Source organism: Bufo bufo, chromosome 8 (genome assembly GCF_905171765.1).
Source record: "Bufo bufo chromosome 8, aBufBuf1.1, whole genome shotgun sequence".
Taxonomy (NCBI): domain Eukaryota; kingdom Metazoa; phylum Chordata; class Amphibia; order Anura; family Bufonidae; genus Bufo; species Bufo bufo.
This window is the reverse complement of record NC_053396.1, coordinates 94,997,547-95,069,635: the sequence shown is the minus strand read 5'-3', so window position 1 is coordinate 95,069,635 and position 72,089 is coordinate 94,997,547. Positions and strand designations below refer to the sequence as shown.

The 72,089-nt window shown below is 42.6% G+C and overlaps 1 protein-coding gene across 2 annotated transcripts; it reads left to right on the top strand.

Annotated features, from left to right (window-relative positions):
• The first annotated feature begins 15,051 nt into the window (after positions 1-15,051).
• On the top strand, positions 15,052-69,707 carry SLC7A3 (solute carrier family 7 member 3). Of its 2 annotated transcripts, none has more exons than XM_040404922.1 (12): positions 15,052-15,128; positions 47,909-48,291; positions 50,645-50,803; positions 58,097-58,271; positions 58,452-58,564; positions 59,765-59,987; positions 60,679-60,818; positions 65,297-65,399; positions 65,956-66,161; positions 66,264-66,430; positions 66,578-66,686; positions 67,733-69,707. In XM_040404922.1, exons 2-12 carry the CDS (start codon positions 47,922-47,924, stop codon positions 67,861-67,863), a joined length of 1,896 nt encoding a protein of 631 aa, XP_040260856.1. In that variant the 5' UTR covers positions 15,052-15,128; positions 47,909-47,921; the 3' UTR covers positions 67,864-69,707. The 2 variants fall into 2 exon arrangements, with proteins under 2 accessions (XP_040260856.1, XP_040260855.1); XM_040404921.1 differs by lacking the exon at positions 15,052-15,128 and adding an exon at positions 37,367-37,420 and having other exon boundaries at positions 47,908-48,291.
• The last annotated feature ends 2,382 nt before the right edge of the window (positions 69,708-72,089 follow it).

The window sequence follows — 72,089 nt, the reverse complement described above, 5'->3', positions numbered from 1 at the left end:
CGGTACGTCCTGACTTAAATTCGGAATTCCGGCGCCGCAGGGGTTAATCGGAACGGGACGCCGGCTGAAATCATTCAGCCGGCATCCCGTAACAACGCAGGGGGGGGGTCATTTGACCCCCCCGTATCGGCGATCGCAGCAAACCGCAGGTCAATTCAGACCTGCGGTTTGCTGCGCTTTTTGCAGTTTCTGATCGCCGCGGTCCCTGACCGCGGGGATCAGAAACTTTAGAGTGGCTAAAATCATTATTTTTCACCCCCCCCTGCACGATTTTATGCCGGAGGGTGGTGCGGGGGGGGGTGTCGCAGGCGGTGGGGGCGTTGCGGGAGGCGGGCGGTGCGGCAGGCGGGATCGCGATCCCCCGCCCGCCTCCCCATGAACGATCGTTGGCTTCTAGTGGGTATACCAGGGTGCCAGCACATTGCTGGCACCCTGGTATAAACGGCTGACATCTGTGAAGATGTCAGCCGTTTAACCCTTTCCATACCGCGGTCCGTACGGACCGCTGTATGGAAAAAGTTAACTGTCATTGGTCAGGGAGCTCCCTCCCTCTCCATCGGGGGGCTGCTGTGGCTTTGCAGCCCCCGGATGGAGAGGGAGAGAGCCCCCAGAGAGCCCCCCTCAGCCCCGTCCTTACCCTTCCCCGTCTGCGAAGTTCTGAGCAGACGGGGAGGGTTCCCATGGCAACAGGACGCCTGCTCAGGCGTCCTGCTGTCCATGGTGCTGAACAGATCTGTGCTAAAAGCACAGATCTGTTCAGTGTAAGTAAAATACAGTACAGAACAATATATATTGTTCTGTACTGTATTATACAGACACCAGACCCACTGGATCTTCAAGAACCAAGTGGGTCTGGGTCACAAAAATGTAAAAAAAAGTGAAAAAAGTTAAGATAAAAAAAAAAAACATTTATCACTGAATAAAAATTAAAAAAATAAAATAAACTACACATATTAGGTATCGCCGCGTCCGTAACGACCTGATCTATAAAATGGTCATGTTACTTTCCCCGCACGGTGAACGCCATAAAAATAAAAAAATAAAAACTATGAGAAAATTGAAATTTTGCCCACCTTACTTCCCAAAAAAGGTAATAAAAGTGATCAAAAAAGTCGCATGTACGCCAAAATAGTACCAATCAAACCGTCATCTCATCCCGCAAAAAATGAGACCCTACTCAAGATAATCGCCCAAAAGCTGAAAAAACTATGGCTCTTAGACTATGGAGACACTAAAACATGATTTTTTTTTTTTCAAAAATGAACTCATTCTGTAAAACTTACATAAATAAAAAAAAAGTATACATATTAGGTATCGCCGCGTCCGTATCGACCGGCTCTATAAAAATATCACATGACCTAACCCCTCAGATGACCACCGTAAAAAAATAAAAATAAAAACAGTGTAAAAAAAGCCATTTTTTGCCATCTTACGTCACAAAAAGTGTAATAGCAAGCGATCAAAAAATCATATGCACCCCAAAATAGTGCCAATCAAACCGTCATCTCATCCCGCAAAAAATGAGACCCTACTCAAGATAATCGCCCAAAAACTGAAAAAACTATGGCTCTTAGAATATGGAGACACTAAAACATTTTTTTGGTTTTAAAAATGAAGTTATTGTATAAAACTTACATAAATAAAAAAAAATGTATACATATTAGGTATCGCCGCGTCCGCGACAACCTGCTCTATAAAATGACCACATGATCTAACCTGTCAGATGAATGTTGTAAATAACAAAAAAAAAAAACGTGCCAAAAAAGCTATTTCTTGTTACCTTGCCGCACAAAAAGTGTAATATAGAGCAACCAAAAATCATATGTACCCTAAACTAGTACCAACAAAACTGCCACCCTATCCCGTAGTTTCTAAAATGGGGTCACTTTTTTGGAGTTTCTACTCTAGGGGTGCATCAGGGGGGCTTCAAATGGGACATGGTGTCAAAAAAAAACAGTCCAGCAAAACCTGCCTTCCAAAAACCGTATGGAATTCCTTTCCTTCTGCGCCCTGCCGTGTGCCCGTACAGCGGTTTACGACCACATATGGGGTGTTTCTGTAAACTACAGAATTAGGGCCATAAATAATGAGTTTTGTTTGGCTGTTAACCCTTGCTTTGTAACTGGAAAAAAAATATTAAAATGGAAAATCTGCCAAAAATGTGAAATTTTGAAATTGTGTCTCTATTTTCCATTAAATCTTGTGCAACACCTAAAGGGTTAACAAAGTTTGTAAAATCAGTTTTGAATAGCTTGAGGGGTGTAGTTTCTTAGATGGGGTCACTTTTATGGAGTTTCTACTCTAGGGGTGCATCAGGGGGGCTTCAAATGGGACATGGTGTCAAAAAACCAGTCCAGCAAAATCTGGCTTCCAAAAACCAAACCGCGCACCTTTCACTCTACGCCCTACTGTGTGCCCGTACAGTAGTTTACGGCCACATATGGGGTGTTTCTGTAAACGGCAGAGTCAGGGCAATAAAGATACAATCTTGTTTGGCTGTTAACCCTTGCTTTGTTAGTGGAAAAAATGGGTTAAAATTGAAAATTAGGCAAAAAAATGAAATTCTCAAATTTCATCCCCATTTGCCAATAACTCTTGTGCAACACCTAAAGGGTTAACGACGTATGTAAAATCAGTTTTGAATACCTTGAGGGGTGTAGTTTCTTAGATGGGGTCACTTTTAGGGAGTTTCTCCTCTTGGGGTGCATCAGGGGGCTTCAAATGGGACATGGTGTCAAAAAACCAGTCCATAAAAATCAGCCTTCCAAAAACCATATGGTGCACCTTTCACTCTACGCCCCGCTGTGTGGCCGTACAGTAGTTTACGGCCACATATTGGGTGTTTCTGTAAACGGCAGAGTCAGGGCAATAAAGATACAATCTTGTTTGGCTGTTAACCCTTGCTTTGTTAGTGGAAAAAATGGGTTAAAATGAAAAATTTGACAAAAATATGAAATTCTCAAATTTCCTCCCCATTTGCCAATAACTCTTGTGCAACACCTAAAGGGTTAACAATGTATGCAAAATCAGTTTTGAATACCTTGAGGGGTGTAGTTTCTTAGATGGGGTCATTTTTGGGTGGTTTCTATTATGTAAGCCTCGCAAAGTGACTTCAGACCTGAACTGGTCGCTAAAAATTGAGTTTTTGTAAATTTCTGAAAAATTTCAAGATTTGCTTCTAAACTTCTAAGCCTTATAACATCCCCAAAAAATAAAATATCATTCCCAAAACAATTCAAACATGAAGTAGACATATGGGGAATGTAAAGTCATCACAATTTTTTGGGGTATTACTATGTATTACAGAAGTAGAGAAACTGAAACTTTGAAATTTGCTAATTTTTTTCAAATTTTTGGTAAATTAGGTATTTTTTTGTGCAAAAAAAATAATTTTTTTGACTTCATTTTACCAGTGTCATGAAGTACAATATGTGACGAAAAAACAATCTCAGAATGGCCTGGATAAGTCAAAGCGTTTTAAAGTTATGAGCACTTAAAGTGACACTGGTCAGATTTGCAAAAAATGGCCTGGTCCTTAAGGTGAAAATGAGCCCGGTCCTTAAGGGGTTAAAGTAGCACCGACTATAAAAAATAAAAATAAAAATACTCACAAAAATTATTTAAACCTAAAAGGATTTTATAGGTGTAATACTTGCCGTAATTGCAAAAATAAAAGATTTCCGAAAAAGACAAGTTTAATTTTTTCCACATCTAACTCATTTTCGTATGTAATTGACACATTCCTATCATGCAACACATCAAATGTCCTGTACATAATCGAATGCCCCTGCAAAAAACAATATATAGGGCGAACAAAAAGGTTACTAAGGCCTCATGCACACGACCGTTGTGTGCATCCATGGCCGTTGTGCCGTTTTTTTTCGCGGACCCATTGACTTTCAATGGGTCCGTGGAAAAATCGGAAAATGCACCGTTTTGCAGCCGAGACCGTGATCCGTGTATCCTGTCCGTCAAAAAAATATGACCTGTCCTATTTTTTTGACGGACAACGGTTCACGGACCCATTCAAGTCAATGGGTCCGTGAAAGAACACGGATGCACACAAGATTGGCATCCGTGATCCGTGGCCGTAGGTTACTTTTTATACAGACGGATCTGAAGATCCGTCTGCGTAAAAGCTTTTTCATAGCTGAGTTTTCACTTCGTGAAAACTCAGAACCGACAGTATATTCTAACACAGAGGCGTTCCCATAGTGATGGGGACGCTTCAGGTTAGAATATACTAAAAGAACTGTGTACATGACTGCCCCCTGCTGCCTGGCAGGTGCTGCCAGGCAGCAGGGGGCAGCCCCCCCCTGTAGTTAACACATTGGTGGCCAGTGCGGCCGGCCCCCCCCCCTCCCTCCCCTATAGTTAACTCGTTGGTGGCCAGTGGGCCCTCTCCCCTCCCTCCCCCTCCTAATTAAAATCTCCCCCCCCCTATCATTGGTGGCAGCGGTGAGTACCGATTGGAGTCACAGTTTAATCGCTGGGGCTCCGATCGGTAACCATGGCAACCAGGACGCTACTGCTGTCCCGGTTGCCATGGTTACTTAGCAATTTGTAGCAGCATTATACTTACCTGCGAGCTGCGATGTCTGCGTCCGGCCGGGAGCTCCTCCTACTGGTAAGTGACAGGTCATTAAGCAATGCGCCACATTGGAGAAAACTCCGATAATATGGTATATTAACTCCTGACTTTACATTGAAAGTCAATGGGGGACGGATCCGTTTGAAATTGCACCATATTGTGTCAATGTCAAACGGATCCGTCCCCATTGATTTGCATTGTAATTCAGGACGGATCCGTTTGGCTCCGCACGGCCAGGCGGACACCAAAACGACTTTTTTTTCATGTCCGTGGATCCTCCAAAAATCAAGGAAGACCCACGGACGAAAAAACGGTCACGGAAAAACGGAACCCGTTTTTGCGGACCGCAAAAAAATAGTCGTGTGCATGAGGCCTAAAAGTCAGGATTGCAGAACACATGACTAAGATCAGAACAGGATATGAGAAGCATTCATTGTCCAAGCATTTTAAATATCACTACAATCGGGATCCCTCCCTATTAAAGTTTATGGCATTTGAAAAAAGATATACATTGGAGGGGAGGTGATCATATCTCCAATATGTCAAGACAGGAGGCGAGATGTATATACGATTTTAATACCTTATTACCTGAGGGTCTTAATGCAGATTTTGAAATATTCGGTTTCCTGTAGATCAAGGGGGTGGGTGCCCCTGGCGGATGAGACATCGGTGTTTTAGCTGTAATATCAGCACCCCGATCTCTCCTTCGCTGGGAGCCCCCACCTCCTATACATCACTACGAATATGAATTACAGATGAATTCAGACTAATTTTAACTAAATTATTATTTTAGTAGATTTTAGCACTATATACAGAAGAGTGACGAAAATTTATGATCTTATAGCAATTGTATAGAATTCTTATCGTTTTTAATAATCTTGCAATGATTTTATAGAAATGTTTATTGGTGTAGAATAATCTTATGGAAAATATATTGAAAATTTTTATATAAAATAATATATTTTTTATTATAAAAATATACAATGTATCCCAATCAGGTCTGTTTAATGTCGATATTAGGATGTAAAAGGAGTAAGTAGTATATTTAAAGTTAAGGAAAAATGCTGAATATCCCAGTTTAAGAGAACAAGGAATGATTCCAAAATTACCTCATTCCAAACCAGACTTTGAAATGAGCCTTAATTAAGTAAAAGAGGTGTAACCCGTCAGGAAGCAATGGTGGATCTCATAACCAGCTACTGAGGAAGAGGTCAGAGACCTTGAAACGCGTATAGCGGATGGGATCCTTATATTGAAAAAGACACCTCCACTATATCGGAAACATCAGCTGATCAACACGCACAGTTACGGACATAACCGCAGAGACGGTAATTAATATCACCCCTGACTCATCATAGGAACCTTGAACTAACTAACAAGTAAAGATTCCTCCGACGCCCTAACCACATGGAACGCTAGTAAGACGTGGGGCGCACAGCAGTAAGTTGTGAGAAGGTTTTCAACTACCGTAACGATACTGCGGCCACTAAGCATCGGAAGATATTCCATTCTGTCACAAGGAAGCCGGGTGAGTGTACTGACCTGTGGTGGGACGCCACCACGGGCTGATACGTACAAGCCGGACTTCAAATAGTGAGTACTATTGAACATTTACACTCACGGATATACTGCATAAGACTGTGAACTGTCCTCCCCAATAGTATAATGTACGATTGAGACTCTGAAGCGCTAGGAACAAAGTTTCAGCGTTTATAAGGACATATGAGAATTTTTATATAATTTTTAGATATGTTTTAGAGATATTTTTTGAGATATATCTGAAATCATCAATTTGAACAAACCGCGATATTTCACAACAGACCGAGATATTTTGTATTTTACATTTTATATACTGTCTATTTCTATTTTATTGTAGGTATGGTATATTGTTATTAATTAATGACTAATAAATGAATTATAATAAATCAGACCTGATGTATAGCAACAGATATTGAGTGCCCACTATAACACATATATATATATTGTCTAATTCCCTATTGTGGTCAGGGTGAACCACACCTTAGTTAGAGCACCTACCCTGGCAATCAGAAGGGTGAGCCACTATAAATCTATACTATTTATTTAAATACAATAGTGCTATACTCACTATAGAAAATGTAGTAGTGCTAATGCTACGTTATAAATGTGAGATTCTTAGCAAATACATTTTTGTACCAAATTATTTGTGCCTGTCCGATAGGGCTGCGCATCTTCACTCGTCTCACGATTCGATTACGATTATCAAGTCCACGATTCGATTCGGCGATGCATCAAGATTATTACCCAAGTCCCCTTGTTTTTCAATTTTACATCAAAAAATTAATTCAATCAGTCAGAAATTGCACAAAAATATTTATTTGTATCTGCTATTTAAACAAATCATACCAAGTTCCCTGCATATCATATAGCAAAGTCTGAATGAACAAAACAGTGCAGCAGACAAGAGTATTTATTTAAAACAGTACTGTCAGTGTCTCTGTAACATTAAACTGTTGTGCTGGCCTGGCTGGTGCAGTTAGTTTATAAGTTTTACAATAGTTTTACCATATAATATATATTATATATTATATAATATTAAACAGTACCTACAAAAAAAGGAGCACTTCAGTTCCTGACTGTAAAAGATCACAGTGAGTCAGTGAACCTATAACACAGTCAGTGACTGTGTTATAGGTTCACTCACTGTGATGTTTGCCAGTCAGGAACTGTCTGTCACACAGTGTGTTCAAGTTGTCTGTGTTGCAGAACTTCCTGGTTCACCGTGATTGTTTTGGCAGCAGGAGCAGCACCACCACCAGCACCAGCACCACCACCAGCACCAGATGGGTAGTACGTCTAGATCAGTGCTATAAGCTCTCAGAGTTGTCACTTTACAGAAAACGTTACCTGCACTGAGCACTCAGCAAGCACTCTACCACGATACATCAACTGAAGCCAAGCCATGCCACCATTAGAGGAAGCTGGAAAATCCTTGACAGAATACATTTTCAACTGAATCTGAAAACCTTGGACAAATCTTTATGGGATCACAAACACACACCACAGAATACCAGAAAAAAAATAAACACACATCCTCCTCACTGAATCATAATGGTAAAGGGCAGGCCACAGGACGGGCAATGTGGCACAGCCACCATAGTCAGACATGATGTCAGAAGGTCGGTGTGTGTTTTTTTGGTTTGTGTGAATGTGTATTTGTGTGATCCAATAAAGATTTACTCCAGGTTTTAAGTTTCAATTTATTCTTTCAATGATTTGCCTTCCTCTGGTGGCTTGGCGGGCGTCAGTTGTCTTTAATCAAATAAATACACTTTTAGAATATTTGGCTGAGGTTTTAAGTTGAGCCCCCCTAAAAATTGACATTCAAAAGATAGACAGTACATCAAGTTAGAAGATTCAATGGAATGGACACATTTTTGAAGATGGTGTCCGACACAATCTTAAAAAATAATACCATTCTCCCCAGTGCTAGAAATTGAAAAGCTTGTCGTCACACAGTGACTTAACAGAAAATTTTACCTGCACTCTACCACGCATAGTCGCATACACCAACTGAAGCCAAGCCACGCCACCATTAGAGGAAGCTGGAAAATCCTTGACCGAAAAAATTGGCAACTGAATCTGAAAACCTTGGACAAATCTTTATGGGATCACAAACAGTCACCACAGAATACCAAAAAAAAAAGAAAACACACACATGACACTGGATAATGATTGGTAAAGGGCAGGCCACAGCAGGTCAGACAGACAAGCGGGCAATGTGGCACAGCCACAGACAACATGAGGTCAGGTAGGTGTGTTTTTTTTTTTTTGGTTCGTGTGATCCAATAAAGATTTACACAGGGGGAGGGGGGTGTCACTGTCGTCACGTCAGCGGGAGGCGGGAAAGAAGGCGCCAAAATTTTTTTCCGACTCTGCTCTGCACGGCGGACGCGACGCTGACGTCATCAACATGCATCGATTATTTAAAGCAACCGCATCGATGCAGAATCGCCGGGGGTCGAATCGCGATGCATCGCTGCATCGATTATATTCGACAGCCCTACTGTCCGAACATGACAAGGTGAGCTCTTTAGGACAGGAACCTACACTAAATATTACCTCCCCTGGTGTCATTCTGGCCTCTATTAAATACGGGGAATGCAGGGTCCACATGAACCTGGAAGCTGCAGTTGCGTCTGTGTCTCTCTCTGCCTCTTTCTCTCCATGCAGATGCTTCCTCCAATGCCATCCCCTCTCCATAGATGTCTGAGAAGCTTGTAACCTGATCACTCAGCGAAATTGAAATGATCAGTGAATTCAGTGCTTGAATAGTAAGGAGGTGGGGGTAGATTAACTGGAAAAGTCTGATAAGTGGAGAGAGAGGCATTTTTCTCTAAGATGTTACATTTCCTACTTTTGCTTGTACTTTTGATTTTAGGTAACTGATTGATAAGAGGTAAACTCTAATTACTTCAAATTCATGAAAGTGCGTTTACTGAACATTTTATTGCCTCATTTTTATGCAGAGATATGATCTCTTGATGTTTAGACCTCTCTGAAGAGTTATGTTTGCGTTTCTCAATCTGATTTGTGATTTTATAATGCTTCAAATCTCATATGCACATATATAGACCCATCACTGCTACTATTCGAACCAAGGAGCATGTGGTTGATTTAGATCTGTGCAAAGTCTCCATGACAACAATCATCGCACAGAAAACCTAAAAGGATATGTTAAAAATGGTTTTCGTAAGAAATATTTAGATTTTTCTGTCACCTTGCCTTCCAAAAAAATTGAATAAAAAGTGATCAAAAAGTCGTATGTACCCCACAATTTTACCAAAGAAATCAACAGCTTGTCCCACAAATAGCAGCCCTGTATAGGTAAATATAAAAAATCAGCATATGGCGGATGCAAAGCATTTTTTTCTAAGGTTTTTATTTTTTTAAAGTGGTAAAACAAACTACATAAATCTTAATCATGCTGACCCACAGAATAAGATCAACATGTCATTTTTAGCGCACAGTGAATGCCATAAAATTTTGGGGAGTTTTTTCTTTTTTTTTCTTTCAATATTTCCCCATAATTTTTTCCCTACAACAGTGCTATTACAAAATGCAACTTGTCCAACAAAAACAAGTCCTCATATGTCTATTTGAGCGAAAAAGTTATGACTGTGGGAAGTAAAAAAAAATTGGCCAAGCTCTTTTTGTAATCTGTAACTAGGTCAGGTTTTAAATCTGTAAAGGGCAGATGAATGGAGAATGACTGTACAGCTCTCTTCTAAACACACTGAAGTAACTTTCGTGTTGACATTTGGTTTTTCAGGTTTACCGACATGGAAATCACAAGAAACTTTTCTAAAGTCTACCACCAAGTGATTAAAATGAAGCTTGTGTCACTGATGATCACCTAACATGGGACAATTCTAGTGCCTCCTTCATAAATACCAATGGCTACACCCTCCCAGGAAATTAGGTGAACACTATCCAACTCTAGCATTCTGTTGACCACCTTCTGTTAATACATGCAGATATTCTACAAAAATGGTAAATTTTGTTTCTTTTTTCATTGTTGTTCTATGTTTATGTATTCATGAAATTGCACAATAACCACTATTGTGAATGATACCAAGCAGCACCTGTTAGAGAATGCAGAACTTTCTCCCGTCTAAAATAATGGATCTCTGACGGAACGGACAAAAGCAGATGCAAAATGAGCACAATGCATGCTCAAAATAAAGGATCCGTGTGTGTGTTGATGGATCAGAGGAACAGAAAACAGAACAGTAATGTGGACCCAGCCCTAAAGGGGTTTTCCAGGAGTATAAGTGATCCTTGGGGCTGGGGGGGGGGGGGGGGGGGTTCGACTCCCAGCACCCCCGATCAGCTGTTTGAAGAGGTCGGGCACTAAGACCTCTTCCTAGGCCAGTGACATTGTGTTCATCAGTCACAGTTTAGTCCCATTCAAGTGAATGGAGCTGAGCTACAATACCAGGCGCAGCCACTATACAATGGATGGCACTGTGTTTGGTAAGGTGTGAGGAAGCTGGAGCACTCTGACCTCTCCAAACAGCTGATAAGTGGTGGTGCTGGGTGTCTGACCACTGTCTCAGGATAGATCATCAATATTATATTCTCAGCAAACCCCTTTATGGCTAAGGCTACATGGTGGCATGTGTCGTACAATTACACTGCAACATATGTTGTCCGACATTCATGTCGCACCACATTTTATAATGCTAGTCTATGATGTTGCACTGCGACATGACGGTCGCACAAAAATCCATCTTGTATGGGTATTTTGCGACTGCCATATCGCAGTCACAGCATGTCGCAGTGCAACACCATAGGCTAGCATTGTAAAATATGTTGTCGTGTATCCCTAGCCTAAAGGTAAGGTGTTCTCTGCAATGATGATCTGGAATCTCTGGTTGCCCATGACTGCTAGACTCCCCATAAAGATGGCAGAAACAGTTTTATGACAGTGCCATGTCCTGCCCTGCTCCTAGCCATCATGTGATGGAACGGGCCGGGTAAAACTCTACTCATTTCTGCGGTCAGCCCCTGCTTGGCTGTTTTGCAGTGGCAAAGCAGTGAGGGAGGAACTGGCCACAAAAAGGATCAGAGTTTGGGTGCAACAAGAGCAATAGTGGTGCCTTCATTTGCATGTTAAGAAAAAGTATTATAACTCTGGAACAGAGTCTCGGACTAGTAAAAGAAAAACTGCGTGAACCACAGCTGTGTATGCAAACAGGTGGATAGGGTGGTCGCTGGTGGCAGACTCCCTTTAACATAACAGAATAACTCTTTACTGTTTCTGATGTGGCAGATTTGGGCATGGGGCTAATGTTCCTAGGGGCACAGGTTTCATCACTATTGAATTGAGTTGGTTTGTAATCAACCACAATGGGGAGACAGACACCGAGAGCTTCTGATGAGGGAAGCCAGATGGATCATACGATTCGGAGCTATGGGCCCATTAGGCCTGAATGTCAAAAATGACCTGGGAGTATTTATACCCAGGTGGTTGTTTATGTTTTTGTTTTATTTATATATGTTTAAGAATGTCTTTTATGTATTGGACCGACTCCCCTGTGATGAAACTTATATGCGCCACAAGGGGGCGCCGGCACATAAAGATGATGTATGTACGTCAGAATGTTAGTGGCTTGAGGAAGCGCTGGGGTGTGAAACGGCCGTCGCCATGAGCTACATGCCTGCGCTATGCTGGTCTGCCCCATGTGTATGCTGATGCTTGTAATGCATGAATTTCTGAAATAAAGAACCCCATTTTTCAGTGAATGTCGCTTATGTGTTTTTTTTTCTCTCTTATGGTTCTCTATGACATAATCCAGAGACAGAGTACTGATATATTGTATCGAAGCCTATTGACTTCAAAAAGTTTTTATTATTGTGGCTATATTGTCTTCAATATATTTATGGAGGATGGGGCAATGTTGTTCCTTTGCGATTATGCCCTAGATCGGTGATGGCTAACCTCCGGGACACCAGCTGTGGTAAAACTACGACTCCCAAGATGTACACTTGCTATTCTCAGAACTCCATAGAAATGAATGGAGCATGCTGGGAGTCGTAGTTTCACCACAGCTGGAGTGACGGAGGTTAGCTTTTTAGATTCTAGCAATGCCCCTGGTTCCTACAATAAAAAATAAATGATGTGCAAATTTATATAGTACAAATAAGAAGTAGGTTATCTCACCAGCAAATATCATATTCACTAATACATGAAGTTATAACATTTACTTACATAGTATGGTGCCACCTGGTGTTCAGAGTGTATAGTAGTGTGCACACCCTCCCAAATAGCTGGTCACACATGCTTGGTCAAGCTGGTCATGCTTGGTTCCCTACAGCCAGGTCTCTGCATAGTGATTCTATGTTCACTGGAAAGCAGTAGCAAAAAACTGGATAAAGCGCAGCGTAACACAATACCAGACAAATCCCCAAATCCCATGTACACTTAGCAGTTCAATTTCTGCACCTAAGAAAAAAGCTATGTGGATTTTGAAATCCACAGCATTTCAATTGTTGCATTTTAAAATTTATTTTTTTTGGTGCAGATTGCACCCTTTTCAATGGAAGGGGGAGATCTGCAGAAAATTTAAATCTGCACCAAAAAACGCATACAAGATGTGATCAATATTGCAGATTTAGGTGCATTTTTTATTTTTTTTTGTGTGAATTTTCTGCACATAAATCTGCATCATGTGCAGGTACCCTTACTCCGCTCCACACCTCAGTGGTACAAATTGGTCTAGGGCTACACAGCGACGACACTGGTCGCTTGACACCAAAGGTGGGACCCGCACCTAACATTGGTGACATATCCTAGCAATATGTCTGAGGTGACACAACCCCTTTAACTTATCCCTTATCTACAGTATAAGGGCTCGTTCACATGACCGTATGGCTTTTTCAGTGTTTTGCAGGATGCTTTTAATGAATCCATTTTTTGTTTCAGTAGTGTTTCCTGTTCCATTCCGTTTTTCCATTCCGTATATAGTATACAGTGATTACACAGAAATAATTGGGATGGGCATAAAATTTTCAATAGATGGTTCTGCAAAAACGGAACGGATACGGAAGACATAAGACATGTCTATGGCCAGTCTGCCAATGGGATAAGGTTTAAGAATGAGATTGGATGGGGTTTGACCACTGGGACCTCAATGATCACAAGAAGAGAGTCCCATTCCGCTGAATGACTGGAGCGGCGGGTTGAGCATGAGCACTGCAGCCCATTTCATTCCCTGTGGTCTTGCCAGGGATAGCAGAGTAAAGCACTTTCGGCGGTCTCGCAAAGAATGAAAGAGTGATGGGGTGCGTGCTCAACCTTCTGCTCCATTCATTTGAGGGAATGTGACCCCAACCTCATGATCGTTTGGGGTCCCAGCAGTCAGACCACTGCTGATCTGATTCTTATAACCTATCCACTGTGGTTTAATATCGCACAACCCCTTTAATTAGAAACTTTATTAGGAATTACAGACTTTGCATTTCCATGTCTGTTATTACCATTCTTATAAAGTTGGCTATTGGTGTATGGTGTAAAAAACAATGTCAAAATAGCTTTTTAATTTTTCCTCCCAAAAATGGAAGGAAACGTTATCAGAATATCACAATCTCGCCACTCAATCGACTAATAAACCAAAAAAATTGGCAACACAAAAACATTTAAGCAAAGTGTACGGTATTTATTGTGTAAAACATAAAAAAAAATAAACTTGGTATCGTTGTCATTGTACTGACCTGCAGAATAAAGATGGCACTTATGCCACAAGGTGAACCCTCACAAAATACCGGTGGACTTTGTTTCTTTTTTCTATTCCTTTTCAAGAAAGCGTTAATAAAGTTTAATACGTTAAGTCCCCAAAATGTTGCCATTGAAAAATACAACCCGTATAAAAAAAAAACCACAAGCTCTCCTATAGCTACCGTATGTTGATGGAGAACTAAAGATATTAAAGCTCTTGAACTGTGATAATAAAAGAAGAAAAAAAAGTCCTACAAGCCCAAAGTAGGTGTGGTAATGATGGGGTTAAAACCCTGGCTAACCCCATTAAACCTTCAGAGTTGTAAAAAGTCTTTTCAGCCTGGTGTAAAATTATTCATCAGGATCTGATGCAAGAAGCTGTGGTTGGTGTGGAGCATGATGCAACCCTCACCCTGGTGTCATCAGGTCCTCGTCCCTGGAGCACTGCCGGCTGGTCATGTACTCTGCCCCTTCCCCGGGGCGGCTGGGCTCACCGCTGCTAGGAGCTAACACCCCCCATAATGGGGGCCGTACAGGATTCAGTAGGGGAGATCAAGTCAGGCCCCATGCACTCGACCATATCAGTTTTGTGGTCCGCAAAATCCGGACGCAGTCCCTGCAAGTAGAAAAGTTCTATCCCTTTGCGGAATGGACACGGATCATCCAGAACGCAAACCACAAAAACACCAATGGGTCCACAAATAAAATGTGGACCGCAACCGTATTTTGCGGGAGATGCACAAATACTCAGAACTGGCACACTGATCCATGGAAAAATAAAAGGTAGTGTGAACATAACATTACAAACACAGCTCTGCTGCACACACAAACTATGTTGGCACACCTGCAGCTCCCTGCTACACAGAAATGCGCCTTCATTACCCTCTCACGGTTCTGCTGCGCACAATATACATTCAGCTTCACTGTTTTTATTTTATTTTTTAAAATATATATTCTATTTGTTTTTTTAATAGTGAAAACAAATCCCACACTGCTAGCCGCATCACGAAGGGCCACAGCTCCAGCACTCCGCACAGGAGCGAGTATATGTACATGCATTGCCGCAGCACCTGCTTCACCGGGTGCGTTCTCCTCTTCCGTCTGCGCTTCTTTCCGTACAGCCCCTCAACCCGAGCCGTGACTCCGCCCACCGCCGATCACGTGACCCCGACATCAAGAAACTGTCTTTTAGCCGCGCAAGCCGGGTCTCCATTCACTTAGTTGTCAGAGCTGAGCGGGAAGACGCAGCTCCCACTACAGTGATACAGAGCGCGCCCGGTAAGTGACCCATAGTACCACCGGAACCGCAGGTGTGAATGGTTGTGTAGAGGCTTGTGTTTCCTGACTTGATAAACTTGTTGAAGTGATTGCCGCCTCCTGTCCTAGTTCCGATTCATCGCCATGGTACGTTTAGGTGTGAACACTGCCAGTAATCTGTAAATGAATGCCTGTGTGATTAACCCTTTGCTAGCTGAACTAAAGCTTTATAGGCGGTAAGTGTTCCTTTTGGGTAGCAGCAGGTTTGTTGTACTGTTCCCGGAATCCTCTTTTCCATAGCTTGGGATGATGTATACTATTCGTAGTGTCTCTAGCATCGCCGCTTCTGTAGGTTTTCCTGTCACCCCTCCTCAAATACACCTGCCTGACAGCTATTCATCCCCATAACAAAAAGACGGGGGACATGGATATTTCAACATGCCCGATCCTTCTTCCCCCATACACAGCAGATAGTCTGTGTGCAAACCCTGCCAAAGTTATTAAAGAGGACCTTTCATCAGTTTAGCCCTAGTCTAATTATGGGCTTACCTTTTATAGGGGGCCCCCACTGATGCCATGCTACTTTTTCTTCCAAAGACACTCAACCCGAGTTCCCGGTATGAATGGGGCGGTCCCATAGACTTTGCAGGGAGCTGCAGTACCCATGCTCGACCACATGGGGGACACGGCCATGGTGGGTGAGCCACCCCAGAGCAGTCACACATTTGTCACCTCTCCTGTGGATGGCAGATATGTTTTGATTCTGGGAAAATCCTTTTAAGGGCTCATGCACACGACTGTTGCTTTTTTTTAATTTATTTTTTATTTTAAAATATTTTATTTTCATTATCAGAAAAAAGACAAAGCAAACATGACCCCAACAGTGGTGTAACTCGGTACCAGATACATAGTCATAAGAGGACATCAGTTTGTATAAAGGATGGTAATGAATAGCAGCCGGTTTCAAGTAGTTGATAGACAAGCATACATTTTGTATATTCAAGGTCCCAATGGAGACAAGCATTTTATTATTAGGCAACACATTTCCTAGTTTGATATGAAAACCGTCAAGGGTCCCTCAGACCAAGCCCATCTATCTCAAACGTGAACGTGTGCGATGTTAGAAGGCGGTTAGAGTCACTTTCCTTTCATCTGCGTTAAATGATGGCAATAAGAGGGCTTCACTCTGTTTAGCAGTGGAACACTAAAGGCAGGACCATGAAGTACCAGTAGGATGCAGCTGAGAATTATTGGGTTTTGAGAAACCTGTATTTTGTCTAAAGGGCCCAACGTTTAATAAAAGCCGGATGGATTCGAGATTCCCAAGAGGCGAGTTCCTCAAAGCGGTAAAGCTGATGCACCTTGAGCCTCCACTGCTCCACCGAGGGAAGATGGGTCTGTAGCCAATATTTAGGTATCAGAAGGCGAGCCGCTATCAGAAGTTGTTTGAAGAGAAAAGAGGGAGGGGGAGTTGTGCCCTCATCGAAGTAGGAAAGAAGGGCTCCATAAGGGGATATCCTGACCGATGAAGAGCAGATTTGATTACTGATCTGGATGCTATCCGACCACCACTTACTAATAGAAGGTCATTGCCACCAGATATGGAGGAAGGTGCCTTTCTCCTCTAAGCATCTCCAGCATCTGTCTGAGGAAGATCCAGAAAAGTGCGAGGATTTAATTGGGGTAATGTACCAGTGTGACAGGATTTTGTAACCGGTTTCCTGAACTCGTACACATCGTGATGATTTATGTGGTATTTCAAATAATGTGGGCAAAATTGAGAGGGGCAGATCTATCCCAGGGTCTTTTTCCCAAGTGCGAATGAACGCGGGCTTAACGATTAGGGAGGGGGGGGGGGCGAGCGTAGTTTATTATAAATCTGTGAGATACATTTTTTTGGAGGGTTGGGGTTTACTATTAAGGCTTCATACCATGTAAGGGGACGTAGGAGCTCTCCCTTCATGTTGTTTCTGGAAACAAAGGTTTTGATAAGTGACAAAAGGGTGAAGTCGCAGGGTTGTGGGTTAAGAAAAGTTTTGAGGGGATCTAAGGATGCTAGAGATCCTTGGGATTCAAGAAGATGGGAAATTGGCAAGGAAGAGGATCTAACTGATTTAGAGGAGGAGTAGCGTGGACCAATGGAGGATGAGCCTAAGATATCACGGACTGTGATTAGCGGAGAGGGAAAAGGCACTGAGCAATGGGAGGAGCCAAACCATTTCCAAGCTTCCAGAGTGAGGCTTTTAGGGGGATATAGTGAAGTGCGAAGAGGTCTGAATTATTGGGGCTAAGTTTGACTCCTAAATATGTAATAGTCGGGGAAGAGCAGTTAAATGGGGAATTTTCCATTAGAGAAAGTTTAAGTCGGGGGGATATTCCAGTACTAATTATGTTGGATTTACTCTCATTAATCTTAAAGTTTGAAAGTGCACTATAATGCTTTAAGTGTTCCTGAATTTTAGGGAGAGAGATTTTGGGGTTAGTTGTCATTATCATAACATCGTCGGCAAATGCCGCTATTTTATGATCATGACCACCTAGGTTCAGGCCTCTGATATCCGTATCTGCCCGAAGCGTGGATAGGAGGGGTTCCATTGCCAGTATGAAAAGGAGGGGGGACAGGGGGCATCCCTGACTGGTTCCACTGTGGATTTGGAAAGGAGAGGATAGGTCCCCATTTACCATGACGCGAGCTGTGGCATGATTGTACATAGCAATCTGTTGCTGTTTTTGAGGTCCGCAATTCTGGATCTGAAAACACGTATACCGGCCGTATGCATTCTGTATTTTGCCGAATGGAATGTCCGGGCCATAATAGAACAGTCCTATCCTTTTCCATAATGTGGACAATAACAGAACAGGTTTTATTTTTTTTTACTGAATGGACAATATATTTTTTTTTTTTAGAAGCCCCATTGAAGTGAATGGTTTCGCATCCGACCCACAAAAAATGTGGATCCGATGAAGACAAAAAATACCTTCATGTGCATGAGCCCTAAGGGTGCGTTCACATCACTGGTAGTAACTTCCATTCTTAATTTTTTGGGCAGAATATAATAATGGAAGTGCCAGATTCAGCACATAACTTATACAAATGGTGCCGGACAGACTCCATGGACTACAAAGGAGTCTGTTCACTTTCTGTTCAGAAATATTTTGTCCATAAAAAAAAAAATAATCTGTGACAGAGGCCCCGAGCAAAGCCTCCATCACTGATGTGAACAAGGCTGAGGTTCCTAATGTGCCTGGTGTCAAGGCAGTGGTACCCCAGTGTTATCTGCTAGTGATGTGATTTTGGCCTCTGGAAACCAGTTGTGACCCCCCAACCTCCTGATTGTCATTGGGGTCAGTGTCAGCAAAGTCCTGAGAGTCATCTGTGCCTCCCAAACCACTGCTCTAATGTTTTGTAGTTTCATCTCCCAGGTTCTGAATTATAAATCCTTTGAGCCCACACTGACCTTCTGCTATTGCTGCTCCTCCATTATGTAGAACCATCCCTCTTATAGTCTAGGTCAGTGGCGGCTCTAAGAGCCCTCTCGCTGCGGGCACCTGCCTTAGACTTTTCCTGCCATTCATCAGCGCAGACCAATGTATCATATTGGACTGTAGTATTCAGGTTAAATTGCTGTGTTGGCACTTGGCAATAAATAAGTGGGTTTTGGGTTGCAGTTTGGGCACCCGGCCGCTAAAAGGTTCGCCACCACTGGTCTAGGTAAATGTCGTACATTATTGTAACAAGTGTACCAAGTCCATGAATGTAGATAAAGAAGAGAACGTGTCTCCATGCACTGGAAGGTCCCTGGCAAAGGTTCATAAGAAGGATGTCTCATCAGAAGCAACCCATTCCAGATTGCGTTTCTGGCTTTTGGCAACCGTGGCACACTACGTGATGTCCTTTCAGGGAATAGTCCATGTCATGTACAGACAGCTTAAGTCCACCAGGAAATTCCCTGTAATAACGAATCCTTTCCCAAAAGAAAAGTAAAGGGTTGAGTGGTTGACTACTGGTGCGTTCAGAGATCGACCATCAGATGTCTTTACAAGACAGTCCTGCTATAGAAATATTGTGTGGTATCACTATATAGTGCCCAGTATGGCAGTCGTCCATGTAATTGATGGGCTCCATGGTGCATTTCCTGCAGCATCCAGTAGTTTGCATACAATTTGTGGCCCTGATTGTTACCTGCACAAAGAGTGTAGTAAAGTGAAATACCTTACTGGCTACTTTATTGCAGGAAAAAAGATTTCAGTCCCCAGCTGTTTTTGCATCATGTGATCTGTCGTCTGACCACTGGACTTCTCCAGTGTTTGAAGGAATTGGGTCTCTGTGCAAGTCTATGAGAGCCTCAGTGGTGGTCCCATAGACTTGCATAGAGAACCGTACTTTGGCTGATATAGCAGACGCTATAGAAGCCTGATGGTCAAACAGTAGGTGACATGATGTAGCCGTGGGTGGAAACAGAGCTCTTTTCCCCCTGGAATAAACTGGAAGGTGTTTCACTTTATTGGCCTTTTCATTGTGTAGGTTACAGACCACATAATAAGAAACCGTAAATGTCAAAATGGCAGTCTACAGGGCGTGACAGCTGAGGCCAGTGATTGGCTGCAGTGGTGACGTGTTGTGTACAGTACATCACTGCTGTGGGGGGAGGGGGACCAGAGCACAATGCTGGAAGCTGCAGAAGTGTGAAGGGGTGAGTATGATATACAGTGTGTGTGTGTGTGTGTGTGTGTGTGTGTATATATATTAGGGATCGACCGATATTGATTTTTTAGGGCCGATACCGATAATTTGTCAACTTTCAGGCCGATAGCCGATAATTTATACCGATATTCTGGGTATTTTTATTTTTGAGGGGAAAAAAATTTTCCTACACAAATCTGCTGAAAATTAATGTTTATTGTTAACGTGTATTATTATTTTTTTTTTTTGTAAATCTTTTTCATTTATACTTAATATTTTTTTTTTTTTTTTTTTTTTTTTACTAACTTTTAGCCCCCTTAGGGACTAGAACCCTTGTCCTATTCACCCTGATAGATCTCTATCAGAGTGAATAGGATCTCGCACTCTCCCTGCTGCCCTGTGCTCTGTGCACACAGCAGCATGGAGCTGACTATGGCAGCCAGGGCTTCAATAGCGTCCTGGCTGCCATGGTAACCGATCGGAGCCCCAGGCTTACACTGCTGGGGCTCCGATCGGAGGAGCAGGGGAGAGGGGATCCTGTGGCCACTGCCACCAATGATTAGAACTGGGGGGGGGGGGGGGGGGGGGCGCACTGCGCCACCAATGTTTTTACTATTGGGATGGGGGTGGGGGGCGCACTGCGCCACCAATGACTAATACTAGGGGGCTTGAGGGGGGGGCGCACTGCGCCACCAATGTTTTTACTATTGGGGTGGGGGGCGCACTGCTTGAGGGGGGGGGGGCGCACTGCGCCACCAATGAAGATACCTCTCTTTCACATACAGAAGGCGGGAGCTGGCTGCAGAATCACATAGCCGGCTCCCGACCTCTATGAGCGGTAGCTGCGATCCGCGGCACCTAAGAGGTTAACTACCGCGGACCGCAGCTGCCGTTCATAGAGGTCGGGAGCCGGCTATGTGATTCTGCAGCCAGCTCCCGCCTCCTGTATTTGAATTAATGAAAGACTCATCTTCATTGGTGGCGCAGCGGCCACAGCCCCTCCCCTTCTCTTGTCTTCCGTCCTGTCATTGGAGGCAGCGGCATCACAGGGGGAGGAGACACTGCTTCCTTCTCCCCTGTGCTGCGGAGGGAACACAGAACGCGCTGAGAGCAGCGCGTTCTGTGTTCCCAATACGTTATCGGTATATCGGCAAAATAGATGCCGATAACGTTCAAAATCCTCAATATCGGCCGATAATATCGGCCAAACCGATAATCGGTCGATCCTATATATATATATATATATATATATATATATATATATATATATATATATATATATATAAAAAAAAATTTTTGCTTTATTCCATTTGCTGACAGTTTTTTTAAAATTTTATTTAAAGGGCTTGTCTCATTTCAGATAGTGGCACTTAATATGTAGAACAAGTTCATACTTACTAATGTATTGTGATTGTCCATATTGCTTCCTTTGCTGGCTGGATTCATTTTTCCATCACGTTATACACTTCTCGGTTCCATGCTTACAGACCGACCTGCAATCCATCAGTGGTGGCCGTGCTTGAACAATAAAGGAAAAAGTACTTTTTCCTATAGTGTGCTAGCATGACCACCACTGATGGATTGCAGGGTGGCTGCAACCATAGAAATGAGCCATGTATAATGTCCTGCAAAAATGAATGAAGCCAGCAAGGGAAGCAATATGGTTAATAACAATACATTAGTAAGCGGCTTGTAGTAACTTTCTCTACATAAATGGCACTTGCTGAAGTGAGACAACCCCTTTAATTGACAACACTTTTCAGGATGATCCTACTGTTCAGCACCTGTCTCCTACTTCTACCCTACTGGATGTACGACCACCAGACGTCTGGGTCAGAGGGAAGAGTGTATGGTGATTGCAGGATCTGACTGCACAGGGTTTGCTGCCGGTTACCATGAAAACAAATGGGTCAGCATGGCAGCTGGCTTTAGACGCAAAACTATAGGATATATACTAAAGTTTGCCAAGTCCTTTATTTTTTTCTTTAGTCATTAGAGCAGTAAGAAAAGGGTTGCAAATGTATATGTACCCCTTTAAAGTCTATGTGCTAATAAGATATTTGGAGCGGTCACCTCTCCTGACATGCCTGTTTTATTAACTACTTGTACTTGCATTCCCCATGTAATAACAATTCTGCTTCTATTCTTATGACTTGTAGACTGTAAGTCCTCGCGGGCAGAGTCCTCTCTCCTTCTGTACCAGCTTGTAACTAGTCTTGGGGTACTTTCACACTAGCGTTTTCTTTTCCGGCACTGAGTTCCGTCAAAAGGGCTCAATGCCGGAAAATAACTGATCAGGTATATCCCCATGCATTCTGAATGGAGAGCAATCCATTCAGGATGCATCAGGATGTCTTCAGTTCAGTCATTTTGACTGATCAGGCAAAAGAGAAAACCGCAGCATGCTACGGGTTTATCTCCAGCGAAAAAAGCTGAAGACTTGCCTAAATTTCGTATCCAGCATTTTTTCCATAGGAATTTATTAGTGCCAGATCCGTCCTTCCAGTCAGAAAAAAAGTGAAAAAAAATAAATGCCGGATCCGTTTTGCCTGATGACACCGGAAAGACTGATCCGGCATTTCAATGCATTTTTCTGCCTGATCAGGCATTTTTAAGACTGATAAGGATCCTGATCAGTCTTACAAATGGCGTCAGTTGGCATGCGTTTTGCCGGATCTGGCAGGCAGTTCCGGCGACGGAACTGCTTGCCGGATCACTCTGCCGCAAGTGTGAAAGTAACCTTATTCATGCTTATTGCTATTTTTATATTATGGCGTTTTAATAATAAATAATGATGACCCTATGTTGTGCCATTCCTGTATTATTCCTGCTGGAAGTTTAGAAATAGATTGTCAGCAGTAAAGGTACCAGTGTTACCAGTAGCGGCTATGTCTGCCTGTACCAGTGCTGTTGGTGTTAGTCTGTACAGGGACACACACCCAACTGGTAACACCTCTCTGTAGCTTTACTGCAAGCCGCAGGCAATTCATTCATAACGTCCAACAAAGGAACGGCACAACATAGAGCCATAAGAATAGATGCCCCAGGATTGTTATTACATGGGGAATGCATGTAGTTATGAAAACAGACTTCCTCTTTAAGGCTTGTGTAGCGTGCTATTTCCTGTAGTGTTTTTTTTTTTGCTTGCCGCACTTTTCCTGTTAGCACGACGTAATCAAGATAAATGAGCTCATTTTTTCCAGTCCGTTATTGGTGTGTTTGCTGTGCCGGATATATCCATATATAATAGGTGGGGTTGACATTGACAGAGGATCTCCAGGTTAACATCTGCGGGGGCAGTAGGCTTTGCTGTGATGCCAGTCACCAGCAAAACAGATGTACGAGTATTGTGATGTCACTAGTATTGCAGGTTCTCTTATATTGGTGATTGCATTGTCCGTGTGTCATTCATCTCCGTCCTGTAACTGCTGTATGAATATGAAATGCGTGGCAGCTTCCTGCAGGAGCTCTTAATGCTGCACCTGGATGCTTGTCTCTTTTCAAGCGTTTTTCCCATTGAGCAGCTTCTAAGCCATAATTTCTCGAATGTTGATGTGTTGAGGCTCCAGAGCGTAGCAATCCCTCATGACGAGAGGCCGAGATTTCATTTTCAGAAAATGTGTTTGCAGAGGTAAATTGAAGCATGAAATTGATAGCGGTCCTTCATTTAGGTCAAACAAATGAGGCAGACTGTCTCTACATAGAGGGAAACACTTTTGATGATAAAGACTTGTTTTTTCGGAACAATTGTGATTTCTGACTGTAAATACACAAGACGATCAGTAAGTATTGTGTGTGCTTGGTATCCAGCACAGGGTGACTGTCGTACTGGCATCTTGTGCCATATGAGCGTACATGGGAAAAATCCAGCATTTCCTGGAAACACCTCTGAATTGTATATACTCTCCTCCGCCTATGAGTATACACATGGGACTCTGCCAGTCCTTGGAGCCAGTTTTGGAGTGTTAAGTACCCCTTTCTCAAATAAATGACCTAAAAGCACCCCAAGGCTGTGAGCACCCTGTCCTGCCGCCTGTATTCCCCTATAGAATAATAATTCTGGAGCATTTTTCTCAATACTGTATTTCTCCTAGGGGTGGGCGATATGTGATCTAAATTTGTGCCACGATATGGAATTTGTGCATATCGCCTATATCGCCGGACCGCGATATGACCACAGAGCGGTAGTGAATGATCGCGCTCTCGGCGCGCACCATGTTCTCCTGAGCCGGCACAGAGGAGGAGGAGGAGGGAGTCCCTCCCTCCCACTGTGCGCAGCTGCTGCTGGCCACCAATAAGAACAGAGTAGGAGGAGGAGGGGAGGGACTGTCGCCACTGCGCCACCAATGAATGCCTGAATACCAACGTAGTGTTCATGTGCTGGCCATATCCCGGCCCCTATGACTGCACGCTGCGATCCGCCGCAATTAACCCCTCAGTTGAGGGGTTAATCGCGCGGATCACAGAGTCCTGTCAGAGGTCGGGTGCCGGGAATGTTCTTCAGTCTCTGCATTGGTGGCAGTGGGCAGTTCCGATCGGAGTCCCAGCAGTGTAATGCTGGGGCTCCGATCGGTTACCATGGCAGCCAGGACGCTACTGAAGTCCTGGCTGCCACGGTATGTTAGTGAGCAGCATTATACTCACGTGCGCCGTGGCCGCCGGTCGCTCCTTCTTCTGTCTGTGCGGCGCATTGCTAATGCTTATAGCATTAGCAATGCGACGCACAGACCTATGAGAAGGAGCGCCTGGCGGCCACGGCGCACGTGATTATAATGCTGCTCACTAACATACCATGGCAGCCAGGTCTTTAGTAGCGTCCTGGCTGCCATGGTAACCGATCGGAGCCCCAGCATTACACTTTTGGGACTCCGATCGGAACTGCCCACTGCCACTAATGATGGGGGGGGGGGGGGACACCCTGTGGCCACTGCCACCAATGATTAATACTGGGGAGGGAGGGGGGGTGGGTTTGAGTTACCAGAGGGGGCTGATAAGAGGGAGAGGCTGGGGGGGCTGATCAGAGGCAGGCTGCCATGGTCAGCTCCCTGCTGTTGTGTGCACAAAGCACAGGGCAGCAGGGAGAGTGTAAAGTCCTATTCACCCTAATAGAGCTCTATTAGGGTGAATATGACAAGGGTTCTAGCCCTTGAGGAGGCTAATAGTTCTTAAATAAAAAAATATAAAAACGTTTAAACACCCCCCCCCCCCCCCCCAATATAGAAAACAATATATCGCGATAAATATATCGCACATGCTTAAAATTATATCGCAATATAGATTTTAGGCCATATCGCCCACCCCTAATTTCTCCTCCATTACTCCTATTAGAATACATTGACAACTGGGTGTTAAGAGTTTGGGTGTGCCCCTACATGGAATGACACTGTCCAGTCAGTGCTGACAGTGCCAGACGGTAGGGACACACGCCTTTGACAAGAGGAATGGTAATTATAGTCTATGGGGTCTGGAAGAGAACTGCAGTATTTGGTAATGCCAGATCCAGTGAACTCCGGCAAGCTGTTCTCTGCCGGGTCATCTTACCAGAGAGGAGAACTTAGGCAGTTTGTGGAAATTTCCTTGTAACCTGTGTCTGTAGAAAAGGGCAGGTAAGTACAAGGTTTAAAAAAAAAAAAATACAGGAACTACATTATGTTCTAGGGAAGCCTACAACTGTGTGCTATGGAGCGCTCCCTAACATCTGGACGCTGCGGTAAGTTATTGCCTTGTTTAGAACACAATGTGAACTTAGCCTTCGGGTAGGACTTCAGTCATAAAAAAACGAAACAGCTTCTTTTCTTTATGAAGTAGAAATGTGATGATACTGTTGTGCATGGACCAATCCTTCATGTCAGATTCACACTGGGGAGTTTGTTGCAATTTTTAATGCAATGAATCGCAAGGAAAAATACAAAGGAAACTTTAAGAGGACTTTTCACCACTCCTGACATGTCTGTTTTAATAGCTTCATGCATTCCCCACGTACTAACAATTCTGGAACATCTATTCTTATGTCTGTATGTTGTCCCAGTCTTCTATTATTTCTACTAGAAGTTATAAATAATTGCTAGCTGTCGGCAGTAAGGGTACAGAGGGGAGGTAACCACTGGGGGTGTGTACCTGCATAGTCTAAAAATGGCAGCACTGATTGGATAGAGTGAGTCTGTGCAGGTACACACCCCCAACTGGTTACCACCCCTCTGCACCCTTACTGAAGGCTAATAGAAATTCATTCATAACTTCTAGTAGAAATAACAGAGGAATGTCACAACATAGAGCCATAAGAATAGCTGCTCCAGAATTGTTATTACATGGGAAATGCATGAAGCTATTAACAGACATGTCAGGAGCAGTGAAACGTCATCTTTAAATTCGGCATATAACATTGCTCATTGTACTTCTATTTAGATTTAAAGTGCTTCTGTCATCAGAAAATGGATCCAAAACCGGCTCCCCAGAGACATGAGCCCTTAGCTGAAGATCATGGTCCCATCAGCCTCTGTTCCCATATTTCAAATAGGCCAGGCAGTGAAAACAAAGTACTTATCGAAGGACCGCGCTGCTATTCACTGTTAACCGAGCTTCCTTAGCTCTAGCACAGAACCATTCCTCCCTCCGGACATGGAAAAAGGACCATCAAGCTGGCATCTCTCTTTCACCGTAGTTTCCTGTTGGATATCAAGGGATCGCGACCATAGTGAAGCTCCGACTTCCTCCGTATATTAAAATAATTTATTATACTTCTAGACGAACACTTGTTTCAATGCATATAAAATCACAAACTGCATGCAGAGTACCGCCCGACCTGGGTTTCGCTTACTCGCTTCATCAGGAGCGAATATCTAAACTATACAGTCAAGACCTTTAAAACACTCCCCTAAACCCACCCATTCCCTCATTATGCAATTACATACATCCCACCACTAAAAATGTCACATATATAAAAATGTATAATAATAATAAATAGGTCACTCATCTATTATCATCCATAAGAACCGCTAAATCTATATGTAATTTCCTCATTTGATCCTATTCCTTTCAGCCCGTAAAGTTTGTACACGGCGCAGATCTCCATTCACTAAAGGTATCTCATCACGTGACCCATCATGTGATGAGGGGCACATGGCCAAATACACCCTATCAGCACTTAGACACACCCCTTACAACCAAAGGTCCTTTACCACATTTAAAGATGCGGCTACACACTCTTTTAACCTGGTAAAAAGGTTAAACTAGACTGGATTTTAAATCGCATTCAATATTTAGACCACTGGGTTGGAGTGTATCAAGATTGTACATCCACTCAACCTCTTTTTTTATTAATTTTGGCAATTAGATTTCCACCTTGCCAATCCGTCCTAACTAGCTCCACCCCTACAAACCGCAGACCCCTCGGTTCTTTCTGATGATGTTTCTTAAAATGCAACGGGACGTTGTGAGTATCAATTCCCTTCTTAATGTTGCGGACATGTTCTTGTATTCTTATTTTAAGTTTTCTGGTAGTTCTTCCCACGTACTGGAGGCCACAAGGGCACTCCAGTACGTAGATTACTCCCGTGCTTTCGCAAGTGATATTTCCCTTTAAAGGGAACCTGTCACTGGGATTTTGTGTATAGAGCTGAGGACATGGGTTGCTAAATGGCCGCTAGCACATCCACAATATCCAGTCCCTATAGCTCTGTGTGCTTTTATTGTTTAAAAAACAAACAAACGATATGATACATATGTAAATTAACCTGAGATTAGTCGTGTCCCTGAGATGAGTCACACACAGGACACATCTCAGGTTAATTTGCATATGTATCAAATCGTTTTTTTTACACAATAAAAGCACACAGAGCTATGGGGACTGGGTATTGCGGATGTGCTAGCGGCCATCTAGCAACCCATGTCCTCAGCTCTATACACAAAATCCCGGTAACAGGGATTATTGATGAGCTGAATTACGCTTCCAGTATCTTTTTAAATATGATGGAACTTGTATCACAAGAGTCTGGAGAAAATTAAATAATGGGAATCTCTTCTACTACTACCATTAGCGCCACTTCTATTGACTTCCTTGACCTCACAATCTTTGTTGATAATGGGCGGTTGAAAACCAAAGCGTTCTTTAAAGCCACGGATGTGCTTGCTGCTTGGAGATATTCAGGAGACTAACTTAGACTAACTCAGAGCTTTTCCACTGTAGCAGAACTTCAGCGGTGTTTCTGGTGGATACTCGGACACTGTTTCAAAACAGGTGAGGAATTTGTTAGACAGGCTATCACTATTGTCTGATTGCAAATGAGAAGAGGTGATTAAGGTGTTAAATTTGTTGTTGGGGGAGGAGCATTTGTGGGAGTGTGTGTGTATGTGTATATATACACTGCTCAAAAAAATAAAGGGAACACTTAAACAACACAATGTAACTCCAAGTCAATCACACTTCTGTGAAATCAAACTGTCCACTTAGGAAGCAACACTGAGTGACAATCAATTTCACATGCTGTTGTGCAAATGGGATAGACAACAGGTGGAAATTATAGGCAATTAGCAAGACACCCCCAATAAAGGAGTGGTTCTGCAGGTGGTGACCTGACCACTTCTCAGTTCCTATGCTTCCTGGCTGATGTTTTGGTCACTTTTGAATGCTGGCGGTGCTTTCACTCTAGTGGTAGCATGAGACGGAGTCTACAACCCACACAAGTGGCTCAGGTAGTGCAGCTTATCCAGGATGGCACATCATTGCGAGCTGTGGCAAGAAGGTTTGCTGTGTCTGTCAGCGTAGTGTCCAGAGCATGGAGGCGCTACCAGGAGACAGGCCAGTACATCAGGAGACGTGGAGGAGGCCGTAGGAGGGCAACAACCCAGCAGCAGGACTGCTACCTCCGCCTTTGTGCAAGGAGGAACAGGAGGAGCACTGCCAGAGCCCTGCAAAATGACCTCCAGCAGGCCACAAATGTGCATGTGTCTGCTCAAACGGTCAGAAACAGACTCCATGAGGGTGATATGAGGGCCCGATGTCCACAGGTGGGGGTTGTGCTTACAGCCCAACACCGTGCAGGACGTTTGGCATTTGCCAGAAAACACCAAGTTTGGCAAATTCGCCACTGGCGCCCTGTGCTCTTCACAGATGAAAGCAGGTTCACACTGAGCACATGTGACAGACGTGACAGAGTCTGGAGACGCCGTGGAGAACGTTCTGCTGCCTGCAACATCCTACAGCATGACCGGTTTGGCATTAGGTCAGTAATGGTGTGGGGTGGCATTTCTTTGGAGGGCCGCGCAACCCTCCATGTGCTCACCAGAGGTAGCCTGACTGCCATTAGGTACCGAGATGAGATCCTCAGACCCCTTGTGAGACCATATGCTGGTGCGGTTGGCCCTGGGTTCCTCCTAATGCAAGACAATGCTAGACCTCATGTGGCTGGAGTGTGTCAGCAGTTCCTGCAAGACGAAGGCATTGATGCTATGGATTGGCCCGCCCGTTCCCCAGACCTGAATCCAATTGAGCACATCTGGGACATCACGTCTCGCTCTATCCACCAACGTCACGTTGCACCACAGACTGTCCAGGAGTTGGCAGATGCTTTAGTCCACATCTGGGAGGAGATCCCTCAGGAGACCGTCCGCCACCTCATCAGGAGCATGCACAGGCGTTGTAGGGAGGTCATACAGGCACGTGGAGGCCACACACACTACTGAGCCTCATTTTGACTTGTTTTAAGGACATTACATCAAAGTTGGATCAGCCTGTAGTGTGTTTTTCCACTTTAATTTTGAGGGTGACTCCAAATCCAGACCTCCACGGGTTAAAAAATTTGATTTCCATTTATTTTTTTGGTGTGATTTTGTTGTCAGCACATTCAACTATGTAAAGAACAAAGTATTTCAGAAGAATATTTAATTAATTCAGATCTAGGATGTGTTATTTTTGTGTTCCCTTTATTTTTTTTGAGCAGTGTGTGTGTGTGTGTGTGTGTGTGTGTGTGTGTATATAAAATATATATATAATCTCACCTAAAGAATTATTAGGAACACCTGTTCTATTTCTCATTAATGCAATTATCTAGTCAACCAATCACATGGCAGTTGCTTCAATGCATTTAGGGGGGGTGCTCCTGGTCAAGACAATCTCTTGAACTCCAAACTGAATGTCAGAATGGGAAAGAAAGGTGATTTAAGCAATTTTGAGCGTGGCATGGTTGTTGGTGCCAGACGGGCCGGTCTGAGTATTTCACAATCTGCTCAGTTACCGGGATTTTCACACACAACCATTTCTAGGGTTTACAAAGAATGGTGTGAAAAGGGAAAAACATCCAGAATGCGGCAGTCCTGTGGGCAAAAATGCCTTGTGGATGCTAGAGGTCAGATGAGAATGGGCTGACTGATTCAAGCTGATAGAAGAGCAACGTTGACTGAAATAACCACTCATTACAACCGAGGTATGCAGCAAAGCATTTGTGAAGCCACAACACGCACAACCTTGAGGCGGATGGGCTACAACAGCAGAAGACCCCACCGGGTACCACTCATCTCCACTACAAATAGGAAAAAGAGGCTACAATTTGCACAAGCTCACCAAAATTGGACTGTTGAAGACTGGAAGACTGTTGCCTGGTCTGATGAGTCTCGATTTCTGTTGAGACATTCAAATAGTAGAGTCCGAATTTGGCGTAAACAGAATGAGAACATGTATCCATCCTCTGATGGCTACTTACAGCAGGATAATGCACCATGTCACAAATCTCGAATCATTTAAAATTGGTTTCTTGAACATGACAATGAGTTCACTGTACTAAAATGGCCCCCACAGTCACCAGATCTCAACCCAATAGAGCATCTTTTGGATGTGGTGGAACGGGAGCTTCGTGCCCTGGATGTGCATCCCTCAAATCTCCATCAACTGCAAGATGCTATCCTATCAATATGGGCCAACATTTCTAAAGAATGCTATCAGCACCTTGTTGAATCAATGCCACGTAGAATTAAGGCAGTTCTGAAGGCAAAAGGGGGTCCAACACCGTATTAGTATGGTGTTCCTAATAATTCTTTAGGTGAGTGTATATAGCCACATAGTATTAGCTTGCCTAATTATAGCTTGCTGCTTTTTCCAAGTGCTGATTTTTATAAGTGCATTAGAGATATTCAGGAGGTAATCTGGAGGTGGATACAATCTAAACAAGTAAGATTTGTTTGTTTTATAATCTTTCCCCTCTTTAAAATGGGAGACCTGGTTCTGTGTAGGAATTGTTGTGCTTTTATTTCAGGTTCCACTCTTCGGAGGTTTGGATGCTGTCTGATCTGTAGACAGCTCTCCATAATGCAACAGGAAATCTCATTTTTGAAATCTGAGATTTGTAAATTAACCGTTAAACAAACTCGGGCTGAGAACGTTGCAATGCCACTGCCACAGAGGCCCCCTAGAAATGGAAGATGGGTTACTGTAGGTTCTGGTAGACTGAGAGTTGTTGATAGAAGACATGTCCCACAGTCTGTGGCAGGGTGGATTTGATTTAAATCAAAATGATTTAAATCACGATTTAAATAACTATGTAGAAAACTATGATTTAAATCAAGCTTTACTGACCAAAGACTAATTCTTGCTGGTATAACTTATAATAAGCAAGTAGATGAAGATTTTTAGAATAACAACTTTTCATATTAGTTTGATTAGGTTGACTCTGTTCATGTGATAGCATTTTTGCTGTGAAGAAGAGGCATGTGATCTCTGCTGAGTCAAATTCAGTTTTGAGAACTGCAAAAGTAAGGCTACTTTCACACTAGCGTTCGGGGCTCCGCTTGTGAGTTCCGTTTGAAGGGGCTCACAAGCGGCCCCGAACGGATCCGTCCAGCCCTAATGCATTCTGAATGGATGCGGATCCGCTCAGAATGCATCAGTCTGGCTCCGTTTGTCCTCCGCTCCGCTCAGCAGGCGGACACCTGAACGCAGCTTGCAGCGTTCAGGTGTCCGCCTGGCTGTGCGGAGGCAAACGGATCCGTCCAGACTTACAATGTAAGTCAATGGGGACGGATCCGTTTGAAGTTGACACAATATGGCTCAATTTTCAAACGGATCCGTCTCCCATTGACTTTCAATGTAAAGTCAAAACGGATCCGTTTGCATTATCATGAACAAAAAAAAAAAAAAAAAAATTATTATTTTTTTTTTTTTTTTTCATGGTAATGCAAACGGATCCGTTCTGAACGGATCTAAGCGTTTGCATTATAGGTGCGGATCCGTCTGGGCACATACCAGACGGATCCGACCTAAACGCAGGTGTGAAAGTAGCCTTAACCAAGCATCTGTGATAATATCTTGTAGGCAGAAAAAATGCCCAATAATCTTACAAAAACCTCTGGAAGAGCATGACATTGAATGGATTAATGGAATTTATTTACCAAAAAATGTACACATATAGAAACATATAATGTGTCGGCAGATAAGAACCATTTGGCCCATCTAGTCTGCCCAATATACTGAATACTATGAATATCCCTTGGCCCTATCTTATATGAAGGATGACCTTATGCCTATCCCATGCATGCTTAAACTCCTTCACTGTATTTGCAGCTACCACTTCTGCAGGAAGGCTATTCCATGCTTCCACTACTCTCTCAGTAAAGTAATACTTCCTGATATTACTTTTAAACCTTTGCCCCTCTAATTTAAAACTGTCCTCTTGTAGCAGTTTTTCTTCTTTTAAATATTCTCTCCTCTTTTTACCTTGTTGATTCCCTTTTATGGATTTAAAAGTTTCTATCATATCTCCTCTGTCTCGTCTTTCTTCCAAGCTATACATGTTAAGGTCCTTTAATCTTTCCTGGTAAGTTTTATCCTGCAATCCATGTACCAGTTTAGTAGCTCTTCTCTGAACTCTCTCCAAAGTATTAATATCCTTCTGGAGATATGGTCTCCAGTAGGGATCGACCGATATTGATTTTTTCAGGGCCGATACCGATAATTTGTGAACTTTCAGGCCGATAGCCGATAATTTATACCGATATTCTGGGAATTTTCATTTTTGAGGGAAAAAAAAATTCCTACACAAATCTGCTGAAAATTAATATGTTTATTGTTAAAGGGAACCTGTCACCTGGATTTTGTGTATAGAGCTGAGGACATGGGTTGCTAGATTGCCGCTAGCACATCGGCAATACCCAGTACCCAGTCCTCTGTGTGCTTTTATTGTTGAAAAAAAACGATTTGATCCATATGCAAATTACCCTGCGATGTGTCCTGTCCCGGAGAGGAGTCCAGTGTGAAGGAGCCCAGCACCGCGAGATTACGGCGCTCTGGCTGTCTGACGTCGGGGAGCAAGGAGGAGATTGAGGATGCGGGGCGGTGCTCCTTCACACTGGACTCCTCTCCGGGACAGGACTCATCTCAGGGTAATTTGCATATGGATCAAATCGTTTTTTTTCAACAATAAAAGCACACAGAGCTATGGGGACTGGGTATTGCGGATGTGCTAGTGGCCATTTAGCAACCCATGTCCTCAGCTCTATACCCAAAATCCAGATGACAGGTTCCCTTTAACGTGTATTTTTTATTTTATTTTTTTACTAACTTTTAGCCCCCTTAGGGACTAGAACCCTTGTCCTATTCACCCTGATATAGATCTATCAGGGTGAATAGGACATCACACTGTCCCTGCTGCCCTGTGCTCTGTGCACACAGCAGCATGGAGCTGAACATGGCAGCCAGGGCTTCAATAGCGTCCTGGCTGCCATGGTAACCGATCGGAGCCCCAGGTTTACACAGCTGGGGCTCCGATCGGAGGAGGAGGGGAGAGGTGATCCTGTGGCCACTGCCACCAATGATTAATACTGGGGGGGGGGGGGGCGCACTGCGCCACCAATGTTTTTACTATGGGGGGGGGGGCGCACTGCGCCACCAATGTTTTTACTATGGGGGGGGGGGGGGGGCGCACTGCGCCACCAATGAAGATAAGTCTCTTACTCATTCATATACAGGAGGCAGGAGCTGGCTGCAGAATCACATAGCCGGCTCCCGACCTCTATGAGCGGTAGCTGCGATCCGCGGCACCTAAGGGGTTAACTACCGCAGATCGCAGCTACTTGTCATAGAGGTCGGGAGCCGGCTATGTGATTCTGCAGCCAGCTCCCGCCTCCTGTATATGAATTAATGAAAGACTTATCTTCATTGGTGGCGCAGCGGCCACAGCCCCTCCCCTCCTCTTGTACTTCTTCCTCTCACTGACTGCAGCGGCAGCAGCAGCACAGGGGGAGGGAGACACTGCTTCCTTCTCCCCTGTGCTGCTGAGGGAACACAGAGAGCGCTGAGAGCAGCGCGATCTGTGTTCCCCATACGTTATCGGTATATCGGCAAAAGAGATGCCGATACCGATAACGTTCAAAATCCTCAATATCGGCCGATAATATCGGTAAAACCGATAATTGGTCGATCCCTAGTCTCCAGTACTGCGCACAATACTCCAAATGAGGTCTCACTATTGCTCTGTAGAGCGGCATGAGCACCTCCCTCTTTATACTGGTAATGCCTCTCCCTATACACCCAAGCATTCTTCTAGCATTTCCTGCTGCTCTGACATTGTCTGCCTACCTTTTAAGTCTTCTGAAATAATGACCCCTAAATCCCTTTCCTCAGATACTGAGGTTAGGACTGTATCACAGATTTTATATTCTGCTCTTGGGTTTTTACGCCCCAAGTGCATTATCTTGCACTTATCAACATTAAATTTTAGTTGCCAGATTTTTGACCATTCCTCTAGTTTTCCTAAATCCTTTTCCATTTGCTGTATCCCTCCAGGAACATCAACCCGGTTACAAATCTTTGTGTCATCAGCAAAATGACACACCTTACCATCGAGGCCTTCTGCAATTTCGCTGATAAAGATATTAAACAATACGGGTACCAGAACAGATCCCTGAGGTACCCCACTGGTAACAAGATCATGGTCTGTATATACTCCATTGACTACAACCCTCTGTTGTCTGTCCCTCAGCCACTGCCTAATCCATTCAACAATATGGGAGTCCACGTACAGCCTTATTCTACATTTACAATTTAAAAACTAATCTTTATTTTATGATGGAATAACCTTTGGATGGTAATATATTTTCCTCAAAAAGCATTTTATATTAAAAAAAAATCCGATTTTTATTTTTTTTAAAAAAATCATTGATTTTTTTTTATCCACCCTGGACTCTGTGGCTCTCCATAATCCATTTGCAGCACTTTCAGCAAATGCAGGAGACTAAAACAAGGAATTACCAAATTAAAAACAAAAGAAGGAAGGTATATGGAAGAAAATAAAGAGTTAGCTGACTGCCTCAATGAATACTTCTGTTCAGTTTTTACAAAGGAAAATGAAGAAAAAGGACCTCAGTTAGGAAAGAAGACTAATGAATCTTTTGATGCATGTGTCTTTACAGAGGAAGAGGTTCTAAGTCAGCTGTCTAAAATTAATACAAATAAGTCACAGGGGCCTGATGGGATACACCCAAAGCTATTAAAAGAGCTTAGCGGTGAACTAGCAAAACCATTAACAGATTTATTTAACCAATCACTGGCAACAGGAGTTGTCCCAGAAGATTGGAAATTGGCCAATGTTGTGCCCATTCACAAGAAAGGTAGTAGGGAGGAATCGGGCAACTATAGGCCAGTAAGCCTGACATCCATAGTGGGGAAATTAATGGAAACCATACTTAAGGAGAGGATTGTGGAACATCTAAAATCGCATGGATTGAAAGATGAAAAACAGCATGGGTTTACTTCAGGGAGTTCATGTCAAACTAATCATGGATTTTTTTGATTGGGTGACTAAAATAATGGAGGAGGTGCAGTAGACATCGCTTATCTAGACTTTAGTAAGGCTTTTGATACTGTCCCACATAGAAGGCTTATCAATAAATTGCAGTATTTGGGCTTGGACTCCAATATTGTTTAATGGATTAGGCAGTGGCTGAGGGACAGACAACAGAGGGTTGTAGTCAATGGAGTATATTCAGACCAAGGTCTTGTTACCAGTGGGGTACCTCAGTGATCTGTTCTGGGACCCATATTGTTTAATATCTTTATCAGCGAAATTGCAGAAGGCCTCGATGGTAAGGTGTGTCTTTTTGCTGATGACACAAAGATTTGTAACAGGGTGGATGTTCCTGGAGGGATACACCACCAAATGGAAAAGGATTTAGGAAAACTAGAGGAATGGTCAAAAATCTGGCAACTAAAATTTAATGTTGATAAGTGCAAGATAATGCACCTGGGGCGTAAAAACCCAAGAGCAGAATATAAAATCAGATATACAGTCCTAACCTCAGTATCTGAGGAAAGGGATTTAGGGGTCATTATTTCAGAAGACTTAAAGGTAGGCAGACAATGTCATAGAGCAGCAGGAAATGCTAGCAGAATGCTTGGGTGTATAGGGAGAGGAATTACAACTAGAAAGAGGGAGGTGCTCATGCCGCTCTACAGATCACTAGTGAGACCTCATTTGGAGTATTGTGCTCAGTACTGGAGACCATATCTCCAGAAGGATATTGATACTTTGGAGAGATTCAGAGAAGAGTTACTAAACTGGTACATGGATTGCAGGATAAAACTTACCATGAAAGATTAAAGGTCCTTAACATGTATAGTTTGGAAGAAAGACGAGACAGAGGGGATATGATAGAAACTTTTAAATACATAAAGGGAAACAACAAGGTAAAAGAGGAGAGAATATTTAAAAGAAGAAAAACTGCTACAAGAGGACATAGTTTTAAATTAGAGGGGCAAAGGTTTAAAAGTAATATCAGGAAGTATTACTTTACTGAGAGAGTAGTGGATGCATGGAATAGCCTTCCTGCAGAAGTGTAGCTGCAAATACAGTAAAGGAGTTTAAGCATGCATGGGATAGGCATAAGGCCATACTGTACTTCATATAAGATAGGGTCAGGGGCTATCCATAGTACTCAGTATATTGGGCAGACTAGATGGGCCAAATGGTTCTTATCTGCCGACACATTCTACAGAATCAGCTGGAGGACGGGGTGTGCGACTCTGCACAAGCGCAGATCCATAGGTAAGTCAAAATTATACCACCACCGTGGGAGAAGCGCACACTTAATGCGCATGTGCAAAACCGGCCGGGACACACTGCATCTGCGCCTGGAGCCACACTGCTTATGATGATCTTTGTCGGCGCGTGTGCACTCAGGCGTAGGGAGATCTTTTGCACTGACAAATCTACCTACCCCTGAGTGCGCACGCGCGGTGTAGTCCTGATGTGTGTGGCCGACAGGAGTATATAGCTGCGCGTGCGCACCCTCTCCTACCCAGCCGTGGCTCCAGGTACAGTGTGTCCCGGCCGGTTTTGTGCATGCGCATTAAGTGGGCGCTTCTCCCGCGGTGGTGCTATAATTTTGACTTACCCGTTGATCTGCGCTTGCCGCACACCCCCCCCTCCTCTAGCTGATTCTCGTCACTTTGGTTGCTGCCGCGTCACCGGAAGTGACGAGGGTATAGCATTCTGATAAGGTATAGTATTCTGACAGAACACAGGCCATATTGGTGACCTTCTCCCCTTATTGCTATGGCAAACGGACACGTGACGCAATTGACCGTGGTGGTCTCAAACAGGAAGTTTATCTAAGGAGCCCAGCAGAGCAGCAAGGAAGCAGTTAAGTATTTTTCCCTTTGCAGGTCTGCTCAGGAGGGGGGGTTTGACCATGCTTTCTGACACTGGCAGCACATTCTGCTCCAGAATGCCTTGATAGTCTTCATTGTACCCTGCACAGATTCGACACCTTGTGTCAGAGGCAGCAAAGCAGCCCCAGAACATAACCGAGCCTCCTCCAGTTTTCAGAGGAGGTACAATGATCCTCTTTTTTGTATGCTTGATTTTTGCATCTGTGAACATAAAGCTGATGTGACTTGCCAAAAAAAGCTCCAATTTTGTATAATCTATCCAAAGGACATTCTCCCAGGAGCTTTGTGACTTGTCAATATGCATTTTGGCAAATTCCAGTGTTTTTTTTTTTCTTTCTTAAATTATGTCCTTTCATCAATGGTTTCCTCCTCAGTCATCTTCCATTAGGTCCACTTTGGCTAAGACGGCAACAGATGGTGCGAACCTTGGGCTTTTTGTATTTGTCTCTTCAATTTGTCATCAATTTTCCTCTTGCGGCCATGTCCACGGAGGTTGGCCATAGTCCTGTAGACCTTTAAACTTTAATGTGTTTGTCTATAATCTTCTTTCTAATCTCTTGCAACAACTCTCTCCTTGGCTTTCTTTGGTCCTTGTTCAGTGTGGTGCACACCATGATACCAAACAGCACAGGGACTACTTTTCACCCTTTTAAATAGACTGATTACAAGTTTGAAGACACCTGTGATGGTAATTACAGGACACATCTTAGTTTGACATGTCCTCGTGTTCAATTTATTTTCAATTCTTTTCTAGGGATACCATTTTTTGTCAAGGAGTTTCATTAGTTTATTTTTTAAAATTATTCAGTTAAACCACAATTCAAAAGCATTGTCTGTTTTTCGTTAGTTGATTTTCAGCAATTTTTTTAATTTGTTTATTATTACTTTTGTCAGTCTTAAAGTTATTTAATTGACCATTGTGGTTTTTTCTTTCTTTTAACGGAGCAATTCTGTCCATTTGTGTATGTTCTGGTTCATCACACAGGACACTAACATGGAATAACTACATGGGAATAATGGTGAACAATTGTGGCTATTAAACTACTTCTCTGTATGTGTTTTTCTATGGCTGCCTGTTTTCAGGTAATTTGTCAAATGGCTGCCTGTCTATAGGTAATGTTGTCAATTGCAAACACAACACATACAGGGAGGACAGGGTGAACAATGTCAGATGTGCTTCAACACAGACACTGACAGACATGAAATGCTGCAAATACTGTATATGTTCTGCATCTCAAACTACTAGTCGCATGTTACAAATCTGGACAGTTAAACTTAAGGCCATAGGTCACATGACTGACATTTTTTTGTCCTATTCAGATCTCTTATGGATGCATTTTACAGGATTAAAATTGGCATTTTTTTTCCTGTCTAGAGAGGCTATTATGCGAATATAAAAAGCTCTGCATACAAAATTTTTGAAAATTGTATAACTACCTATTTTCTAAACAAGTATATGTAATATTTAAAACCGGATGTTGCCATTAGAAAGTACAACTTGTCCCTCAAAAAACAAACCCAAAAAAGTTAAGGCTCTGGGAAGCAGGAAGTAAAAAATTAAAATGCAGAGAATTATTTACCTAGGTTAACACCAATGCTGTATTCACTCAGCTAACATTATAATGTTCTGTAGCCACAACATTAACGGGCTGCCTCAAGGCAGAAAAAAAATCTGCTTTTTTTTTTAATAGGATAAATGCTGTCCTTTTATGCTTCTGGTCCTGATCACTTGCAATACCAGATGCAGTCCATGCTCAAGGGGTGATAACTGTGCACAGAAGGGGAAAAAAACTGTTTTCAGAAGCTGTGAGATTTTGTTACTGTTTAAGAAATCCCCCACATCCTCTGATAAAGTAATATTCTGATGAATTGTATGTACATCTTGTTTGATGTCGTGGCTGCTTGTTTTGTGATGGTCTTTTACTTTTGTAGGTTTTTAGGATTCATGCAGCTTGTCACTCTTTAGCAGACCAGAGATGCCGGTGTGATGCCCGTCTTGTCTCGGTACTTTGATCCTGTTGCCTTAGAGACAGACTCCAACGGGGTCCTGCTTTTGATTTATTTTTTAATTTATGTCTGTTCTTCCTTATTAACTTGTGCTGCTTCCCTTCCCGTTACTGGAATTACTATCATGGTAGAAGCTGCTTTTTTTTTTGTCATTTTAAGTAATGAGAATATTTACTTCTTAGCTCATGTTGTATATTACATGGGAGATCTCTTTTTGTGTTCCTTCACTCATAATTCTCTAGAGCAGATAACCCTATAGATGGCGTAAGCTTAGACTGGCTTTCTAGACCTGCACCAGATTTACCACTGGGGCTGAGGCTTGGATGACAAATGGGGTGCAGGGATGAACACTTTTCTCTGACTATTGTTTGGCTTAGTTTGAGACGTTTACACCAGAATTGTTATGCTAATTGGTGCATATTAGGCCCTGCCCCTTCCCATGAAGCCACACCACTTTCTGGTAAGTCCCATTCCCTTGTTATGCTCCATGCTGGAACTAGAAGCGCCAATCTCCTTGGTGCACTGTAAGCCGTGTACCGGGGTGGGCTCCCCAGGATACAGTGAAGTCACGAAGGAGGAAAGCAACCCCAACACCAGCTTTTGCCAAAACAGAATTTTACTAAAATGTGTCAATAAACACAACCACAAATGCTGATAACATAAAATAAATTTACATACACCCAGCCCGAAGGCTGAGACCCTTGTGCTGCACAGCACGGCGCCCTCCGATGGATGCAGGAGGAAAGATCAGTAATTTACCTACTGGCGGGCACAATGAAACTGCCACACCTTACCTGTTATTACCCTAAAAGAACAAGAATCACTGTATGGGTGTGTGGTATGGGCTAGCTTATAGCTTACAATCTTACACAGATCTACAGTATTCCCCCTCCCATAACTGGTCATGTAGCACGTGCCTGAGTATTCCTTCTGAGCAAAATGCCAGCCTGGCTTGAGTTTGTGGGAGTTTTATCAGCTCTCCAATGTGAAATGTCACTATAAGTTATGGAGTCCTTGCAATGAACAGTAGTAAGACTTGTGACCTGACACAAACAGAAACCCTAACTAACAAACTACAGGCCTGGTCTCAGTTTCGAGGCGCCAACATTGTGTAATGAGGTGCGTGCACAATCTTACCGACCTGGGTCTGCTTTGCATCTGCTGGTGACTCTGAACAGAACAAATGTCTCTCTAACAAGCATGCGTTACCGCAGTGTATGTTGCTTTGTTCCTCTGCTCTCATCAGCGTTCCTGGCAGCAATCTTTCTTCTGGACAGAATCAGGGTCTTGGACACGATCACCTTCACTTAGCTGCAGCTCTGGTCACTGAGGGATGCTCTCACACCTGGATGCCGTCAGATTCACTGCTCACACAGTTCCTCTGTGTCTCTCACAGCCTCCTTCTTAGATGTCTGCTCTCTCCTCCTTCTCCAGACCCTGTGTAAACCCCACCTCTCTCATGAATATGGAGATATATGTGCAGTCTGTAGCTGTGTTTAGGAAACAGCGGAATCTTGTGGCCAAACAGCAGAATGTCAGTTCAGAACATTTAATTTAAAGGGACATATAAAGTGACATATAGAGCATATAAAGTGACATATATTCTTCTATTGGTCTTAATATGCTTAATTAAACTATACCATTATCACCCTTCGCTGCCTTTCCTTTACATATAAAAAGTATTTTTATCAATATGCAAATTACCTTACTTTGTGCCCAAGGGGCTGTCCCTCCTTCAGTTGTGTGCCCAGCGGCGCCCCAACTGCCGTCTCCTAGTCCCGCCCAGCTCATTAGTATTCACTGCACTGGGCGACTTTTTTTTTTTTTTTTTTCTCCCGACGCAGTGATCTTAAAAGGGGTTGTCTGGATCTAAATTTTTCTTTTTTCTTGTGTTTCCACTGCCAGGCCCTGCAACTTACTAATGCGTTGGCACTACTTTTTGTGTCTTTGTCCGGTGATCGGAGAGCTCCCCTTGTGGAGACAGTATTTCATCTGACATTGCAGCCAGGCCTCCTATGATGCTCTTTGTCAGAGTCCCTGGCTGAATGTCTGACCTATGTGATCTTGGAATGGTCTGGTTGATGCTCTAAATCAGGGGACAGCAGCCTTCGGCACTCCAACTGTTGTGAAACTACAATTCCTAGTATTCCCTCCATTCATTTCTATAAGAGTTCTGCGAAGAGCAGAAAAAGTATACATGCTGGGAGTTGTAGTTTCACAACAGCTGGAGTGCCGGAGGTTGCTGGTCTCTGCTCTACCTCCACAAGCAGGGTAGGTGGAGTCCACTGCTTGGCCTATCAAAGCTGTGTGGGAGGAAACGGCAAGGGGATGATGGAGGTTGTAGTGGGCAGAGTTTTCAGCCCAGGGATAGGTGTAGTAGGGGTTTACATTTCTTGGCTGATCTTGCAGCGCCCAGCACTATGAGAAGTGTTGTGTCTGCAGCTCATCTATCAGTAACTAAATTACTGATATGAAGAATACACAATCCTACCCGGTCTTCTTTTTCTACACTAGGTGTATTGTTTCAAACAGTAGGGGAGTGGATCTTCCCTTTTATAACAAAGGCAACCACATGATTTTGATATCCAGTTTGGTCCATCTATGTCCCTTTATGACATAGATGACCGACATATGCGAGATTCCCCTACATTTATATAATGGAGTTAAGCAGTTTCTAGCATACTAATAAGGTAAATGTGGAATTAGTCCTTTACTTTCAATTCCAGCCAAGAAGAGTGAGGCTATTTTCACACTGGCGTTTTGGCTTTCCGTTTGTGAGTTTCGTTTCGGGATCTCACAAGCCTAATGCATTCTGAATGGAGAAGGATCAGTTTGCCTCTGTTTTGTCTCCATTCCGCTTTGGAGGCGGACACCAAAATGCTGTGTCTGGCGAAACTGAGTCAAACGGACCCGTTCTAACACACAATGGAAGTCAATGGGGACGGATCTGTTTTCTATGACACAATAGAAAACGGATCCGTCCTCCATTGACTTTCAATAGTGTTCCAGACGGATGTTGTCTATGTTAAAGATAATACAAACAGGATCCGTTCTGAACGGATGCAGACATTTGTATTATCTGAACGGATCCGTCTGTGCAGATCCATGACGGATCCGCATCAAACGCGAGTGGGAAAGTACCCTAACCAACAAATGTAGAAATAATCCTATGAAATGAAGATATACAACTGTTTCTCTAGTTAATCGATTAAGTGATAACTTATAAACCACATGAAAGCCTCAGGAAGAGAGCAAAAAATGCAATGTGTGAAAAGTGAGGTTTGTCATATTTTAAAATACAATTAATTATACCTACTGAAATTACTCCTCTCCATTTAATGACACTTTGAACAATTTGAAGTATCCAGGCATTTATTACAGACGTGTGTGTGTGTGTATGAAGACTATTGGAAACTATTTTTGTATTCTGTGCCAGAAATATCATCTGCAGTGACCATGCAGCACATCTAACCTGATTGCTGTTAAGGGTGTCTTTTAATGTAGGTAAAGCCTATGTATATTCTTCACTGAACTGTAAAATAGGATTGGCCAAGATGAGGATGTTACTGGAGCATAGGATTCCTTATTTATTAAGGCAATTAGTCCAAGCATATTGTCTTAAGTTCAGTTCTGATATATATCTCTGTAGTAACTGCTATTTTATTCCACGCATTTCCCAAAAGGTTCTGCAAATACCACAGGGGTACATTCTCAAACATCTGCATGGTTTATTTCACTAGTTGCCTTTATGTTATCGTCTGAAACAAAGTTGGCTACAGCGACTACCAAACAGAGTTGTCTGTTAAATAGCGAAGATGTGGAGCCAAGACCCCTTCAATCAGCTGATCGGGGAGGTCTGACTGCACCTCACCCCTTCAGTTAGCTGATTGAAGGGGTCATGGCTCTGGAGACGATGAAAATAAATGCTGAAGTCCTGGGAAACGCTTTAATGCAAACCATGAATCTCCACACATGTGAAATCTAGTAGGCTGCTTATTTGATTTTCTAGATTTTTTGGGTCTATACTGCCAAATGCCAGTGTTCGGCTTACAGATTTGTCCTCCCTCTGGCCATTTTTATGAGCAGTTCCTTAAACCTATAAGGAAGTCGGGATGACCTGGTGCTGTGTAATAACTCCCAGCGGTGAGATAAAGTAGGTATGTGTGGGTGTCGTTTTTTTTCTTTTAATCTGTCTATTGATCTTCACCGTACACCGTAGTGTAAGGTATAATTATTTTTAAGTGATATAGATTGGGTCTGTAGCAATGTCTGACATGTAATTTATATTCTAAGATGCCATCAAGAATTCTATTGATCTACTGTAGCTGTCATAAATCAGTAAGAAATTGAATATCTCCTGAAGAAAATGGCTATTCTCAGGAGAAAAAGTGTTCTATGACACTGATAAAGAAAATGTTATATTGTAAAAAATATATATATACGGTATATAGTATTTACAGTAGCAGGGCCATATTTGCCACTAGGCTTTGGAGCGGCGTCACAGACTAAATTTATTAAGTTAAATTTCCCCTCCTGCCTGTCTGAGTTGAGTATTGTAGCGGTATGGTGCTAGAAGCCTGTCCTGCCATTACCTGATGTATTTGAAACTCTGAGGAAGTCACTAGCGCCATATGTCAACAAGGCAGAGGGGGAGAGACTAACAATTCTCCTCCCTCTCCTCTGCATTGCTGTGACATGTAGGGCTGGGAAATTAATCGATAAAAAAACAAACTGACCATCAGCCCAATTAACCGACCGCACTTTGCCTGTGTAGTTTTTTTTTTGTTTTTTTTTCCGGTTCAGATATTGTGATGTCATGTGGAGGGTCATGGTGGTCTCCTTAACCACCTCCGAACCGCCTAACGCAGGATTGCGTCCTGCGGGCGGCCGGGTTATTCCTCCTGGACGCATCGGCGCGTCCTCTCGCGAGATGCGAGATTTCCTGTGAACGCGCGCACACAGGATCGGGAGGTAAACGAGTGGATCTACAGCCTGCCAGCGGCGATCATTCGCTGGCAGGATGTAGATGCGATTTTTTTTTTTTTAACCCCAAAAAGGTTTATTAGATGCTGTTTTGTTAACAGCGTCTAATATACCTGCTACCTGGTCCTCTGGTGGTCCCTTTTGCTTGGATCGACCACCAGAGGACACAGGCAGCTCTGTAAGAAGCACCAAACACCACTACATTACACCCCCCCCCCGTCACTTATTAACCCCTGATCACCCCCCTGTCATTGATCACCCCCCTGTAAGGCTCCATTCAGATGTCCGTATGTGTTTTGCGGATCCACGGAAAATATAAGGGAAAATAATAGTATTCTTTAATACAGAATGCTTAGTAGAAGGTCAATTGAGGGTTAAAAAAATAAAATAAATGAACTCACCTCCTCCAATTGATCGCGTAGCTGCCGGTGTCCTGTTCTTTCTTCAGGACCTGTCAAAGGACCTGTGGTGACATCACTGTGCTCATAACATGATCCATCACCATGGTAATGGACCATGTGATGAGCTCAGTGACATCACCACAGGTCTTTGACAGGTCCTGAAGAAAGAACAGGAGAGCGGCAGCTACGCGATCAATTGCAGAGCTGCGGCGGCGGGTCGAGTCGCAAATGGCGACAAGACTAAAAAGTCTTGTCGCCATTTGTAAATTCGAAGTCGCATTGGTCGCCATCTGGAGCCCTGCCATGTAAGCGGTGACAGAGGGAGCGAACTTCCTCTGACTCCCATTGGTACCCCACAAATGTGATTGCAGGGTGCCAATGTGTGTGTAGGCAGGCTGGGACCTGGTGTAGGCCCCAAGCTTGCCTCTCTGGCGTGGCCTCCTGGTCATTGTCAGTATAGCACTGACATTAAAATGCATTGCACTATAGGGATATGGCATTGTATTTTAGAAGCGATCAAAAGATTGTATGTTATATCTCCTTGTGGGACTATTAAAGGGGTTGTCTGGGATTGGGGACATTGGTCTAATAGTACTAGACTGCCGTACACATTACAAACATGCATGTACTACCATTTGCACATATTTCTCAAGCCCCGTTTTCATCCATTAAATTCTTGGCCGGAAGTGGCAGTTTTCTTGTTCTCAGTGACGTACCGGGTCCCTTGCAGGCGAGCAACGCCTCCTCTTCCGCTGCTCAGCGAGCCCGGTGACGTCACTGGCAGCCTAATTAATTATGCAGAGTGGATGAAGGGGCGGTAACTAGGGCATCACCGGGCATGGAGCTTTATAATGAATAGAGGCAGATGACTATGCTAGTTAGCATAGAAAACTCCTCCCATGTAAAATAATAGCTAATGGGGCAGAAGGCTGTAGAAAGGAGGAGTGGATGATGTGCATGAGGCATGAATATGCATGAGGGGGCGGGTGCAGGGACGCGATGTTAGAATGTAGAAACCGGGAGATGCTGCGCTGGGACCCACAGTGCGGCAGGAAGTGATCGCACAGATAAACAGATATGTAAACAATCTGTTGGAGGCTGTAGGAGCCATGCTGCAGTATAAAAGATAGCTAAAAACATCTGGGGAACATAGACTCGGCTAGTAACGGTAAGTAAGCTGTTTTAAAAAAAAAAAAAAAAGTTTGATCCCTGACAACCCCTAAGTGATAAAAAAAAATCCAATAAAAAATATGCTTTTTTCAAAAAATAAAATCTCCCCCACATGTTTGCTATCGCCGTTCGTAACGACTCGCAATACACAAATATCATGTGAATTATCTCATACAGCGAATGCCGTAAAAAAAACTAAAATGCCAGAATTGCTCATTTATTCTTAACGTAATAACATGCAATCAAAGAGTGTTATTTACCTCAAAGTGATACCAATAAAAGCTACAAGTCGTCCTACAAAAATCAAGCCCTTGCACAACTCTATAAAAATAAAATAAAAAAAGTTATGGGTCTTGGATGCGGTGATGCAAAAAAAATAATAATTATATATTTTTTTAAATAAAAAAAAGGGGGTTTTATTGCAAAAAAGTAGTAAAACTTAAAAAAAAACTGTGTTTTGGTATTGCTGTATTTGTACTGACCTTGAGAATTAAGATCTCATGTTATTTTTGACAAAAAATAAACACTCCACCAAATTTATAATGTGAAAACTTTATTTTTTTTTATTTTCTTTCCTCCCCATCTGCCTCCCAGAACGAGTTAATAAAAGTTAATCAGAAAGTTATGTGCACTCCAAAATGACGCCATTAAAAACTACAACTTGTCCCGCAAAAAAACAAGCTCTCATAGATGGAAAAATAAAAAAAGTTATACCTCTTGAAAGGCAATGATGAAAGAAGGAAGGAAAACGCTTGGTCAGTAAGATCCACGACAGGCTGTTCGCTAAGGAGTTAAAGAGGGCAACCTGAAGATTTCATCTACATATTGTAAAGTGGTATATAATTTCTCAATTCCAAGTCATTCATAATTACCAGATATGTCTAGCTATTTGCCATCCTGACGTCAGCACATGAGGTTTGGTTTGCTCCGCATTGACAGAATGCAGGTAATGTAGAACTCTTCAGGGATTTACTCTGTAATACCAAGAATTTGTACTGTTAGGCAGACAGATGAGGAGGAGGACTGGCCAGGCGCTGCCACAGTAAGGTTTGGAGGTTGTTTCTTATAAACCTTTATTGCACACTGTAAAAACCAATGCCTTTTCAGGACTGGACTAATCTGATCAAAAGGCCTGAGGAAGAGAACTGCTTGTTAGGCCTATTGCACGCGACCGTATGGCTTTTTCAGTGTTTTGCGGTCTGTTTTTCACGGATCCGTTGTTCCGTTTTTTGTTTCCGTTGTGTTTCTGTTTTTCCGTTCCGTTTTTCCGTATGGCATATACAGTATACAGTAATTACATAGATAAAATTGGGCTGGGCATAACATTTTCAATAGATGGTTCAGCAAAAAACGGAACGGAAACTGAAGACATACGGATGCATTTCTGTATGTGTTCTGTTTTTTTTTGCGGACCCATTGACTTGAATGGAGCCACTGAACGTGAATTGCGGGCAATAATAGGACCTGTTCGATGTTAGAACGGAAATATGGAAACGGAATGCATACGGAGTACATTCCGTTTTTTTTGCGGAACCATTGAAATGAATGGTTCCTTATACAGAACGCAAAAAACGGCCAGTAAACGGGGGAAAAAAAACGGCAGTGTGCTCCTGGCAGAATGTAATAGTGTAAGTGAATTGTGTGTCCTTTATAGGACATTGTGTGTCTTTATCCTACAATGCCACAGGACAGTATAGAAAAATAGTACCAATTTGTGATTGTCGTCCGTCGTTTTGTTTACCAGTCAATAATTGGTACTTTCCTGGTAATAGCCAGATGCTCAGGTGGTGATCCTGATGCTTCTTGCAATGACTACATGTGCATGGAAGATTGAAGGTGTTCTTTGATGTTAATGTCTTACCAGTTAGAAACTTTTCCAACCCATTATTTTGTCTTTTAAAAGGTAACACGTAAAGATGAATTGTGGTGTACTGGCAACGTTTGGCAAGAAACTTATCCGCAGGAGAGACATAGACGTCAGCAATAGAGAGTCATGCTTTGCCCGCTGCCTGACCACCTTGGATCTTATTGCACTGGGAGTTGGCAGCACCCTTGGTGCTGGTGTTTATGTTCTTGCTGGTGAAGTTGCAAAAGAGAAAGCGGGGCCTTCAATTGTCCTCTGCTTCCTTGCTGCTGCTCTTTCTTCTGTGCTGGCTGGTCTATGCTATGCAGAGTTTGGAGCAAGGGTACCAAAGACTGGTTCTGCCTATCTTTACAGCTATGTCACAGTTGGAGAGATCTGGGCATTCACCACTGGATGGAACTTAATACTTTCGTATGTTTTGGGTAAGTCTCTTTTTAAAAAATTTATTTTGTATTTCTTTTTACTTATATTCAATTCTTCCTTTCTTCAAGACTAGTTTCCTAACTAGATTCAGACTTCTTCTGTTCTATTAATTTTTATTTTATTTTCTGCAGCTGATAATGAATGCCTTTTGTCCCCATTTAAATGCTTCTTATGACCAGGCATCTGCCCATGTGAAAAGACTGTTCCTGAAGAATTTCAGTTGCCTGTATAATATAATATCCTGAAAGCCCAGTAGGTAAAGGAACACTGAATATAGAAATTGGCTACATATGATAAACCTATAGGTTCAGCTCACGAACTCTCAACGAAACCCTCAGAAGCAGCAGAGAAGTTAAATGAATAAAACACTAACCAGCAGCATATGTGTCTCCCCCATCATCTCTCTATACACTAATGTGGAGCAGGAGAAGGTTAGATACATTAAGAAGTTTCCTATGTTCCCTTGCAGTTTATTAATAAAAGATTAAAGGGAACCTGTCATCAACTTTATGCTAACCTCACCGATTACAGCATAAGGCCTCATGCACACGGCCGTGTTACACGGCGGAGAGCGGTCCGTGGTGACCCGGCCGGGATTCCTGCTAAAGGCAGGAGCGCACGGCGTCATTGGTTGCTATGACGCCGTGCGCTTCATGCCGCCGCTGCTGTACAGTAATACACTTGTATAGATCATATGAGGCCTAAGGTAGTGACAGAAATGCTGATTTCATCGGTGTGTCACTCGTGAGCTAAAAGTAAGAGGTTGCTGAGAACCAGCTTTATAATCATTGCAGCCCAGCCCTTGAAAAGAGTCAAATCTACCAAGAGTAGTCCTGGTTATCCATAATCTCCTGCTCTCCTCGCCCATCTGCTGCTGATTGGCAGTTGTCTCCTAGAGAGAAAGGGAGAAAACTAGGTAGAAGCCTGTCAGTCATCAGCAGGTGGCAGGAGAGCAGGAATTCATGAATAACCAGGACTCTTCTCAGGTGGCCGGGACTCTTTTCCAGGCCCAGTCTGCAATGATTATAAAGCTGGTTCTCGCAACCACTTGCTTTTAACTGATGTGTGACACACCGATGAAATCAGCATTTCTGTCACTACCTTATGCTGTAATCGGTGAGGTCAGCATAAAGTTGATGACAGGTTCCCTTCAAACCCTTTTAGGCTACTTTCACACTACCATTCAGAGCGGGTCCGTCTGATGTCTGCCCAGACGGATCCGCTCATATAATGCAGACTTGGGATCCGTTCAGAATGGATCCGTCTGCATTATATTGTAGAAAAAATTCTAAGTGTGAAAGTAGCTTCAGACGGATCCGTCCAGACTTTACATTGAAAGTCAATGGGGGACGGATCCGTTTGAAAATTGAGCGATATTGTGTCAACTTCAAACGGATCCGTCCCCATTGACTTACATTGTAAGTCTGGACGGATCCGCTTGCCTCCGCACGGCGAGGCGGACACCCGAACGCTGCAAGCAGCGTTCAGGTGTCCGCTTGCTGAGCGGAGCGGAGGCTGAACGCTGCCAGACTGATGCATTCTGAGCGGATCCGCGTCCACTCAGAATGCATTAGGGCTGGACGGATGTGTTCGGGGCCGCTTGTGAGCCCCTTCAAACGGAGCTCACAAGCGGAGCCCCGAACGCTAGTGTGAAAGTAGCCTTACTTGAAGCGGTTTCAAAGTAAATGGAAGCAGATGCAATACAAGCGTATTACAGAAGTGATGGGAAGATTAAATGTTCAAGCTAAAGTTCTGTAAAGTTTTTACAACGCCACCTCCCCATTTTCCTTGTTTCAAAGTAATTTATTACAACAATAATAATTTTTTACAATTATACATAATTGGTATCTCAGTCTGTCATGATGAACCACAAAAAACCCTAAAAACAATGCCAGAATTGCTCTTTTTTAAGTCGGTTCTCAAGAAGCTAATTAAAAAGAATAAAGTTAAGCCAAGTTTACACTTCAGTTATTTGGTCGGTTATTTCAGATATTGTGAGCCCAAACCGGTAGTGAAGTCTACAGAGATAAGGTATAGTGGTCAAAAACACAGAACAGGTACAAATCTTTTGAACTCCTGGTTTTGGCTCCCAATAACTAAAGGAAACCACTGACCAAATAACTGAAGTGTGAACTTGGCCTTACCATGTCATTCATAATCACTGGTGTTTTCTAGTTGAATAATCTTATTTTAAAAAGGTTGCTGGGTTTAAAAAGAAAATAATTGAGTGACACAACCGCCATGACAGGGGGATTTGTAGTCCTTATTTTAATGTCTCTGTCCACCTATTGCATCTTTTGAATAAATACATGTTAGTCCTAACATTCAACCTTTCTCTTCTTCCTATCCCAGGTACTGCCAGTGTAGCAAGAGCTTGGAGCTCTAATTTTGATGATATCATTGGAAACCACATTAAAAATTACTTCACAGAGAGAATAAATATCAAAGTGGAGAATGTCCTGGCAGAATACCCGGATTTCTTCGCCCTTTTACTTGTCATTCTGCTAACTGGTAGGTGCTTACCGTATATTGGCATGCAATATAATATGCAAGATAGGTGGTTGGTGCAACAATCGTCTCTTGCTCTCCTTATACCCAATGTGAATACCACCTCAAGAATGCCCTGCCGTGAATGGAGATAACACCAGGCGTTGTCATCTCTATTTATTCCACTAGAAATTCAGAAAATAGCTGAGCCAGCACTAGCTAGGTTTTATTCGGAAGTCCTATGGTGATGAATGCAGATGATCTGCATATCCTAACTGTCCAGATGAGAATAACCCTTTATTTTATTTATTTTACGCACTTATATAGCGCTACTATATTCCGCAGCGCTTTACAGACAACATCACTATGTCCCCAATGCGGCTCACAATCTAAGTTCCCTATCAGTATGTTATTGGAGTGTGGGAGGAAACCGGAGTACCCGGAGGAAACCCACGCAAGCATGGGGAGAACATACAAACTCCATGCAGATGTTGTCGTATTCGAAACTAGAAACCCAGCGCTGCAAAGCACCAGTGCTAACCATTGAGCCACCATACTGTTAGACAGATCCATCACAATGTCCCCATTTTATAACACATAGAATTGCTTAACCTCCTCAGGACCGCCGTACGCAGGATTGCGTCTTTGCGGCGGTCCTGTTACTCTGGGTGGACGCATATACGCGTCCTCTCGCGATAGCCGAGATTTCCTGTGAACGCGCGCGCGTTCACAGGAACGGAAGGTAAGCGAGTGGATCTCCAGCCTGCCAGCGGCGATCGTTCGCTGGCAGGCTGGAGATGTGATTTTTTTAACCCCTAACAGGTATATTAGACGCTGTTTTGATAACAGCGTCTAATATACCTGCTACCTGGTCCTCTGGTGGTCCCTTTTGCTTGGATCGACCACCAGAGGACACAGGCAGCTCAGTAAAGTAGCACCAAACACCACTACACTACACTACACCCCCCCCCCCCCCCCCGTCACTTATTAACCCCCTATGAACCACTGATCACCCCATATAGACTCCCTGATCACCCCCCTGTCATTGATCACCCCCCTGTAAGCCTCCATTCAAACGTCCGTATGATTTTTATGGATCGGATCCGCAAAACACATACGGACATCTGAATGGAGCCTTACAGGGGGGTGATCACCTCATATACACTCCCTGATCACCCCCTGTCATTGATCACCCCCCCTGTAAGGCTCCAGACGTCCGTATGATTTTTACGGATCCACGGATACATGGATCGGATCCGCAAAACACATACGGACGTCTGAATGGAGCCTTACAGGGGGGTGATCACCCATATAGACTCCCTGATCACCCCCCTGTAAGGCTCCATTCAAACGTCCTTATGATTTTTACGGATCCACGGATACATGGATCGGATCCGCAAAACACATACGGACATCTGAATGGAGCCTTATAGGGGGGTGATCAATAACAGGGGGGTGATCACCCCATATAGACTCCCTGATCACCCCTTTGTAAGGCTGCATTCAGACATTTTTTTGGCCCAAGTTAGCGGAAATTATAATTTTTTTTCTTACAAAGTCTCATATTCCACTAACTTGTGTCAAAAAATAAAATCTCACATGAACTCACCATACCCCTCACGGAATCCAAATGCGTAAAAATTTTTAGACATTTATATTCCAGACTTCTTTTCACGCTTTAGGGCCCCTAGAATGCCAGGGCAGTATAAATACCCCACATGTGACCCCATTTCGGAAAGAAGACACCCCAAGGTATTCCGTGAGGGGCATATTGAGTCCATGAAAGATTGAAATTTTTGTCCCAAGTTAGCGGAAAGGGAGACTTTGTGAGAAAAAAACAATATCAATTTCCGCTAACTTGTGCCAAAAAAAATATAATTCTATGAACTCGCCATGCCCCTCATTGAATACCTTGGGGTGTCTTCTTTCCAAAATGGGGTCACATGTGGGGTATTTATACTGCCCTGGCATTCTAGGGGCCCTAAAGCGTGAGAAGAAGTCTGGGATCCAAATGTCCAAAAATGCCCTCATAAAAGGAATGTGGGCCCATTTGCGCATCTAGGCTGCAAAAAAGTGTCACACATCTGGTATCGCCGTACTCAGGAGAAGTTGGGCAATGTGTTTTGGGGTGTCATTTTACATATACCCATGCTGGGTGAGATAAATATCTTGGTCAAATGCCAACTTTGTATAAAATATGGGAAAAGTTGTCTTTTGCCGAGATATTTCTCTCACCCAGCATGAGTATATGTAAAAAGACACCCCAAAACACATTGCCCAACTTCTCCTGAATACGGCGATGCCACATGTGTGACACTTTTTTGCAGCCTAGTTGGGCAAAGGGGCCCACATTCCAAAGAGCACCTTTCGGATTTCACAGGTCATTTACCTACTTACCACACATTAGGGCCCCTAGAATGCCAGGGCAGTATAACTACCCCACAAGTGACCCCATTTTGGAAAGAAGACACCCCAAGGTATTCTATGAGGGGCATGGCGAGTTCCTAGAATTTATTTATTTTTTGTCACAAGTTAGCGGAAAATGATGATTTTTATTTTTTTTTCCCTTACAAAGTCTCATATTCCAGTAACTTGTGACAAAAAATAAAAACTTCCATGAACTCACTATGCCCATCACGAAATACCTTGGGGTGTCTTCTTTCCAAAATGGGGTCACTTGTGGGGTAGTTATACTGCCCTGGCATTTTAGGGGCCGAATGCGTGAGAAGTGGTTTGAAATCAAAATCTGTAAAAAAATGGCCGGTGAAATCTGAAAGGTGCTCTTTGGAATGTGGGCCCCTTTGCCCACCTAGGCTGCAAAAAAGTGTCACACATCTGGTATCCCCGTACTCAGGAGAAGTTGGGCAATGTGTTTTGGGGTGTCATTTTACATATACCCATGCTGGGTGAGATAAATATCTTGGTCAAATGCCAACTTTGTATTTAAAAATGGGAAAAGTTGTCTTTTGCCAAGATATTTCTCTCACCCAGCATGGGTATATGTAAAATGACACCCCAAAACACATTGCCCAACTTCTCCTGAGTACGGAGATACCAGGTGTGTGACACTTTTTTGCAGCCTAGGTGGGCAAAGGGGCCCACATTCCAAAGAGCACCTTTCGGATTTCACCGGCCATTTTTTACAGATTTTGATTTCAAACTACAGGGAGTGCAGAATTATTAGGCAAGTTGTATTTTTGAGGATTCATTTTATTATTGAACAACAACCATGTTCTCAATGAACCCAAAAAAACTCATTAATATCAAAGCTGAATATTTTTGGAAGTAGTTTTTAGTTTGTTTTTAGTTTTAGCTATTTTAGGGGGATATCTGTGTGTGCAGGTGACTATTACTGTGCATAATTATTAGGCAACTTAACAAAAAACAAATATATACCCATTTCAATTATTTATTTTTACCAGTGAAACCAATATAACATCTCAACATTCACAAATATACATTTCTGACATTCAAAAACAAAACAAAAACAAATCAGTGACCAATATAGCCACCTTTCTTTGCAAGGACACTCAAAAGCCTGCCATCCATGGATTCTGTCAGTGTTTTGATCTGTTCACCATCAACATTGCGTGCAGCAGCAACCACAGCCTCCCAGACACTGTTCAGAGAGGTGTACTGTTTTCCCTCCTTGTAAATCTCACATTTGATGATGGACCACAGGTTCTCAATGGGGTTCAGATCAGGTGAACAAGGAGGCCATGTCATTAGATTTTCTTCTTTTATACCCTTTCTTGCCAGCCACGCTGTGGAGTACTTGGACGCGTGTGATGGAGCATTGTCCTGCATGAAAATCATGTTTTTCTTGAAGGATGCAGACTTCTTCCTGTACCACTGCTTGAAGAAGGTGTCTTCCAGAAACTGGCAGTAGGACTGGGAGTTGAGCTTGACTCCATCCTCAACCCGAAAAGGCCCCACAAGCTCATCTTTGATGATACCAGCCCAAACCAGTACTCCACCTCCACCTTGCTGGCGTCTGAGTCGGACTGGAGCTCTCTGCCCTTTACCAATCCAGCCACGGGCCCATCCATCTGGCCCATCAAGACTCACTCTCATTTCATCAGTCCATAAAACCTTAGAAAAATCAGTCTTGAGATATTTCTTGGCCCAGTCTTGACGTTTCAGCTTGTGTGTCTTGTTCAGTGGTGGTCGTCTTTCAGCCTTTCTTACCTTGGCCATGTCTCTGAGAATTGCACACCTTGTGCTTTTGGGCACTCCAGTGATGTTGCAGCTCTGAAATATGGCCAAACTGGTGGCAAGTGGCATCTTGGCAGCTGCACGCTTGACTTTTCTCAGTTCATGGGCAGTTATTTTGCGCCTTGGTTTTTCCACACGCTTCTTGCGACCCTGTTGACTATTTTGAATGAAACGCTTGATTGTTCGATGATCATGCTTCAGAAGCTTTGCAATTTTAAGAGTGCTGCATCCCTCTGCAAGATATCTCACTATTTTTGACTTTTCTGAGCCTGTCAAGTCCTTCTTTTGACCCATTTTGCCAAAGGAAAGAAAGTTGCCTAATAATTATGCACACCTAATATAGGGTGTTGATGTCATTAGACCACACCCCTTCTCATTACAGAGATGCACATCACCTAATATGCTTAATTGGTAGTAGGCTTTCGAGCCTATACAGCTTGGAGTAAGACAACATGCATAAAGAGGATGATGTGGTCAAAATACTTATTTGCCTAATAATTCTGCACGCAGTGTACTTACCACACATTAGGGCCCCTAGAATGCCAGGGCAGTATAACTACCCCACAAGTGACCCCATTTTGGAAAGAAGACACCCCAAGGTATTCGCTGATGGGCATAGTGAGTTCATAGAAGTTTTTATTTTTTGTCACAAGTTAGTGGAATATGAGACTTTGTAAGAAAAAATAAAAAAAATAATCATTTTCCGCTAACTTGTAACAAAAAATAAAAAGTTCTATGAACTCACTATGCCCATCAGCGAATACCTTAGGGTGTCTACTTTCCGAAATGGGGTCATTTGTGGGGTGTTTGTACTGTCTGGCCATTGTAGAACCTCAGGAAACATGACAGGTGCTCAAAGTCAGAGCTGCTTCAAAAAGCGGAAATTCACATTTTTGTACCATAGTTTGTAAACGCTATAACTTTTACCCAAACCATTTTTTTTTTTTTACCCAAACATTTTTTTTTTGATCAAAGACATGTAGAACAATAAATTTAGAGAAAAATTTATATATGGATGTCGTTTTTTTTTGCAAAATTTTACAACTGAAAGTGAAAAATTTCATTTTTTTGCAAAAAAAAATCGTTAAATTTCGATTAATAACAAAAAAAGTAAAAATGTCAGCAGCAATGAAATACCACCAAATGAAAGCTCTATTAGTGAGAAGAAAAGGAGGTAAAATTAATTTGGGTGGTAAGTTGCATCACCGAGCAATAAACGGTGAAAGTAGGGTAGGTCAGAAGTGTAAAAAGTGGCCTGGTCATTAACGATGTTTAAGCTATGGGGGCTGAAGTGGTTAAAGGGGTATTCCCAGAACGTCAACTTGTGTGATAAGGTTAGGTTTACCTCTGCGGAAGAGGTTCCAGAAGGAATCTTTCACAGATTCTGGCAAAAAAGCAGGACATTATACCACTGCAGTATGTGGCGGTATTTATACTCCATGTTATCAGTTGGGCTCCATTAGTGCAGCATCCCACTGCTGATGTGTAACTTAGTGCCTAGTACCTAGGCGGGGGTCCAAGCACTGAACAGATGTTCAGCTTTAGCCATTAGAATGGAGCAGCAATCGAGCATGCACACGGACTCTGCATTCATATGTATGATACTGCTGCACTGTGCTATCCTCATCCGTTTCACAGTGAAAGGAGTGGCAGTGCGCACTGTGGGGGTGCCAGTGGTTGGATGCGTACAGATCTTATGTAATAAGTGGTCATCGTGAGAATACCCCTTTTAGTGGAGCACACGGGATACTTCATTTTTGGACAGAGTTTCAATTATTAATTCTCTTTTTTTGTTTCCTTTCTTCATTTATTGGTGGTACTGGCATTTTCCATTATACATGGTTAATTGGCACTAAAATTGTTTGTGCTTCTTCAGCAAAAACTAATGAGAAATAATGACCTCGTTAAGCTGATGCAGGCCATCTTCTGTGTGCTAGATTTCAGGTCATCACTGGGTGGTGGCCTCCCTATGATAGCACTTGAATAATAAATTGAAGACTGACTGCTTTTTTTGTAGATTATTTAATTTCACACCCAAAGACCTAATCCAGTGAAACAGACGAACGTTCCTGCAGAGAAAACTGGGTATTCATTTGTGTCCATACGGGGAGGTTTTAGCTATATACCTTTTTAGTTATGCATTTATTCTTCAAATGTATGAATGTTTCATTCATTGCTGCACATTTTCTATTGCTCACTGGGATTACATTTGTTGGAGTGATGATAGTAAGCAGGTCACATATGGCCTGGTGGATCTGTCTTCACCTGTGCAGTGACACGTCTTAAAGGGAGTCTTTCACCTGAAATCACTATTATAGAACACTAACATCAGGATCTCCATTACATTCCCCATATTAGAATGCTACCTTCCATATTGCTGTCCATCGCCGATTTTCTCAGAAAAACACTTTTGTTCAATATGTTAATTAGTTTCTGAAGGTGCCCAGTGGCGGCGTTCACGCGGCCGTTGCCCAGGCCCCTCGTAGCTTTTCATACGAAACCCCTCCCCTTTCACCCCTCTGGTCCGCCCTAGGTTCTTCTGATTACGTCCTCCTCTTAGTGAGACATCCAGCGCCAGCGCCATTCAACAGATTTGCCGCGCCTGCGCACTTCATTCCCCATTATGGGCAGAGGCACAAGAGCGTTTAATGCGCATGTGTCGGCCCGTACATCCCGATCTAGCTGGCCTTGTGCATCTGCCCATAATGGGGAATGAAGTGCGCCGGCGCGGAGAATCTGTTGAACGGCGCTGGCGCTAGATTTCTCACTAAGAGGAGGACGTAATCAGATGAACCTAGGGCGCGCCAGAGGGGTGAAAGGGGGGGGGGTGTTTCGTATGAAAAGCGACGAGGGGCCTGGGCAACGGGCGCATGAACGCCGCCCCTGGGCACCTTCAGAAGCTAATTAACATATTTAATAAAAGTGTTTTTCTGAGAAAATCAGCGATGGACAGCAATATGGAAGGTAGCATTCTAATATGGGGAATGTAATGGAGATCCTGATGTTGGTGTTCTATGATGGTGATTTTCAGGTGAAAGACTCCCTTTAAGTCAAAGTTTTACTCTCCTTTGAAACATTTTCTGACAATTTTTCTTACTACAGTGTTACTGGCTGTAGGTGTAAGCGAGTCTGCATTGGTTAATAAGATCTTCACTGCTGTCAATCTTCTGGTGTTGGCCTTTGTCATCCTGTCTGGCTTCCTGAAAGGTGATGCCAAAAACTGGAGTCTTACCGAGGAAGATTATTATAATCTCACATCATCTAATGTCTCTGACAGGTAAGCATCTTTGCTTGGGCTGCACAATCAGTTGTCCATGAAATATGGATTATTCAATTCCAAATGACTTGTGCTTTCTCAAAGAGATCTTGTAGAGTAAGAAAAGTCATGCTAGGCTAGTTGCTGAGCAATTGAGTAATGCTGAGAAACCTCTCTAACCATTGCTTACTATACTTACAGCTTAAAAGAATTTGGTTCCGGAGGTTTTCTTCCTTTTGGTTTCAGTAAAGCTGCATCTGGAGCTGCAGCATGCTTTTATGCATTTGTGGGATTTGACTGCATTGCCACTACAGGTAAGTAACCGTATACGTGAATTCTATTCATAGTAGATAGTGGTAATTGGGTTACTATGTATTTTATTGTTTGTGTCATGGTGATCCCTTTTACACTTGCCTATAGTGGGCAGTGATCGGGCGAGTGATTCCATACAGCATCCATCACTACTGTATGGGAATGAACACTTGTTGTTCAGATCGTTTGGGCCTCCCCATATGATTCCATTGTTTGTTGGTGCCACATCCCCCCCCCCTTCCCCTCTGCACGGGATGATTTGCTGCCAACAAATTAGGATTTCTGGTGCCGGATGACGGACATGATCAGCTGAAAAACAAGATTTGGTCCCTTGTGGAGTGATCAGTGGAACTTTTACCCTGTCCACTTACTGTTCATGTTCATGCACAAGGGCACATCCTCTGTCCATGCAAAAGGGCGCCAACTTATCTGTTGTTGACAGGTATATATTTGTAGGAGAAAGGCTTTTGCTAGTCTTGATTTGGCAATGAGAATCGGTGTTTGGAAATTTTCTTTCGCTGTTGAACACTTTTCTTCACATAACTGCAAATCATTTAAACATTGATTAATCCAAACCTGAAGAAATTTATCTGATCTTATTGTTAAATTGCTAAGTTTTAATTGCATGTGTCCTTAGTCTTACACTGGACATAAAAGGAAACCGCGGCACTCCAATTTCTTCAGTATTTTCTTACTTTTATTCCACCAAAAATGATTTTTGGTGGAATAAACGTAAGAAAATACTGAAGAAATTGGAGTGCCGCGGTTTCCTTTTATGTCCTGATAATCAAGGGGTTCAAGGCCAGAACTCATCACTGCAGGCACCGCCACGAAAATGGAATGACTGCTACAAGTCAGTAAGTAGTGCTGTCTTATCCCTAATTTACGTACTACTTAGTCTTACACTGTCGCCACTGATTTTGACAATGTCAGAATGTGAAGTCACATGAACCATTAGCTATGGTAACACCAAGTTGCTCACACATTTCCAGCAGGAATAACTGAATTCTGCAATGTGCTTCTCTTCTAAGATGCTCTAGAGTTATGTTATGGGGAATGCAAATATTTACTGAAATAGACATGTCATGAAGCTGACTGCTCCTCAATATTCTAGATTACTATATATGACTGTATGTATACAGTACACCTTCTGCCAGGGTTAGTCTGATTTCTATTGAGTCTAAATTGTTATATTATTCCAGGTGAAGAAGCCAAGAACCCCCAGCGCTCTATCCCGATTGGTATCATCGTTTCACTCCTAGTTTGCTTTGTGGCCTACTTTGGAGTATCTGCTGCACTTACCCTTATGATACCATACTTTTTACTGAATAAAGAAAGCCCCCTTCCTGGAGCATTCAGATATGTGGGTTGGGAGCCTGCTCGTTATGTTGTCTCTGTTGGATCTCTTTGTGCCCTCTCAACAAGGTAAATTGTGTTTAGGTGGGGGGGTGGGGGTGCTAAATTTAAAGTCCTGTCTTCCTTTGGTTGTATCTAGCTATTTCTAAGACGCCTATAGATTTTAAGGCAGATATGTGCACACATGTGCAACCAGTTCTCTCTCTCCTTTTGCCTTCCTGTTACCACCACAGCTGCCGACCTCACCCATCATTCATTGACCGATATACTGTAAATGAGAGGAGATGTGTAAAGAATTTCCTTTACACTTTTCCTTCTATGGCTTGAAAAGCTGCCACAAAAACTGCAAACTTGATTGAAAGCAATGCAATATACATGTAGTCTTTGCAAAACACTGATAAGAGTGTGCACTGTGCAGCTTTGGCTAGTTTCACATCTGCTGCACAGCATTCCGGCAAGCTGTTTAGGCAGAGAGCTATAATGGGGTCCGGCGGAGATCCAGCCGCAACCCGGTAAATATGCATAGAATCGACCGACAGCGCACCGCGGTTTTTGTCTTACCGATTCCCCGTATTCTATGCTGCAACAGGTCTGCCAGAAGTAGTCTTGCCAATGGGTGGCAGTAATGTTGGATACAGCTAGATTTTGAAGGACTTTACAATCCTATACCCATTCAAGGTCTGCTTGACAAAACAGAGCAATGTAATTTTTAGGAGATAAAGCTGACCGATTTATATTTTGCATTTACTGCCATTCACAGTTTATTGGGTTCCATGTTTCCGATGCCACGTGTGATCTATGCAATGGCTGAAGATGGACTTCTCTTTAAGTTCCTAGCTAGGGTCAATAAGAGGACGAAGACGCCATTGATTGCAACCATTGTTTCTGGTATTGTGTCAGGTGAGAATAACATTTAGTCTCCATAAGCATTTATTGGGTATTTGGCAGAAAAACCTGGTGCATGTTGGCATTGTATAGTATGTGTTGTATTTTCCCTTAAGGTCGCGTTCAGATGTAGCTGGTTTGTAGCAGGTTTACTGGGTCACTTCTGCACAGAAAAGGAGCCACACTTTACAGTCCAATACATGTAAATGGGGTTTATAAAACTTTGTCCACATGTAGCTGGAAAAAAAGACTTACATTTAAGGCTGGAATTATACATGCTGTTTTTACAGAGTTTCCTGTGATGATGAGTTCTGACAATGTCCGATTGAAAGGAGAGAAAAATAGATTTCCAGAGACTGAAGAGATTCTCAATGTGCCGATCAACGATAAAGTTGATCGGCAGTCGTTTAAAAAGCCTTGTAAAGAAACTTTACGTGTGCTGGTGGACATAGTTATTACTAGGGTTGTTGCGATACCAAAATTTTGATTCGATTTCGATACCGTAAAAAAGATACACAAAACTATTCGATACTACGCGAAAAAAATAAAACTCAAAAAAAGCAGCGTGCATTCCGCATTTTATGGAACGTCTGGCCCATAATCGTCCAGCCCATAGTTCGATCCTATTTTTTGGGGGGACAAGGTGACAAAAAAAATGTCGAATTGCATGATTTTTATTTTTTTCTGTTACTGCGTTCACCGCATAGGAGATTTTTTTTTATATTTTAATAGTTCGCACTTTTTTGGGCCTAGCGATATGTAATATGTTTATTTATTGTTTATATATTTTATATGTAAAATAGGAAAAGGGGGTGATTTAAACGTAATATTTTGGTGTTTGTTTTTTTTTTACTTTTTATTTAATAACTATTAGCCCCCTTAGGAGCTAGAACCTGAGATCTTTTCATCCCTTGTCCTATTCACCCTGATAGAGCTCTACTAGGGTGAATAGAACTTCACACACTCTCTGCTGCCCTGTGCATAGTACACACAGCAGCAGGGAGATTACCATGGCAGCCAGGGCTTCAGTAGCGTCCTGGCTGCCATGGTAACCGATCAGAGCCCCAGGATTACACTGCTGTGACTCCGATCAGAAGCTGCCACTGCACCACCAATGAAGAGGGGTTAACTGCCACGGATCGCAGCGCCCTGTCATAGATTAGTGTTAAGCGTGCTTCATTCAAAACCTTGGAATAATACTGTACGGAGATTCGTCTACGTACAGTATTAGAATGTATGGGCTCGGATGAGCCGAAGTAAGTTATTCGCGCGTGACTTTGTTGAATAACGTTGGTAATTGATTTTTAAAGTGTAAAATTACTTTAAAACTTGAAACCAAACTCTGCTTCGGTTCCGACTAGTACCTCTGAACCGAGGCCGATTCCTTCCTATTCAGAGCATTACTTTATTTATTTAAACTTGAATGTTGTCACACTTTACATTTAAATGGGATGTTCAAAGGCATAGAATCATTTTATTTATTTTTTTCTTCCACAGTATACAGTACTGGGCCAAATTTAGACAACTTTCATTAATATCCAGTCACAATTACCTTTTGTTATTCACTTTTATCTGCGAGAATAGTCAAAAATATATTTGACAGAAATACAACTGTCTGTAAAACTAATTATAGAATAAAATTCTGTTTTTCACTGTCATGCCTTTGCCATAAATACAGCTAATGTCTGAAAATAGAGGAGATCGGGCGCAACTCACAGTGGAGGTCCACACAAGTACGTAGCACGATGTTCATGTTTAGGAGGACAGCACTTTATTAGTCTCAATGGATGTAAGGTTTTTCTAGTAATAACGGCAGGGCCAGCCGACAGTCTAATGTGTATGGTGAGATACCAACAGATAATGTTAAAATAATTTTTTTCTCTCTCCATTTTGTTCTCCCTGGAGATAAGCTTACAGAGGCGTCTGGCAGCAATGTTCTCTCTCCCCATTGAAAACCCATAATACACTCCACTGAGCTTGTATCATCTGTATGTCCCAGTTCACACTTCAGTTGTCTGGCCAGTTATTTCCATCAGTTATTGTGAGCCAAAGCCAGGAGAAGTTTAGAAACACAGAACAGTTGCAGATCTTCCCATTACTGTATAACTTATCTCTGAGTAGGCTTCACTTCTGGTTTTGGCTCACAATAACTGATGGAAATCATTGAAGTGTGAACTCAGACAATGGGAGAACGCTGTCTGTCATATGATCGTTCAGCTGATAGCTATTGAAGTTGTATGGGCACCTTTAAAAATTATTAATTTGACAAGAGACTTGTACAACAGTTATTAGACAATACAGGATTAAATAGATGCAAGCCAACCAAAGACCATGTGAGTTGGATAGTGTGTACAGACACACCGAGGGATGAGAGTTGCATGAATACAAATAGCGTTTATCCCTGGTTAACCCCTTCTACCCCGGGCCTGTTTTCACCTTCCTGCCCAGGCCATTTTTTGCAAATCTGACATGTCGCTTTATGTTGTATTAACTTTGGAACGCTTTTACTAGTGACACATTGTACTTCATGACAGTGGTAAACTTGAGTTGATATATTTTGCCTTAATTGATAAAAAAATTTATAAAAATTAAAAAATTTGCAAAAATTCTCAATTTTCTAAATTTGAATTTCTCAAATTTTTTTTTTCTTGGAACTTTTTTTTCGTGGTAACGGAATCCATAACGCAATTCAGCATATACTCGAACTTCAAAACTTGAAGTTCGCTCATCCCCACTCAGAAGGCATGGAGCGCCATAAAGTTTTTGGAATGGTCATGTTTTCTTTTTTTTTTCTTCTTTTTTATACACGTGAAACTTTTAAAAAGAAAGGCTATACAGCGCTGTACAACCTCAGTGCAAGGCTGATCGTGGTCTATGGAAAACACGACAGCTCCTGCACTTCCCCGGCCCGTGTCACATTGCTTCCTTAGCTGTATACACAGCGCTTATTCTAGAGGGCAGGGACCCTCTCCTTGGCAGCCTTGATTGGCAGGGCCATGCAGTGGCAAAGCAGTGAGTGAGTAACTGGCCACAGAAAGGAATGAATCTTGGGTGCAACTAGAGCAATGATGATACCCTCATTGCACCAAAGTCCTAATCTGCGTAAAGTATCAACTCTGAAACGGAGCCTCTGATGAACAAAATAAACAATGCCTCAGACTCAGATCCAACCAGTCAAGGCCACTTCTCTGGTAAAATAGCTGGATTAGTTGCTAGTTAACCGCTATTCCTGACTGTTATATGTAAGGACTTGTTTTATCTGTCTTAGTTAGGCCTCATGCACACGACCGTTGTTGTGTTCCGTTCCGTTGTTCCGTGATACGTTTCTGTTTTTGTTTCCGTGTGTCTTCCTTTATTTTCGGAAGGACCACCAGACATAAAGCAATGTAAAAAAAAGTCTAAGACAGGTTTGCCATGCAAATGATAGGAAAAAAACGGACGCGGACGACAATCTTGTGTGCCTCCGCGTTTTTTAGCGGTCCCGTTGACTTGAATGGGTCCGCGAACCGTTTTCCGCGGAAATAATGGGACAGGTTATATTTTTTTTTGACGGACTGGAACCACGGATCACGGACGCTGATGGCAAACTGTGCATTAGCCGTGTTTTCAACGGACCCATTGAAAATCAATGGGTCCACAGAAAATTACGAAAAACGGAGCAACGGACACGGAGTAAAACAACGGTCGTGTGCATGAAGCATTATCCGCTTATTTTCCTTAAATCTTCATTTTCTCTTATCTTGGATGACATTTAGGGGCTTTGGAACCGATTACTCAAGTTACAATGATTTCAACATACAATGGTTGTCCTGGAACCAATTAATATTGTATCTTGAGGAATCACTGTATGTCTATACAAACAGTTGGACAGGGAGGTAGCTGGTGACAGACTCCCTTTAAATGCCCCATCTCCCCAGCGGGACATGTGAAAAGAACTATTCTGTTGCCATTCCATTCTGCTCCATGCTTCTGACCTGACATCACCAAATGCCCAGTCCCTGTATGTAAACTTCCTGCATGAATTTGGACACGTTCTGCTTCAACCAATGACCTGCCTTAGTGGTAATGTGTCCCTAAGTGACATGTGATCCAGCAGGGATGGGGGATGTGCTGCAGGAGGCTTGTCACCGTTTAGGCCCGTCATTGTCGGCAGCAGTGCATGTTATCCTGTTGGTGGAGGAAGTTTACATACTGGGATCGGAAAATCTGCCAGGTTAGCTTTGGTCCCATGGAGCAGCGGGGAGCAAGCAAGTATTACTGTCTTGACAGATCCCTCTGAGAGCAGGGCTGGAATTAAAGAAAAAATTCTGGGCAGCCCCTTCATGTGAAATAAAATGATGGTCTGTGTCTTTTTTTTTTTATTCAGCATTGTATATTCTCTTTGCCATTGGTAGCAAATAATTTGGGGAGTGGAAGTCGCTAGTGTTAAGTGGGATATGCAATTTTTGGCTAATGTTCTGTTGCTCTCTAATTGTGTAATTGTTTATTTGCAGCAATCATGGCGTTCCTTTTTGAGCTGAAGGTCCTTATAGAGTTGATGTCCATTGGTACCTTACTTGCTTACTCTCTGGTGGCTGCCTGCGTTGTTATTCTTAGGCAAGTTGTATAGTAACATCCCTGTATTTGAGCTAAAAAAAAACCCACCCAGACCCATTTAGTTAATGGTTGTCCAGGATTAGAATAACATAACTCCCCACCCCACCCAAACGGCAGCATTACACCTGTCTGTGGGTTGTCCATGGTGTTGCAACTCTGCTTCATTCACTGCTTCATTGGTAGAGCTAATATGACAATATCAGACACAACCCATGGACAAGGGTGGATCTGTTTCTGTAAAAAAAATAAAGCCATATATTTCTAAACCTGGGCAACCTTTTTAAGGGTGGTGCAATACAACCTCGTAGAGTAGTTTTTGAGCCAAAGCCAGACGTGGATCCAGGAGGATGGAGAAGTAGAAGTCCTAACTTATATGTTTGTTATTCCCATCCAACCCACCTTTGGCTCAAAACTACATCTAAAACTGCTGCAAAAAGTTGTGTGTGGAGCCGCCCTAAACCTATCTTGCAGAGTTGATCCAGAGGTGTTTTAACATGCTGTCTGTTTAAAAAAATAAATTAAAAAAGACAATTAATTGTTTGCTCTGGGCTTGCAGGTACCAACCAGAGAAACAGAGCTGCTCACTTAAGACCACGGAAATGGTAAAGCTAAATAAGGAAGAAGATGAGAAGACTGACCCTGATCTACAGGTCACCTATACCCAAACTGATGCATTCAGCTTTAGGCATCTTGTCTCTCCAGGCAGCGATGTCCCCACCAAAACTTCCGGACTCATTGTTTATGGCTGCGTCTCAGTAATATGTGAGTCCATTTGTTTTATTAGCAATATAGCTCATAGAGAACTCATTATTTATGTGTAGGACTACTCACGGGTTTATCTTTTGTGTTTTTATGGTTTTCCAGCTATTTTCTTCATCTTCATGTGTTTGATACTTTGTCATAAGCTTAATGACATTCTTACTGGAAGTCCCATCTGGATCACTTTCTTTATACTTCTGTCTATGTGTTCTGCTGCTGTTACTTTTGTTATCTGGAAGCAACCAGAGTGTAAAACCCATCTGTCATTCAAAGTAAGTTATGACCATTAATTACATCTAAGTAAAAATCTTTTTTAATATAATGTAAATAAACATTGCTGTTATTAGTGGAATCTGAAGTGTTTTCATAAATATAATAGTCAAGTATTTTTCTGATTTTGTATTTTTATGTCTTTTAAGGTGCCTGCACTCCCCTTGTTGCCTCTTTTTAGTGTGTTTATCAACTTATATTTTATGGTCCAATTTGACAATGACACTTGGATTCGATTTTCTATTTGGATGGCTTTAGGTAAAATGTATTTTCTGTTGCTTTTTTTATATTGCCAACATGTTCTCCAGCACGGCACTGACATTGTCATCACTCCCATAATTTTAAAGGGGATGTGTTTAACTGCAGTTTTTTTATTATCTAGATTTAAACTCTGTATATGAGTAAAGGTGCATTTACACGAGCCAATTGAGACGGCAGTGATCACCTCCACAGTATAGCTATGGCTATCACTTGTCTTTATACAGATTCATTGTTTTTTGGCAGCAGATCAGTTTACACAATCGACTGTCCAGAAACAAAGATTTAAGTGTCTGTATAAATCATAATTGCACTGTATGTGGCACCTTTTAGGGTACGGCCACACATTTGCGGTAGATTTTCTGATGCAGTTTTGGAAGCTAAAACAAGGAGTGAATTCATAAAAGAGAAGTTGTATTTGTCCTTAATACTTTTTCTTCTTTTATGATGAAAACTTCCTCAGGAACCCTGAACTTTTGGCCAAACCTTTCCACAGGCTGATTATCAGGAATAAGCGTTCATACTAACATTCATTCCTAATAATCGGCTAAACCTGACATATAAGGAGCGTTGACTGGTCCACTTTAAGATGTCTTGTTGTAGTCTCTAATATACATTAATTATAATAAAACTAGCAGTTAAGTGTTCTCACCACCCCAGTCAATATGCCCATTTAGGTCATATAGTGACATCATGAAGGTGGATTCCCCCTTAAGCTTGAGTGGAGTGCCACTTACAGTAGCGGCTTTTGCTTTGGCAGATATACCCTGTCATTGTATTACTTGGATGGTAATTATTCAGGGAATTTTTTTTTTTCTGGGCAGGATTTCCTATGACAATTATAGCTGATCACCTGGACATATGACATCTGACCCAGAGCAATCTGCTGATCACTGGGCTATCTTCAAAGTAGAAAGGGGCTATACCTTTTTAGCAAAGTTGGTTCTTTTAATCAAGGAGCCCTATCCATGCATCTCTGCCTTCTTCTGTTTTGGTTGTTTTGTTTACTCGTGACTTACTTTTTCATTTTACCCTTTGTGCTTTAGGTTTCATTATCTACTTCGCCTATGGTGTTTGGAACAGTACTGAGAACCATGACTCTAATGGGAAGGAAACGCAAACAAACCCTGACTTTGCTAGTCCAGCTGTCAAGGATCATTCAGCAGCCGTTGTGTAAAACATGCATTCCACTTACTTGTGTATTGATCTTTATGTTGTGACTGTGCAGGTAAAAAGTGGCCCCTTGCTTGGTTATTTCAGTTTCTCATTTCAGTGTTCATTGATCTGGCAAAGTCTGTTTTATGTGTTCTTGGTGTGACCAAAAATGTTTGCCATCTAATTACAGAACGGTTAGGTTCACGTCAGAGGGTCTTTTCGGTTTTCTTGTCGTGATATAGAAACAGTAAAAAAAAATCTTTTTAATTGAAGCCCCGGATCCTGCAGACACCAAGACCTGCCTGAGGGATCCCGTTAACTATAATGGAGTCCATTGGGTTTCTATTATGGATTCCATAACTCTGAACTGCTGAATGGAAGACCGCTTCGTGCTGTGGTATTTTGTTCTGGTTGAAGCCTCAATCACAGATGCTGTTAGAAGGCAGACCATCTGCTGCAGATGTGAACCTAACATTACAATCTGGTTCATGTCTATCACTCAGTGTTCAGGCAGTTGAATGCATGAGATAATTTTCAGAACATGACATGTCTCCTGCTACTCTGCAAACAGTACCGATTGTGGTGTAACCAACATGAATTCTTCTTTCTGATATTCTTCCTACATTACTCCCACAATTTACTCCCCTTTTTTTGCCTTTTTAGCTGTCAAATTGTCAGTTGTAATCAAAGGATTCATCCTATCTCACATTTGATCATAGCTTCATCATTCATATTCAATGTATAATGCATTCTGACTGATCTGTGCCAACATGTTGATTTATGTATTGAATTATTATTTTTTTATTAGGGAAGTTTCCTTTCAAATAGCTGAATGTAAGGATTTCAGCAAAGTACTAAGATGGGCCTGGATTAGAAATGTCTATACTTGAATGCTTGAATTTCATGTTTACAGAGGAAATATTTATTGCATTTTTAATAACTTTTTATACTTTCCCACAGTGCCTCTCCATCTCAGACTGCAGACTAGTTTCTTGTACTACTTCCAGCATAGACTGCACAAATTCTATTTCATGTTTTATTCTGTTTGTCGATCCATTTATGGCTGGTGTATATATTTTCTTGGTTCTCTTTAAAAAGACATTCCGAATTTCTGGTTTGTGTTGCAGACTTGCAGACATATGTAATTTTTTTTTAAATTGGGCAGACCTTTCTTAGAAGTGTGATGGGTTTGAGAACTTGTCCGTACCATTCCTGCTATCTGCACATGCATTGATAGCATTCCTATATATCTCTACACTTTAATTGTGGATGACATTACATGCGTTGCCATCTATCAATTTGGAATACCCTCACTGACGCATTGGGACCAAATCCCAGATCACTTGTGGCTTGAATTATAGAATATGTAATTAATAAAGTTGCGTTTTTATTTTAGTTGGAATCACAATACTAGTTTACATTGCATCTTATATGTTCTGGCCAGATTCACATCTCTGTTCTGGATTTATTGTACGTCCATAGTACTCTTATGTGTCACTGCTTGACCATGGGTTTACGTGACCCATACTCGCAGCATCATAGGTCCCTATGATACTAAGTTGCGGTCAGTTAAACCCACAGTCGGACATGACGCATCCATATAATACAGCAGTAGCATACATCCAGAACACAGACTTTACTTTTTTTTTTTTGTGGGTGGGAAAACTCCTTTTGTGGCAAATTACTTGGTAGATGAAGGTGTAATAAGTATATGAACTCTTAATACTGTAGTGATCTTAATGTAGTAATCACATGATCATGAATTAAATATCCTATAAGGATGGTATAGCAGGAGTATTGTTTTTAGAGTAAATGCTGGTTTCAGTGCTTCAGTTTTTCAGAAATATTTTATATATTTAGCTTGCTTTTATGGCGTTTTCAGTATTTTATCATTCTGTTATACCATTTGTATTCATTTGGTTAAGGTCATGCAGTAGACATTTTTTTTTATAGTGTAATGCAGAATGTGTCTTACTATGTAAAAGTGAATGGGCACTCTGATATATGGAGTCATATATGGAGGTTGATCACTAGCGAAAATTTATTAATATCACACAATAGTATATAGATACTCGCTGTTAAAAAGACCCTTAAAATTTTCGCTAGTGATCAACCTCCATATGTGACTCCATATATCAGAGTGCCCATTCACTTTTACATATTTTGATCGACTTGGTGAATAGGGTGTTGCACTAGATTAGAGCACCTATACATCATCAACAAAAGGGTAAAGGGTGAGCCGTCCTATACCTTTTGCTTCGTAGAATGTGTCTTATGCCTTCATTGTTATGAACGTACATTCCAGTTATAAAATATATGTTTTTATAGTGCAGCTCAAGATTTGTAACTTCCTGTTCTTTTATGTATCTATTGTATTTAAATTTTGTTTTTTATTGTATTTTTATTCGTATGCACAATAATGATGTACCGGTATGTCATGAAAACAATTACCGATAAATGTCTCTTTGAATGTATTTTTGTACAAAATAAAAAAAAGTAAATTTTTTTTGTGCTTCCTTCTTCAGCATTTCCAACCAAAGGTTAAAAAAAATTATGGGTGTATTACCATAACTAAAAGTGTGTGTTTATATATAATTATTACCGGTATATTTTTTTATTATAGTGTGTGTGTGTGTGTATATGTGTATACACACACTCACACTGGTCTCTGGTTTCACATAGTGTGGTGGTGCACCACGTTTGCAGTTGTGCTGGGCAAGAAAAATCCACAGATGTAGTATGCTAATTCACTGACCGTTCCTTTAAGCATGCTTCCACATGCTGTGGCTGTGCTGCATTTAGTGTGGCAAAGAAGCGAGTGCTGTTTTTTTTTCTTTTTTCTTTCTTTTTTTTGCAGCAACCTACCTGGGTTTATGGCAGCAAAGGGAAAACGCACAGCAGACTTAAAGGGGTATTCCAGTTATAACAAGTTATCCCCTATCCACAGGATAGATGATGATCAGATAGGTGGGGGTCATACCGCTGGGACCCCCACCGATCAGAAGAATGGGGGCTCCATACCCTGTGGAGCCCCCTGAAATGGACGGAGCGGCGCTTGGCTATCTCCGGCGCTCCATTAGAAATGAATGGAGTGTCGGCTTGCATTTCTGACCAGCCGCTCCATCCATTTCAGGGGGATCTCACAGGGTAACTGCTGCTTGGCATAAGGGATAACTTGTTATAACCAGAATACCACTTTAAGTTGCATTAACGTAACTCTTTTTTAATGTAATTTAAATCTGCTGCGTGTTTTCCCTTTGCTGGAAGAAAAAGTGGCATAAACCCAGGTATGTTGTTGCAAAAACCACATGCGTTTGACACACCAAAAATACTGCAAAGCCGCAACATGTGGCAGCACCCTTAACCACCTCCGGACCGCCTAACGCAGGATCGCGTTCCGGAGGTGGCAGCGCTGCGCACAGTCACGCATATACGCGTCATCTCGCGAGACGCGAGATTTCCTGTGAACGCGCGCACACAGGCGCGCGCGCTCACAGGAACGGAAGGTAAGAGAGTTGATCTCCAGCCTGCCAGCGGCGATCGTTCGCTGGCAGGCTGGAGATGTGTTTTTTTTAACCCCTAACAGGTATATTAGACGCTGTTTTGATAACAGCGTCTAATATACCTGCTACCTGGTCCTCTGGTGGTCCCCTTTGTTTGGATCGACCACCAGAGGACACAGGTAGCTCAGTAAAGTAGCACCAAGCACCACTACACTACACTACACCCCCCCCCCCATCACTTATTAACCCCTTATTAGCCCCTGATCACCCCTAATCACCCCTGATCACCCCATATAGACTCCCTGATCACCCCCCTGTCATTGATTACCCCCCTGTCATTGATCAACCCCCTGTAAAGCTCCATTCAGACGTCCGCATGATTTTTACGGATCCACTGATAGATGGATCGGATCCGCAAAACGCATCCGGACGTCTGAATGAAGCCTTACAGGGGCATGATCAATGACTGTGGTGATCACCCCATATAGACTCCCTGATCACCCCCCTGTCATTGATTACCCCCCTGTCATTGATTACCCCCCTGTAAAGCTCCATTCAGATGTCCGCATGCTTTTTACGGATGCACTGATACATGGATCGGATCCGCAAAACGCATCCGGTCGTCTGAATGAAGCCTTACAGGGGCATGATCAATGACTGTGGTGATCACCCCCCTGTCATTGATTACCCCCCTGTAAAGCTCCATTCAGATGTCCGCATGATTTTTACGGATGCACTGATAGAT

Excerpts from the sequence above, each read along its gene's own strand:
- SLC7A3 (XM_040404922.1), top strand. The coding sequence starts at position 47,922 with ATGAATTGTGGTGTACTGGCAACGTTTGGCAAGAAACTTATCCGCAGG. Across the intron at positions 66,162-66,263 it reads TGGCTGCGTCTCAGTAATAT|CTATTTTCTTCATCTTCATG; the intron begins GTGAGTCCATTT and ends ATGGTTTTCCAG. Across the intron at positions 66,431-66,577 it reads AAACCCATCTGTCATTCAAA|GTGCCTGCACTCCCCTTGTT; the intron begins GTAAGTTATGAC and ends ATGTCTTTTAAG.